The 71,245-nt window shown below is 38.6% G+C and overlaps 5 protein-coding genes and 1 long non-coding RNA gene across 6 annotated transcripts; 5 read left to right on the top strand and 1 right to left on the bottom strand.

Moving 5' to 3' along the window:
- The first annotated feature begins 11,528 nt into the window (after window positions 1–11,528).
- Window positions 11,529–12,530, top strand: LOC137723542 (uncharacterized). The gene is made up of 3 exons (XR_011066936.1): window positions 11,529–11,836; window positions 11,976–12,037; window positions 12,107–12,530. It is a non-coding gene; the product is annotated as an uncharacterized lncRNA (long non-coding RNA).
- Window positions 12,531–20,841: 8,311 nt separating this feature from the next.
- LOC137722499 (receptor-like kinase TMK4) lies at window positions 20,842–24,265 on the top strand. Its single transcript, XM_068461515.1, has 2 exons — window positions 20,842–23,161; window positions 23,609–24,265. Exons 1-2 carry the CDS (start codon window positions 20,899–20,901, stop codon window positions 24,118–24,120), a joined length of 2,775 nt encoding a protein of 924 aa, XP_068317616.1. The 5' UTR covers window positions 20,842–20,898; the 3' UTR covers window positions 24,121–24,265.
- A 16,442-nt stretch (window positions 24,266–40,707) lies between these two features.
- Window positions 40,708–43,448, bottom strand: LOC137723180 (leucine-rich repeat extensin-like protein 4). Its single transcript, XM_068462353.1, has 5 exons — window positions 43,371–43,448; window positions 42,946–43,142; window positions 41,098–42,131; window positions 40,964–41,014; window positions 40,708–40,775 (listed from the first exon to the last, which is right to left on the bottom strand). Exons 1-5 carry the CDS (start codon window positions 43,446–43,448, stop codon window positions 40,708–40,710), a joined length of 1,428 nt encoding a protein of 475 aa, XP_068318454.1.
- Window positions 43,449–51,853: 8,405 nt separating this feature from the next.
- Window positions 51,854–54,389, top strand: LOC137723741 (probable glucan endo-1,3-beta-glucosidase A6). Its single transcript, XM_068462932.1, has 3 exons — window positions 51,854–53,097; window positions 53,516–53,833; window positions 54,088–54,389. Exons 1-3 carry the CDS (start codon window positions 52,050–52,052, stop codon window positions 54,123–54,125), a joined length of 1,404 nt encoding a protein of 467 aa, XP_068319033.1. The 5' UTR covers window positions 51,854–52,049; the 3' UTR covers window positions 54,126–54,389.
- A 2,706-nt stretch (window positions 54,390–57,095) lies between these two features.
- LOC137723367 (probable acyl-activating enzyme 16, chloroplastic) lies at window positions 57,096–66,304 on the top strand. The gene is made up of 19 exons (XM_068462549.1): window positions 57,096–57,557; window positions 58,067–58,264; window positions 58,501–58,615; window positions 58,724–58,811; window positions 59,172–59,377; window positions 59,846–59,964; window positions 60,657–60,806; window positions 61,140–61,207; window positions 61,525–61,630; window positions 62,453–62,611; window positions 62,973–63,026; window positions 63,107–63,187; window positions 63,491–63,628; window positions 64,635–64,794; window positions 65,213–65,292; window positions 65,430–65,575; window positions 65,811–65,868; window positions 65,952–66,040; window positions 66,170–66,304. The coding sequence occupies exons 1-19, from the start codon at window positions 57,339–57,341 to the stop codon at window positions 66,174–66,176; spliced, it is 2,241 nt and encodes a 746-aa protein (XP_068318650.1). The 5' UTR covers window positions 57,096–57,338; the 3' UTR covers window positions 66,177–66,304.
- A 2,153-nt stretch (window positions 66,305–68,457) lies between these two features.
- On the top strand, window positions 68,458–69,705 carry LOC137723179 (F-box protein At3g07870-like). The gene has a single exon (XM_068462352.1). The coding sequence runs from the start codon at window positions 68,458–68,460 to the stop codon at window positions 69,703–69,705; it is 1,248 nt and encodes a 415-aa protein (XP_068318453.1).
- The last annotated feature ends 1,540 nt before the right edge of the window (window positions 69,706–71,245 follow it).

Raw genomic sequence — 71,245 nt, 5'->3', positions numbered from 1 at the left:
CTTCCCTCCTTCACCATTTCTCATTTACATCCCCAAACCTTCCAATTTCCTAAACTACTATATAAACTCAAGATCAACGTTGCCAATCTTGATATATTTTTCATTCATCATATAAATTAAACAACATTGAGACATATCGAATTGGAGATCATACACAATTTGATATGTAAAGTATAAAATATTTTTCTTAAATTTATCTTAAATAACCGCATTTTCACAAGTTGTTTTCTTTTCAATCTCCTTTTCAATATGTCATCCAAACCTAAAAGTATACAAGTCTCCAAAATCTTTTTCTGTGTAAATCCTTTGTATAATTTTACTTTATTACTCACTAAATCAGAGAACTTACAGTTTGTACAACTCTCATGGTCTAGATTAAGATAATAGATAATTTAAAAAATATACAAAAAAATTAAAGTATCAGCTTCTACATTAAGATTACAGATAACTTAAAAATTAAAAATATAAAAAATAAATAAATAAATTTTCTGTTTAGAGATAAGGTTTTACATTTTCACATCTAGATGCAATGTAATTGATATCAAACACATCTGGGGGTTATTATTTTAGTATTATGGTGGTTATTGTGACATCCCGTCCCGGGATTATTAAAAACGTACGCGTGAAATTACAATTTTGCCCCTAGTGTGTTTTTGTCACGTTGTGGAGTTGTTTTGTGTGTTGTGGCATGTGTTGGGCCACACACACACACACCTGCACACTCTCTGTCCTTCCCTTTCCCTCTGTCTCTCTCTCCCGTGCCTCTCTCTCTCTCCCCCCGAGCTCCCACTTCCACTGTAAACGTACGGACACACACCAAGGACCATTATACCGTAGCAGATCGAGGAAACCAAGGGTGCAGTCGTGATCGTGAGGTCGAGGGGAGCACGAATATATCATTTTCAGGTAGGAACCTCAACGTTTTCACGTCGAATTCACAAGCTCCGATTTTTGTACTGTTTATGCAAAGTTTGTACATTAAGTTTTTGGGTTTTCTGAGCTCGTAGTTGTGTTTGTGAGGTTCCCAGGAGCGTCGGAGTAGCTCATTGGATGAATTTGGACGTCGGGAAGGCCTGGTTCGAAGTTGGCCGAGTTTGGAGTTTTTGGACAGGTATAATCTCGTAGTTTTAGCCCTTAAAACTTGTTGGGACTTGTTCTACTAGCTCTAGGGTTGATTTTGGTGCAAGAAACGTGGAAAAAGGTGGAAAAACGAGTGAGAAATTGTGAGTTGCAGGTTTTCCGGCGACGGTGCCGGCGACGGCAACGGCGCCGGCGTCGGGGACTGAGTGGAGAAGGAGACGAAATATTCCGTCAGAGTTGACGGAATATTCCTGACGCCGTTAACGGCATCAGTTAGATTTAACGGAATATTCCGTCAGTTTAACGGAATATTCCTGACGGCGTCTGTTGACACCGTCAGTGTGCCTGGCACGTGGCCGCGCGTGGGGGCCGCGTAGGTCCGTGCCTTGGCCGGCGCGTGCGGCGGAGGAAAATTATTTTAAAAATATGGTTGTGATCCTGAGGTTGTGTAGAGCACGTGGGTATATTCATTTGTCCATTTTGAGCAATGTATGAGAAGTTATTACGAGAAGTTAGTTATGTGCTTTAAAGTTAACGTTTTTATAGTTGTTTCGCATTTAGGTGACACGTACCCCGAGGACGAGCGTGCACACGCGAGACAGGGGAGCTACGACCCTTCTACATACCAGTGAGTGGGCTTTTGTTTTCCGTATATACCTATATACATTTATATTCCCAGAAATTGATTTAAAAAGGGTTATTTGCCTTATGCCATGCAAGTTATTATTATCGTTTATGCATCATTGCACGCATTAGTAGTGGCATACATATATATATATGCATATTGGGTGCTGTGGACGCACAGGTAAGTGCCAGGTAAGTGGTATTCATATTTACTTTCAGCAGTAGTTTGAGAGACTTAGAGAGCTCATAACCTGCACCCCCGGTGTTAGTGCTCCCGCCCAGAGTAGGGCACAGTCCTTCACGTGATGTTCACCTCCCGCACCACACGCTCAGCTTGGATCCAAGTTAGGTGCATAGGCCTGTCGTACAGACCACATTAGGTGGTTCCGACTTGTAGGTGACCCGCGATTATTCGCACAGCCTTCACGTGATCGTAGCACTAGAGCGTATATATATGTTACACCCAGGCCTGTCGTACAGACCACCTTGAGTGGTTCCGACTCGTGGGCAGGTTCAGTTATAGAGTTGAGATTTGAGCTCTAGATGCAGCCGTACAGGTCACGTTAGGTGACTCGGGCTGCCAGATGTTATGACGTTGATATGATTTATACCTGGGCACTTACATTCATATTATGGCTTTGGCATGGCATATCTTGAGCATGTTTGGCATACCCTTGAGCATGTTTGGCATACCCTTGAGCATATTGGGCATATCTATACATACGTACATATGTTATTTTCTGGGAAGTATACAGGTTTTACGGCGAGGGGTTAGAATGTATTTTGCTAAATGGTTTTCAAAGAGCTTTGTTTTTGCCCACTCACACTTTTGTTTTGCGCCCCTCCAGGTTCTAGTTGCTTAGCCGTTGCGGTGGTTTCCTTTGAGGGTTCTCCGGCGTTCTGACAGACACTCCCTATTGTAGGGTCGCCTTCGGGCGTACTACTGTTGTCGTTTTTGTTTGGACTGCTTTAGACCTGCTCTGAATTTGTATCTCACTTACTAGCACTTATGTTAGTACCTTGTATGCTAGTTTTAATTATTCGTACTTTTATATTATTACCTTATTAGCTTCCGCACGTGCACATGGCTACGTCACCTTCGTGTGACGGCCAGCACGCTCCGATCTCGGTCGGGGTGTGTCAGTTTGGTATCAGAGCCTAGGTTTGGCAGTCCTGTGTCCTTGTGAGTATTCTAATGATTTTGGTGTCTTCTGTCAGAACTATGCCGCCTCGTCGGGAACCCCGTCGCTCTTCTGAGCCTAGTTTCCCCGATATTACTCAGTTGGGGGAAGCTTTTGCTACAGCCCTTCAGGCAGTGATGCGCCCTCCCCAGAGGACTCCTCTGGAGACTATGTACAATCTGAAGTTGGATAAGTTTAAGGGCAGTGAGGGGCATGAGGGCGCAGAGCGCTGGCTGGAACACATAGAGAAGACTTTCCGGGTGCTGCATAATCAGGAGAACTTGCCTATGGAGAGGTGGATCGAGACGACCGCATGGTTTCTGGATACGGAGTCGGCAGCTTGGTGGGAGCAGGAGCTTCGTAGGTTGACTCCGGATCAGAGGACTGATTGGAATGTTTTTACGGATTTGTTCAGGAGAAGGTATGTGCCCCCTGAGTACATCGATAGAAAGAAGCAGGAGTTTTCCGAGTTAAAACAGCGGAAGATGTCAGCGAATGAGTACTACCGTAAGTTTACGGACTTGTCTCGTTACCATCCTGATGTCGCTGGTAATCCGGCGGAGATGCTTCGTCTTTTCCGTTTGGGCACCAAGAAGAAGTGGCGTTCTATGGCGTCTACAGTCCACAGCGAGACTTACCGGGACTTCTATGAGATACTGTTGAGGATCGAGGATTCCGAGAATATGTCGAGCGATACTGATGAAGAGAAGGACGGCAATCAGAAGAAAGATGACAAAGGCAAAGGTCAGGCATCGTTCAGGCCCCGTCAGACTCAGAACTTCAAGAGAGGTGGAGCTAGTTCTAGTTCTTTGAGTGGTGGCTTCAGTGCCACGGGACAGGGTCGTGGGGGTAGATTTTCTGGTGGCGCTAGAGGCCAGAGGCAGGGCGATGGTGGGCGAGGTAGAGCCCCAGTTTGTCGTAGGTGTAACAACCGGCATTTCGGCGAGTGTAGACGTAGCAGCAACGGGTGCTTCACATGTGGACAGGTGGGACATAGAGCGGCGAATTGTCCCCAGGGTCAGCAGCAGTAGAAACCACAGCAGACCTTTATGCCACCGCCTGCACCACTCCAGCAGATCCAGGGTCCTAGTAGCTACGGCCAGACGGGTCGAGGTGGTGCTTACCACTATCAGGGTGATGATGTCCCTTATGCTCCGGGGCAGTATCAGTATCCTCAGGATCCCTATTCCCAGGGTGGCTATCCCCAGTATTCAGGCGGCTATATGCCGTATCCTTTAGCTCCAGCGGGTGGTTCACAGTGGTATCAAGGAGGACAGTATCAGCAGGGGGAGATTGCCACTAGCAGTGCAGGGTCTTCGAGACAGTCGGGCCAGCCCAGTCAGGGGCGTGGTGCTCAGGGACGCGGCGTTCAGGCGAGCAGAGGCCGCGGCGGGCGTCAGCAGGGACAGGGGCGTCTTCACAATATTTCTCTGCAGGACGCTCAGAACAACCCAGACTTGATTATGGGTACGTTGAACATTCTTGGTTGTTTTGCTAGAGTCTTAATTGATTGTGGAGCTACACATTCCGTAATTTCTCATACGTTTGCTCAAGCGACGCAACCTCGCCCCACACCTCTATGGTATGATTTAGAGTTTGTTATGCCTAGAGGAGAGAGTTGTGTTGTAGATTGTGTGTACCCAGGATGTCCAGTGATCGTAGAGGGTGTTGCTCTGTCAGCCGATCTTATCCCGTTAGATATTGTGGACTTTGATGTGATTCTGGGCACGGATTGGTTACATTTCTATCGTGCCAACATTGACTGTTACGGGAAAGTAGTTACGTTTCACCGACCTGGACTACCTGTGATTACTTTTGTGGGTGAGCAGAGTGGGGTGAGACATGGCGTTATTTCGGCGCTGCGAGCGAAAAAGTTGTTATCTAAAGGTTGTCAGGGGTATCTGGCTCACGTAGTGCTAGATGAAGCTGTTCCTAACAGAGTTGAGGATGTGAGGGTGGTCAGACATTTCCCTGATGTATTCCCCGAGGATTTACCTGGTTTACCCCCAGAGCGAGATGTGGAGTTCACCATTGAGTTGATTCCAGGTACAAATCCTATTTCTTTAACTCCTTATCGTATGGCTCCCGCGGAGTTGAGGGAATTGAAAGTTCAGCTGCAAGAGTTAGTGGACAAGGGATTTATCCAGCCTAGTACTTCGCCTTGGGGCGTTCCAGTGTTGTTTGTGAGGAAGAAGGATGGAACTTTGAGGCTGTGCATCGATTACCGGCAACTCAATCGGGTGACGATTAAAAACCGTTATCCATTGCCTCGTATCGATGATTTGTTCGATCAGCTGAGAGGTGCTTGTGTGTTCTCTAAGATAGACTTGAGGTCTGGTTACTATCAGCTGAAGATCAGTAGGGATGATGTCCCTAAGACGGCGTTCAGGACTCGTTACGGTCATTACGAGTTTCTGGTTATGCCATTTGGGTTGACGAATGCACCAGCCGCCTTTATGGATTTGATGAACCGAGTATTCCAGCCTTACTTGGATAGATTTGTCATTGTCTTCATCGACGATATTCTGGTGTATTCTAAGTCGAAGGCGGAGCATGTTCGACATCTTACTTTGGTGTTGAAGAGGTTGAGGGAACACCAGTTATATGCTAAGTTTAGCAAGTGCCAGTTCTGGTTAGACCAAGTTGCGTTCTTGGGGCACGTCATTTCTGCTCAGGGTATTCTGGTTGACCCTCAGAAGGTGGCAGCTGTAGAGAGTTGGGAGCAACCGCGAACCGTCACCGAGGTGAGAAGTTTCCTTGGTTTGGCGGGGTATTATCGGAGATTCGTTAAGGATTTTTCGGTGATTGCCTTACCACTGACGAGGTTAACGAGGAAGGATGTTAAATTTGAGTGGGATGATAGGTGTGAGCGGAGTTTCCAGCAGTTGAAGCATTGTCTCACTCATGCACCTGTTTTGGCACTCCCAGACGATAGTGGTGATTTCGAGGTTTATAGCGATGCTTCCTTGAATGGTCTGGGATGTGTATTGATGCAGCATGGTAGGGTGATTGCTTATGCTTCGCGGCAGTTGAAACCTCATGAGTCAAATTACCCTACACATGATTTGGAGTTGGCTGATATCATTTTTGCGTTGAAGTTGTGGAGGCACTATCTTTACGGAGAGAAGTGCAGGATCTTTACAGATCACAAGAGTCTCCAGTATCTCTTTACTCAGAAGGAACTTAATCTTCGTCAGCGGAGGTGGTTGGAGTTGCTCAGCGATTACGATTGCACGATTGATTATCATCCTGGTCGTGCGAACGTAGTGGCTGATGCACTTAGCAGGAAGTCACAGGGCCGTATTAATGCGTTGTGCGCTAGTCGTGCTCCTCTTTTGGTGGACTTGCGTGCTACGGGAGTAAGGCTAGAAGCCGAAGATCGAGAAGTGGCGCTACTTGCTAATTTCCAAGTTAGACCGATACTTGTCGATCGGGTGCTTGAAGCTCAGGTAGCTGATCGGGAGACACAAGAACTAATTCAAGCTCGAGAGCAAGGAAAGAGGCGAGACCTCAGAGTTCGTGATTCGGATGGCATGTTGATGCTAGAAGGTAGAATGTTCGTGCCTAATAGTGTGGAGTTGAAGAAAGAAATTCTCGATGAAGCACATATCTCGGCTTATGCCATGCATCCAGGAGCTACTAAAATGTATCATACCATTCGACCGTTTTATTATTGGCCGGGTATGAAGAGGGAGATAGCCGAGTATTTGAGCAGGTGTGCTGTGTGTCAGCAAGTTAAAGCAGAGAGGAAGAAGCCGTTTGGGTTGTTGCAGCCGCTTCCCGTTCCAGAGTGGAAATGGGAAAATATCACCATGGATTTTGTGTACAAGTTGCCGCGTACACAAAATGGCTTCGACGGCATTTGGGTGATCGTTGATCGGCTCACTAAGTCGGCTCATTTTATTCCAGTGAGAGAGAAGTATTCTTTGAGCCGTTTAGCGGAGTTGTTTATCTCGAAGGTGGTGAAGTATCATGGTGTCCCAGTGAGTATTGTTTCGGATCGAGATCCACGATTTACATCGAAGTTTTGGGTAGCTTTCCAGGAAGCTTTGGGCACGAGATTACTTTACAGTACGGCGTATCATCCACAGACAGACGGACAGTCAGAGATAACTATTCAGACTTTGGAGGATATGCTGCGAGCTTCGGTGTTGCAGTTTGGTGATGCTTGGCACCAGCGGTTGGATTTGATGGAATTTGCTTACAACAACAGTTTTCATTCGAGCATTGGCATGGCGCCATTTGAGGCCTTGTATGGCAGAGCTTGTCGCACACCGTTGTGTTGGTCAGAGGTTGGCGAAAGAGTTTTAGTGGGTCCAGAGATTGTCGAGGAGACTACTCAGAATGTTCAGGTGATTAAGTCTAACCTGAAAGCAGCCCAGGACAGGCAGAAGAGTCTAGCGGATCGGCATGCTACAGACAGAACATATGAGGTCGGAGATTGGGTATTTCTGAAGCTTTCACCGTGGAGAGGTGTTGTGCGGTTCGGAAAGAAGGGGAAGTTGAGTCCTAGGTACATCGGACCATACGTGGTCACAGAACGAGTTGGTGAGGTAGCTTACAGGTTGGAGTTGCCTCCGGAGTTGGCTAGAGTGCATAATGTTTTTCACGTGTCTATGCTCCGACACTATGTTGCTGATCCATCTCACGTGATACCTCCTCAACCGTTAGAGATTAATCCAGACTTGACGTATGACGAGGAACCGGTGACGATCATTGATTGGAAAGAGAAGGTCATGAGGAACAAGACGGTAAATTTGGTGAAGGTTTTGTGGAGGAACCATTCAGTTGAGGAAGCTACGTGGGAGACAGAAGACCAGATGAGGGATTTGTATCCTCGTTTGTTCTTTGGCCACTAGGGGCTGCTGCTTGTTGTTTTGAATTTCGGGACGAAATTCTTTTAAGGTGGGAAGGTTGTGACATCCCGTCCCGGGATTATTAAAAACGTACGCGTGAAATTACAATTTTGCCCCTAGTGTGTTTTTGTCACGTTGTGGAGTTGTTTTGTGTGTTGTGGCATGTGTTGGGCCACACACACACACACCTGCACACTCTCTGTCCTTCCCTTTCCCTCTGTCTCTCTCTCCCGTGCCTCTCTCTCTCTCCCCCGAGCTCCCACTTCCACTGTAAACGTACGGACACACACCAAGGACCATTATACCGTAGCAGATCGAGGAAACCAAGGGTGCAGTCGTGATCGTGAGGTCGAGGGGAGCACGAATATATCATTTTCAGGTAGGAACCTCAACGTTTTCACGTCGAATTCACAAGCTCCGATTTTTGTACTGTTTATGCAAAGTTTGTACATTAAGTTTTTGGGTTTTCTGAGCTCGTAGTTGTGTTTGTGAGGTTCCCAGGAGCGTCGGAGTAGCTCGTTGGACGAATTTGGACGTCGGGAAGGCCTGGTTCGAAGTTGGCCGAGTTTGGAGTTTTTGGACAGGTATAATCTCGTAGTTTTAGCCTTTAAAACTTGTTGGGACTTGTTCTACTAGCTCTAGGGTTGATTTTGGTGCAAGAAACGTGGAAAAAGGTGGAAAAACGAGTGAGAAATTATGAGTTGCAGGTTTTCCGGCGACGGTGCCGACGACGGCAATGGCGCCGGCGTCGGGGACTGAGTGGAGAAGGAGACGGAATATTCCGTCAGAGTTGACGGAATATTCCTGACGCCGTTAACGGCATCAGTTAGATTTAACGGAATATTCCGTCAGTTTAACGGAATATTCCTGACGGCGTCTGTTGACACCGTCAGTGTGCCTGGCACGTGGCCGCGCGTGGGGGCGCGTGCGGCGGAGGAAAATTATTTTTAAAATATGGTTGTGATCCTGAGGTTGTGTAGAGCACGTGGGTATATTCATTTGTCCATTTTGAGCAATGTATGAGAAGTTATTACGAGAAGTTAGTTATGTGCTTTAAAGTTAACGTTTTTATAGTTGTTTCGCATTTAGGTGACACGTACCCCGAGGACGAGCGTGCACACGCGAGACAGGGGGGCTACGACCCTTCTACATACCAGTGAGTGGGCTTTTGTTTTCCGTATATACCTATATACATTTATATTCCCAGAAATTGATTTAAAAAGGGTTATTTGCCTTATGCCATGCATGTTATTATTATCGTTTATGCATCATTGCACGCATTAGTAGTGGCATACATATATATATATGCATATTGGGTGCTGTGGACGCACAGGTAAGTGCCAGGTAAGTGGTATTCATATTTACTTTCAGCAGTAGTTTGAGAGACTTAAAGAGCTCATAACCTGCACCCCCGGTGTTAGAGCTCCCGCCCAGAGTAGGGCACAGTCCTTCACGTGATGTTCACTTCCCGCACCACACGTTCAGCTTGGATCCAAGTTAGGTGCATAGGCCTGTCGTACAGACCACATTAGGTGGTTCCGACTTGTAGGTGACCCGCGATTATTCGCACAGCCTTCACGTGATCGTAGCACTAGAGCGTATATATATGTTACACCCAGGCCTGTCGTACAGACCACCTTGAGTGGTTCCGACTCGTGGGCAGGTTCAGTTATAGAGTTGAGATTTGAGCTCTAGATGCAGCCGTACAGGTCACGTTAGGTGACTCGGGCTGCCAGATGTTATGACGTTGATATGATTTATACCTGGGCACTTACATTCATATTATGGCTTTGGCATGGCATATCTTGAGCATGTTTGGCATACCCTTGAGCATGTTTGGCATACCCTTGAGCATATTGGGCATATCTATACATACGTACATATGTTATTTTCTGGGAAGTATACAGGTTTTACGGCGAGGGGTTAGAATGTATTTTGCTAAATGGTTTTCAAAGAGCTTTGTTTTTGCCCACTCACACTTTTGTTTTGCGCCCCTCCAGGTTCTAGTTGCTTAGCCGTTGCGGTGGTTTCCTTTGAGGGTTCTCCGGCGTTCTGACAGACACTCCCTATTGTAGGGTCGCCTTCGGGCGTACTACTGTTGTCGTTTTTGTTTGGACTGCTTTAGACCTGCTCTGAATTTGTATCTCACTTACTAGCACTTATGTTAGTACCTTGTATGCTAGTTTTAATTATTCGTACTTTTATATTATTACCTTATTAGCTTCCGCACGTGCACATGGCTACGTCACCTTCGTGTGACGGCCAGCACGCTCCGATCTCGGTCGGGGTGTGTCAGTTATAACCAACCGAAATTCACTATTTTATTATTTTAAAATGTTATATTGATTAAAAATAAATAAATAAATAAACACATGGTTTAAAAAAAGATTTCACTCATGACCCAGTCGGATATAACCGACACGAACAAAGTAAAAAATCATCAAAAATGGAGCTAAAATAACCGTTAAATTGTGATTTTTCATTTATAACCGTCGAAAACTTTTGTCTGTTATCTAATCTCTGAACGTTTGTTTTTTGTGATTTTTGACGTGTGCAATCTTGGAGTGTGTACAAACAAGTTTGACGGTTAGATCATTGAAAAAAGTTTCATAGAATGTGTATCACGTCAAAACGGTAAATTAAATAAACACTTAAGAGTTAATGTTATACTTCCATTAAGTATAAAATAAGATTTTGTGGTATCCATTAGTGTAAATATTTTAAATTGAAGATCAAATTTATTCATTGCATTCTTATAGGGACGAGAAGTGTAGCTGTAAAAAATAATTGAAATCAGAGCTAAAATAACCGTTAAATTATGATTTTTCGTTTATAACCGTCGAAAACTTTTGCTCTGTTATCTAATCTCTGAATGTTTGTTTTTTTTTATTTTTTACGTATGCGATCTTAAAGTGTGTACAAATAAATTTGACGGTTAGATCATTGAAAAAAAGTTTCGTAGAATGTGTATCGCGTCAAAACAGTAGATTAAATAAACACTTAAGAGTTAATGTTTTACTTCCATTAAGTATAAAATAAGATTTTGTGGTATCCACTAGTGTAAATATTTTAAATTAAAGATCAAATTTATTCATTGCATTCTTATAGGATTGAGGAGTGTAGCTGTAAAAAAATCATTAAAATTGGAGCTAAAATAACCGTTAAATTGTGATTTTTCGTTTATAACCGTCCAAAACTTTTGTTTCATTACTTAATCTCTGAATGTTTTTTTTTTTTTTTTTTTTGTGATTTTTTACGTATGCGATCTTGTAGTATCTACAAACAAGTTTGACAATTAGATCATTGAAACTAGTTTCATAGAATGCATATCTCCGTTAAATTTGCCTAAATTTTTAAGTGGGAAAAGTAATTTGTGCTAAATTTTTATTTATGTTTTTCAAGTATTGATTGGACAATATTTAGTTTGTGTGATGACATTTTCATTGTACAATTATTTTTTTGTTTCTTTATTGCATATTTTACATGGGTTATTATCTATTAAACGAAACAATTATTTATTTAATTTTAAAAAACGGATTCTATTTAAATACATATTATTTATTTATTAAACCAAAAAATTATTATTTTATTTTTTAAAATCGTAACAAAATTTTGTGGTGGGGGTGAGGTGGGGGAATAAAAATTTTGAGAGAGAATTTAAAATTTTAGGAGGATTTTTACCGCCATTTTTTTCTAACTGACAGTAGTAAAAATTTTCTATTGGTTTATATTTTAAAAAATATTTTTGTTGGTTTTAACTAACAGTAATAAAATTTTTCAAAATAAAACCCCTCGATCTCTTCCTGCCTTCCCTTTTCCCCCTTCCTTCCCCCTTTTCTCCAAACGTCAAACCCGAAATAAGAATTCCTTCACATTTCTGCCCGTCGACTGCATCACCTATAATCTCCAGTCTCCAACTTCAGAAGATCGAGTCAAAGCGATAGAAATTACAAGATGACGGGAAGTGGAAGGGGGTCGAGGTTCTCACTCATGCTGCTCCCTCTGTTGATTTCTTTCTCCGTGCTGCCCTGCATATCTGTTGCTTACAAGCCAGGCGACATCGTCCCCATGAGCAAGATGGGCCTTTATCACTCTGTCCGTACACTCTGTCTAAAATATTTATTCAATTTCGGCTCAATTTTAATGGGTTTTGTTCAAATTTTAGTGGGTTTTGTTCAAATTTAATGGGTTCTGTTTAATTTTTAATGGGTTTTGTGCAATTTCGCGGTTTCAGATGAAAACCGAATGGCATATATGATCGGTCGATACTGCCCAACTTTTGCCGTGAATCGTGAGGTAAATATAGGGTTTATTTCTTGGTGATTTTACATTGGTAGTAAATTTTTTTTGTGTATAAATTTGTAGGTGTTAGTTCCTCTAGTGAAGTCGATGGGCTATACAGGAGCTGATGCTTATAAAATGTAAATATGTGGTTAGTAAATTTTTGTTGTGTATAAATTTGTAGATGTTAGTTTCTTCATTTCCTTCTCCTTCTCTTCGCTTCGACGAGGAAATCTATTAGTCTGAATTCTAGTAACCGTGACAGTTTTGGTGTGCCCATACAAATTCTTCCCTGTCAAACATGTTGTCGGATGAAGGATTTGAAACATAGGTTGAATATGGAAAATGCAGTGAATGCAGGGGATATGGAAAATGCAGAAAGTGCAGTGAATATGGAAAATGCAGAAAGTGGTTTATAATTTTTTTTATTATTAATATATTTTCTGTCAGTTTTATTCGACAAGAATGCTTTTATTTATTCATATTAATAAATTCTCTGTTGGTTTCAGTATTTTCTGTCGGTTTTAGCCGATATAAATGCTCTTATTTATTTATTATTAATATATTCTCTGTTGGTTATATCCGACACAATTTATGTCGGTTTTAGAGTATTTTCTGTTGGAAAATTCATTTCCTGACGTTGGCAATTCAATCGCTTATTATATCCACCACTGCATCCATTTTCTGTCGGATTTTACTTAAAATCCGACATTAATATACGTTTCTTGTCGGTTATCATAACGACGCTAATAAATAGTTTCGTAGTAGTGCACATGCACTCTAACATATATCTCTAGTGATTTAGGAACACATGCAGAAATAAATCTGGGAGATGCAGAAGGATAATGATTGTTGTTATTAGTATATATAATGCCACCAGAGAAGCAAGAAATATACGAAATCATGTTTGGCTGATCATTCATAACACAGACATGTGACCAAGTCAGACTTCCAGTTGAAAACAAACTCTCCTGTTTGTTATCAGTCCTTATCCAAGATGAAGTCTGTTAGGTCTTCTTTAAATTCAAATGTTTGTTACCTGTGTGTTTGTTATCTATGGTGTTTGAAATTCAAATGTGTTGATACCCAACGTGTAAATAGGGTTTTGAAAACATGTTGTAATCCTGATGTAATCTATACATTATAAATACACAGCTTCCATCAGTTTGATGGTGTGTGATTCAAGTGAAATATTTCCTAAGTGTTCTAAGTTTTACATGGTATGAGAGCCCTCTGTCTAACGACATAATGATCCTACAATTTTTTCCCAGCCCATTGCCTTCAACCATGTCTGACAACGACAACATCATCACTGTTGAAGTGTAAGCATTGTTGCAGATGGAATGAAGAATCGAAGGCCGAAGAATTTTGGTTTTCTGGATTTCTTAGCTCAAGTTGTTCATACTTTGTAATTGTTCTTAGTTGTAATAGACGGCTAGGATTAAAACAATTGTAATCGTTGGATGTATTGTCATAGCAGCTGAGGTGTTTAAGGCCATCTCTAACCTAAGGAGGGCCAAATGGTCATATTAGCCCTATAACCCTATAAGAAATTATATTTTAATGAACAATGTCAGGTCATATTTTATATCATCTCCAATCGAGGGGGCCAATGGGTCATAGGCCAAACGTAGTCCTTTGACAAAAAAATCATTTCCAACCGAGGGAGCCAAAGGGCCATAAGCCAAACATAATTAATATATATTTTATTATTTTAATTGAATTGATATGGTTAATTAAATTAAACTACCATATTAAAATAAGGTTTTTGAACATATTTTGATTGTCACTTGTCTCTAAATGAATAAGCCTCCGGATTTCTTATCTTTATATAATCTCAATAATTTTTCTAACAGGATTTCGGGTCACACGTGTCGTTAACATGAGTAATTCTCCATATTTCTTATCTTTATGTAATCTCAATAATTTTTCGGATAGAACTTCGAGTGACACATGTCACTAAAGTGAGTAACTCTCCAAATTTCTTATCTTTATGTAATCATAATAATTTTTCAGATAGGATTTTGAGTGCCACGTGTCAAGATGTAATTGGTTGTGTAAATTTTAGATAGGATTCTTATCTACGTGACATTTCTTATCTTCAACTTCCAATGTTAATAAATTGGCTGGATATTGGGGTAGAATTCACACATCTTCATCTTTGCCCTCTCCAATATCTCTCTCAATTCAAGTTTGTGATGAATTCTAACTTTGGATCCTCTTTGCATTCCAACTGGGGGTCCTCATCCAATTTTGAATTGGAAGATAAATGGGCGCAAATGAGGCGAGAAGATGAGGAGTTCGATGAAGAAGATGAAGCATGGTGCAACACAACATATATGGTAGCAATGGTTGGGGTCATGGCTTGTGAGGAAACTGAAGAACAACCTCAATGGGGTGGCTCTGTTGTTGGTCGCTCTTACAAACCATGAAATAGAGAGATTGCTTATCAGACTTTGATGAACTACTTCAACTCCAACTCGGTGTACACAGAAGAGAATTTCAGACATCGCTTCCAAATGAGGCATCATGTCTTTAAGCGTTTACTTCATGATGTCCAACATGTCAATCCATACTTTCGACACAAGATGGATAGAGCAGGCCGCCCTCGTTTCTCACCTCACCAAAAGGTTACTATTGCACTTCGAATGCTTGACTATGTCTTCCCAATTGATGCGATGGATGATACATATGGTATGTTTGAGTTTACATGCCTTGATAATCTTGCTGAATTCTGTCACATACCGTCACACAATTGTTTAGATTTACAAAGAGGAGTATCTCCATGAACCAAATCAAGCAGATTTGGCTCGGCTCTTTCGTAAAACTGAAGATCGTGGATTTCCAACATGATAGGGTCATTAGATTGCATGCATTGGCAGTGGAAGAACTGTCCCACCAGATGGCAAGGAGGATATAGCGGAAGATTGAGAAAGCCAACTATTGTGTTGGAGGCAGTTGCCTCATTTAACACATGGATCTGACATGCTTTCTTTGGAGTTCCAGGATCCCAAAATGACACTACAGTACTCGAGCGTTCACCCTCTTTAATAACCTGACGGAGGGTAAATCACCTCAACTTGACTACTACATCAACGAGCGTCAATACAATATGGGGTATTACCTGGCAGATGACATCTACCCAAAATGGGACACTTGTCCAAGCAATTGCAAACCTTGTGGATGACGCCTAAAGGTGGTTTACCTTACACCAAGAGGCGTACTAGAAAGATGTTGAGAGAGCTTGTGGTATTCTACAAGCACAATGAAAGATCATTAAGGAACTGACAAGAGGGTGAAGTCGAGATGAATTGAACTTTCATCATGATGTTGTGTATCATATTACACAACATAATTGTGGAGGATGAGCGAGATGGTTATATTGATGGAGAGTCTGATGACGACCAAGAAGATCCAAATAGGTCAAGGAGGGCTCGTGCGAAAATATATGATGGGTTTAATTTATCTTTGGATCCAAGAACTGGTAATATCTCTTTAAACGAGTACATGAGGTGTCATAGGATGATACGTTCGCGTGCCACAAACAAGTACCTACAATAGGATCTTGTTGCACATCTTTGGGCTAAAAGAACAATGGAGTAGGCGTTTAAGTTTTACGTTGTTAAATGTTTTGTTTAATGTTGTTTAAATTTCATGTTGTTTAAGTTTGAATAACTCCCCCAAGTGGTACTAGGGTGGAGATTGTGTTGCTTAATGTTGTTTAAGTTTCATATTGTTAAATATTGTTTAACTTCAATTTAACGACTCAAATATTAAAGAGTACAACAACTTAAATTTAGAGATTCAACAACTTCAATATAAAGATTCAACAACTTAAATTTAAAAACTACAACTTAAATTTAAAGACTACAACTTCAATTTAAAGACTACAACCACTTAAATTTAAAAACTACAACTTAAATATTAAAGACTACAATAACTTAAATTTAAAGACCATAATCATCATCTTCATCCCCCATTGTAGGAGCATAGTTGGATATAAACAACTCCCGTCTGGCCATAATTTCTCTCTTTTTACTATCAAAATATGCCTTACTCATTGGAGTGTACGCCAAAGTGTTCCTTTGCATGTTCCTATCATCCATCTCTTCTTGTATTTGTTTTGCCCGTTCTTCGTGCCTATGCTTCCTTTCTTCCGCCGCAATGGCATTTTGCTCTGCCATTAATCGCAATGAGGACGCCATTTCCTCTCGAATGGCTAAATCCTCCTTTGCCTTGCCCTTTTCCTTCAATTTTAGGGCCTTGTTTCATCCCATAGTTCTTGGTATGGAAGATTGACCCGGAAACGGATTTTCTACCCTTATTTCTTGAATGATAGGAGATCCTTGTTCATCCCCAACTACATTTGTGGAAACATTTCCGAACACCGGTGTAGGACCAAATCTTTCTTAAGGTAGATCTTCAAATAACACTCACCCTTTACAAATTTCCTAACAACTGTGATGACCAAAGGGTTTTTTCATGTCCTCCATATACAATTTCACCGATTGGCGTACCTAGAAAATATAATTACAAAAATTAAAGGAAATTAATTTATGAAATTAAATGTAATATAATTAAATATTTAAAATAACTTGTGAAACACTTACTTCGTCGTAGTAATTGGCTCCGCTTTCATGTCTACTTTCAGCCCTTACCACGACTTGATGCCATTTATTCAAACTTGGTTGAAGAAATTTTTTTCCATCTTGAATAACAACTCTCGTGGTTTCGGGGATTTGGTCTAGTGGTGCCTTCGTAGAACTCATAGTACTTTTTGGACGTATGAGTCCAAACACCTTCAGTTGTTTGAGAACTACCCTTGACACTATCTTCCAAGACCCATTTATAAGCCCTGCAAAAAGCTTCATCTTCTTTTCAGGTCCAAGCCCTTCCTTTCATTGCAGATGTGGCCATTTGAAAATTATTGAAAAAATTAAAGGAAAGATTATTGGAAGAGGTAAGAGAATAGAATGTGAAGAATTGAAATAAAATGAGGTAAGATAGTATGGATGGTGAAAAGTATGTGAGAAATATGTGAGAAATGGTGTAGGAATGGCTTAGGTATTTATAGAAAAAATTCGTCCAAAAAAAAATTTCCAATTCCAACGGCTACCTGACGTCAACCTGACGTCAGCTAACCGTTAGCTAACAACGGTTAGCTGACGTCAGGTTACTGTTGGAGTGCAAATGGGTTGGGCTTATCGTGCTGGTGGCTAGCTAGAAATGACCAACCTGCTAGCCTGATTTGGTGGTTTTGACCCAGTGGAGCCCACTAGACTTTTGGCCGGGTTGATTAGAGATGGCCTAAGTTGTCCATGTGCAACTCACATCTCTAGCCTGAGCTGAGGTGTGAGCTAGCAACGGCTGTTTCACACACACTTCGTGTGTTTGTTTAACTGAATGCCAGAAAATCTAACGAAGATTTAGAAAACCGTTTTTGATTTTGCTTTCTACTTTCTTTTTTAACCCATCTTCTGCAACTTGAAGATCAAATTCTCTTTGATTTTCTTTAGCTAACAACCACTCAAATTTTAAATACACACTAAAATGGTTTCAGAGCTTGGTTCGAATTGAATCAAGGGCATGGATCAGTGATCTTGTTTTATGGGTTTTCAACAAAGAACTCAGTTGAATTGAAGGAAGAAATGGCTGGTCTGGAGCTGAGGTTCAAGTTCCGATCTTTACTGGAATCAAATCTATCAGAATTTACACAATCACATGTACTAGCAACACATAAATTTTTAAAGTTATACAGGAGATTTTTCAGTTTCTCCTTTTTTATTTGGGAGGTTGCTACAATATATTCTCTTAATTTCCCTCTTATTATGGTTTTGAAAAATTTGAAAATCAAAACAATTTCATAAATTTTTAGAAGTCAAAAGATGAATAATTTCGACCAATAGATAAAACGATCAAAGTGTTTAAAAATGTATAACAGATTTGATAATTATAAACTTACATATTGAATTGATTTGTGAGGGCAGTTTAGGTAGTAAAATTGGGTTTAAAAAGATATTGGTAGTTTAAATAAAAATAACTAGTATATGCCGACACATAAAGTATGTGAATTTTTTTTCCTTTGGTTTTAAAATTGAAAGAGAGAGGAAGAGAGTGAGAGAGAAGGTGGGAGTGGGGAGAGAGGGAGAGATGGTTGTTGCCCCTAAAAACTACTTAGCCTACGTGGCGCACAGGCCAAATAACTAATAAGCTAACTATGTCATTCGGTTGAATGCGGGGTGTGCTAACTCGTTGGCTGAGCTTGGTCGAGGAGTGAATGAATGTTGATGTGGCATTGAACGCGCTAATGACTTCTGAATCTTGTGACTGCAGCCGATGAAGGAACATGTCTCGGCCTTTGGGTTCTAGAGCCTGAAGACAAGGCTATTAGTTATGCGAAGTTCAATATCAAATTTGGCTTTCAATGTGTTGAATGTCGTAACTTAGTAACACCTCACTTCACCAAGAAGGTTGATGAGATGACCTCTTCTAACAATGATTCAGAGATTCCTTGCTGGTCGAGACTTGGATAGATTACCAGTGGATTTCGAAGCATTGTTATTTATCCAAATTGAAAATGCTCTTCGGTCGGCTGATTCTACAGCTCCAGTGCTATTTACCCAAACTGAAGGTGTTGCCAGTTGCCAACATAATGCTGTTTATCCAAACTGAAGGTATGTTGGTGGGAAAAAAGGGAAATAAAAATCTCAAGATGTTTGAAAGGTTTCGCATAGAGCGAGAGTTTGAGCAGCATAATTTTGTGTGTTGATTTGGGGAGACTTGAATGATGTACTCTTCTCTCTATTTATATTAGTGATTCCTCATAGTCGAAGTAGAACCCTACTCAGACTTCAATTCCTTGATTAAATCCAAATGGGCTTCGGTCATTCCTGGTTCATGTGGGATTCTGAATCTAGCTTTATTATCACCCAAATTCAACCCTTGATTCTTGACATCTTTTCCTATTTAGAGGATCATTGGCCTTTGATGATTCCTTATTATACTAGGACTCGGCCACTCACCCTTATCCAAATGAAACCATTTCCTAATAGGACTCGACCGTATCCCTATTGGGTGGGGCCCTTGGTGAGAATATACTGAAATTCCTAACGCCTTTCTTATTGGACCGAAAGTGATTATGGGCTTGGCCCAAAATCGTCATTTTGGGCCCAAACAGAGGTTTTATTTTTTATTTTTATTATTATTTTTAAATGGAGATGATCAAATCAACTGTAGGTAAGGTTTAAAAAAAATCAAAATTTTATTCTTTAAAATTACGTTACTGTCCTTAACATTTTTGTCGTGATAGAAGACAAAAAGGTCTTTTGACTCTCTTTTGGTTGACAAAGAGGGTTTCAATAATATGTAGTTTAGATATGGGTGTAGAGAATAAGTTGGCTTAGAAAGAGGTTCACTAAAATTCCTACACTTTCTATTAGTGGCGGAGCTAGCATGAGGTCTATGGTTGTTCTTGACCCTAACACTTCAAACACCCCATGTATTTTATTTGTGTATTATGTTTGACTTCTATAAATAATTTAGACAAATTAAATTACAACCTCCTCCTATTTCTATCATATTTGGCTTCCTTTTCTCTTTTATTGTGTGCGACTTTATTAGGTGCATCATATGCTCGATAAAATACCTTATTTGACAAGTCTTGGCACTCTTTAATATTACTCTATAGTATTCTGCATTCACCCTCTACAAACCTTTATAAATAATAGTAGTTGTCGACATATGCTAACATAAGTTTTTGACATATGTTGGCAGGAATTGACAAATGTCTAATAAGTGTTCAACGAAATTACACCATGAAGTATTTTTGGTTAATATTATGACCTGTGTTTTTATACAGGATTGTACTTTCAGCACACCAAAAGAATTCTCAAAAAAATGGGAAGCTTGGGGTTTACGTGAAGTTCAAACGAGCAATCCGCAAATGGCGTTAATTAACGCGAAACTTCGGAAAGAATAAACCACCGGTGTGATGACGGAGGGATCGTATTTTCTGCCGTTTTGGTGAACCTGAAACGGTGGGAGGTCCACGCGTTATCAGTGAAGCACCAGCTCATTCTCACGTGGGGGACCCACTGCCTCTTCAAGTCCAGAGTGGATCAGTTTGCGTCTGTGGATTTCTCATCTACGGACAATATGTACATGTATGACCCACATCAACCTTTTTCTCTGCTCCTTTTTTTTTCCTTTCTAAAAGCAAAAAGCTTCAATTTTTTTAGAGCTTATTATTAATGGAAGAACGAAAATTGCTATTTAATATACGATAATATTTCTCATTCTTCTTTTAGACTACGTTATTTTTAAAATTACTGAAAGTGTTTTTGGTAAAATTAATTTTAGGTTCTTAAAGTAATTTAAGTATTTTTGAAAGAAAAACCAGATATATGTTTTTTGAAGAAATATACTAGAATTTTTACTAAAAATTGATTTTAAAAAACATTTTACCAAAAAAAAACACTTTCATTCATTTCTTAACATATTTCCAAACAAGCTCTTAATAGTAAAAGAATAATTTAGCTATAAATTCATCATTCAGGAGACCCGAGTCTAAAACGTCTTGTATTTACTAAGCGGCTACATTTCTCATTCTTGAAGGGATTAATTGAAAATGGGTTTTTATATACATTCTATAATACAAGTTTAAAAAAGAAAAGAAGATTGATAAAAGAAATAAAAAGTAAAAAAATAAAAAAAGAAGAAAACCTAAGGCTTCAACAGCCGTAGCAATCAGAGGCAGCATCCTTCCTTTCGTCGTCTTCCTGCACAAAACGCCTCCCTCTCTAAACCAAAACCAGAAACACCAAACCAAAAAAGCACCCCCCCCCCCCCCCTCTCTCTCTCTCTCTAGAAACCCAGAAATGGGTAAGCAGAAAATCCTACAAGCTCTCATTCTTGCTCTCTCTCTCCTTCTCCTGGTCGCCACCGCCCCCACCGCCGCCGACGACTCCGACGTCATGTCAAAACTCGCAGCAGGCCTCAGCCCCGCACCCAAAGGCTGGTCCACAAGCACCGCCTACTGCAGCTGGGACGGTGTCAACTGCGACACTTCAAAGAGAGTCACCTCCATCAACTTAGCCTCCAAAGGTCTCTCCGGCTCTCTGCCTTCAAATCTCAACTCTCTCTCTCAACTCACCACCCTCTCTCTCCAGAGCAACTCTCTTTCCGGCGCCTTTCCTTCTTTGGCCAACCTCTCTTCCCTCCAAGAAGTCTACCTCGACACCAACAACTTCACCTCCATTCCCGCCGGCTGCTTCACGGGCCTCTCGAGCTTGCAGATTTTGAGCATGAGCCAGAACATCAATCTCGACTCTTGGGTTTTCCCCTCGGAACTCACTGAAGCTTCCAGCTTGGTCACTTTTGCTGCAAGTAATGTGAATTTATATGGGTCGTTGCCTGATGTGTTCGATTCGTTTCCGAACTTGCAAAACCTAAGGCTTTCTTACAATAACTTTACTGGTCCTTTGTCCAAAACGTTTTCTGGATCTGGGATTCAGAACCTCTGGGTTAACAATCAGGTACTTGGGTTGTCTGGCACCGTTGAAGTCTTAGCAAACATGACCCAGTTGTCCCAGGTTTGGCTTCAAAAAAACCAATTCACTGGTCCGATCCCAGACCTCTCAAAGTGTGAAACTTTGTTCGATCTTCAGCTCCGCGATAACCAGTTTACTGGCATTGTGCCCGCCACATTGATGTCCATATCTTCTTTGAAGAACGTTTCTTTGGACAACAACAAGCTGCAGGGTCCAATGCCGGCTTTCGGGTCCACTGTGGAGAAATCCACAGTTGATGGTAATAGCTTTTGTCAAACGACTCCAGGGACTTGTGATCCGCTGGTCACCACGCTGCTTGAGGTTGCAGGGGCTTTCGGATACCCGGTTTTGCTTGCTGATTCTTGGACAGGAAACAAGCCTTGCAGTGGATGGAGCTTCATTGTTTGTGATCCACAGGGAAAGGTTTTCACAGTGAATTTTGACAACAAGCATTTCAATGGGACCATTTCGCCTGCTTTTGCCAATCTGACATCTTTGAAAAATTTGGTGTTGAGTCGTAACAATTTGGTTGGGTCGATACCGGATAGCTTGTTAAGCTTGACTCAGCTTCAGCTTCTTGATGTTTCCAACAACAATCTAAGTGGGGCAATTCCGAAATTTCCATCTACGGTGAAGTTAGTTACAACTGGTAATGTGTTGATTGGGACAACTCCGAGCACTGGAGGTGGGGGAGGTACTCCGTCGGGTACTGGTTCTAATGGAACTACTCCTAGTGGGAGTCCGGCTCAGGCATCAAATGGTCCTTCGGTATCCCCTGGTATGATTGCTGGTATAGTTATTGCCGTTGTTATTTTCGTTGTGGTAGTATTGTTTGTGTCCTACAAATGTTATGCTAGTAAAAAGCATAAGAAATTTGGAAGGGTGGCTAATCCATTAACTGGGATAGAAATTGCTAAGAGTGATGTTATGAGTAGCGCAAATGGGTACAATGGAGTTACAAGTGAACTGCAAAGCCAGAGCAGTGGTGACCTTCATGTTTTTGAGGGTGGAAATGTTGCGATTTCGATCCAAGTTCTAAGACAAGTGACAAACAATTTTAGCGAGGACAACATATTAGGCAGAGGAGGATTTGGAATTGTTTATAAAGGCGAATTGCATGATGGGACCAAAATTGCCGTCAAACGGATGGAATCTGTGGCAGTAGGCACTAAGGGATTGAACGAGTTTCAGGCAGAAATCGCAGTCCTTACTAAGGTCAGGCATAGGCATTTGGTTGCGCTTTTGGGATCCTGTATCAATGGCAATGAGAGACTTTTGGTCTACGAGTACATGCCACAAGGGACTTTAACACAGCATTTATTTGAATGGCGCGAGATTGGAGTGCCTCCACTGACTTGGAAGCAGAGAGTAACAATAGCATTGGATGTGGCACGAGGAGTGGAATATTTGCACAGCTTGGCTCAACAAAGTTTCATTCACAGAGATTTAAAGCCCTCAAACATACTTCTGGGCGATGACATGAGGGCCAAGGTTGCTGACTTCGGACTGGTTAAAAACGCGCCCGACGGGAAGTATTCTGTTGAGACAAGGTTGGCAGGGACATTCGGGTATCTCGCACCAGAATATGCAGGTAAGAGAAACCCTCTAATTTTAGATATTCATCAATTAATTGAACAATCGTGCATTTACCTAAGCTTCAATCATTCCAGATTTCCAGCATATCAAGCTAACTTATATATCTACGCAGACCTGCAAGTTAATATTGCCACTGAATTGCATTGAACATGTCAACCAATTCCTTTGGAGGAGGAAATAGTATTTGTCTCCACTGCATGTTTTGTTTTGTTTTGACTAGATTCTAGAACTCAAAAAGAGTAAAGGAAAAGAGACAATATAATACCCTTACGTAATTTGTTGACTGGACTTTTGAATTCACTGGGAACAGATGCTACGATTTAAGAGTTTTGTAAATTTGTTGTTCACTTTTGAAATTGTGAATTTACGTTTTTCTCTATGATTTAATTGTCGTTGTGTCGTTATTCTAGAACATTGATGTTATTTGTGTTCCTATAATCAGCTACTGGCAGAGTCACTACAAAAGTAGATGTTTATGCTTTCGGAGTGGTTTTGATGGAGTTGATAAGCGGTAGAAAAGCTCTAGATGATACAATGCCAGATGAGCGGTCTCATTTGGTCTCATGGTTCCGCAGAGTCCTTGTCAACAAAGAAAACATTCCAAAGGCTATTGACCAAACTCTTGACCCCGATGAGGAGACAATGGAGAGCATATACAAAGTTGCTGAGCTGGCAGGATACTGCACTGCTCGTGAGCCGTACCAGAGACCAGACATGGGACATGCTGTCAACATCCTGGGTCCTCTTGTTGAGCACTGGAAGCCTACCACCCATGAAGAAGAAAACTCTGGCATCGACCTGCACATGAGCCTTCCGCAAGCGTTGCAAAGATGGCAAGCCAATGAAGGTACTTCTAGGATGTTTGATGATATGTCCTTCTCTCAAACTCAATCAAGCATCCCTTCAAAACCTTCCGGATTTGCTGACTCATTTGATTCAATGGATTGTCGATGATAAAAAAAGAAATAGACTATAACATTTTGGAACCAAGAAAAAGAAACTCGAAAGAGTTGGGATGGGGAAGATATGATCAAGTAAAGCAGCAGGTATCACAAATTTATTGTATTTATTGTTTTTTTTTCTCGTTCTTTCCGCGATCTTTGTGTCACTAAATCTCGTGCGTGCCTGAACCTTCAGTTATTGATCCTTCTATTGCTAACAGCTTGATTGAGTTGCTACTGATCGTGAGAAAGAAAAAAATTAAAGAAATTAAAGAAAGTTTGTTGTATGATATTTCACATACTCATTAGTGATTGTTTAATGATATTCCTCTTTCCGTTTTGCTTTCTTCTTTTGACGATTCATTCATTGTGTTTGGTATAAGGCTTTGTTGGCGTTCTGGGATTCATAAACCCGACGCTATTAAGTGGGATAAGACTTTGTTGATGTTGCATTCATTGTGATGGGTATATCTGTTTAGATGATACCCGAGGATTCTGGCCATTATGCTTGCAAGATTTAATCAAAAGAAACAAAGATTTTGGTTATTAACGGGGTAGGTTGATATGATTGGATTTAAAGCTGGAAGAGAGAGAGAAAGAGAGATCTAGAGAGAGAAAGGGAGACAATTGCACATGGAAGAGAGCACGTTAGATGGAAACATGTTAGGTTGGTTGTAAGGGTGGACCTTTTGTTTGAAAATGACTTTTGTGGTGCTGCACATGTATACGGACCTTATATATACATGCATGTGTACAGAGCCTTAAAGAAAAGTGACCGGAATGAGTAGTGGAGTCCAACGACATCTAACTTCATCGATTTGAACTATTCATTTTTCAAATTGCCCCTTTTAGATCGCAAAATATTAGTCAAATCGGAAATATTTGAAGCATCTAATTAAGTTTAAAAAAATTGACAATCACTGTGATTCAAGAAACATTGAAATTTTATCGTGAAAATTGAATGAGTAAATGGTTTCGGATTGAATTAATTTTTGCAAGGATGATCTATGAATTGAGATTTATAATATAAACGGTTTGAATCATTGACATTCGATGTGGAGTGGGTCCTGTAATTAATCCTCATTCTTTTTTTTTTTTTGAGTAATGTTATTCATATCATGTTTTTATACAATATTTCTATATCAACTTAGGTGGCATCTGATGTGGATAGTCACATCAGTTGAAAGATTTGCAAAACCCATGGAAAGGAAGGAGAAAGACTTTTCGTATACCACAATCATCATTTAATTAACTAGTTTTTCTTAATTATTAATTTATTAAATAATGAACTAAATTTAAAAATCTGATTAATTCAAATGATGTGGTTGTCCACATCAAATGTTACTAAAAGTGGTATGAAAATATGGTACAAAAACATGATATGAATAACGTTACTCTTTTTTTCTTTTTCTTTTTTTTTCAAAAATGTAGATTCCTCCCCTAAAAGGCTTGTACACACACATATACACACATGTGTGTGTGTGTATTCTTTCATGTCTACCAATTGTTAATAATTTAGAAACGTAATGAGGAGACAGAGACCATGAAACCAATCTGATTGATTGTTTACGTGGAAAGATAGTGAACGATTTTATATACGGTTGAATGTCAATGCCGAATTAGGAGGTCATGTAATTCAAATTGCAGTGGTTACAGCTAGATGATAGGCTGGGCAAGGTGCCTCCTTCTATATTCTTGCTCAAGTTGTAATAATTAGTGTTAGGTGCTTTGAGTGGTAGTGTTGTCATTGAGTGTAATGCCCCGCTCGAAAAAAGCAACCACTCTCACGATGTGAAAAAGTGCACACATACTGAAGAAAAACCGGCTGTTGGGTAGTATGAGTTGATGAGCAAACAGAGAGATGCGAAAAATCACTTCAAACACTACTACAAGTAGGTTCGTGCTCTTATCATGACTAACATCTCTCTAAGTCAAACACATAATTAAGCAACCATCACGGGTGACTCAGTGGTTTGCGATGACTTTCTGGCCATATCCCACAAGCCACATTATGGGCTTAATTTCTAATGCTGGTGAAGTACACGATGGTAACCAGGGGATGAAATGCCTCTGTGAATCTTTCCAACTACCTGAATAGTGGAGCGCTGTGACAAAGTCATCAGCTAGTCTTTTAAAAAAAATATAATTAAGCAACCCATGGATAATAGCATGCTTCATTAGGTGATGTTGAAGCACGTACGGTGTGGTCCCTCAATACGTAAATAGCATATTAGAACATGATCATCCGACTCAAACCCTAACATATTTTTAAAACTATAATGCAAGACTTAATTTCCGTTATGCAGAGGTTACTAGTGTGGACATGTATTGAAGAAAAATTGTACAACAGCGGATAACAGCTCATAGAGTTAGTTTATTCAGTAGTTAGGATTGTTGATTTATTGGTTAGATTGGTAAGCTAAGTTGATAAGCTGTCACAATTAATTAGTACTTGTGTGGTGAATAATGTAAACGTCTAGGTTTTATTTTATACTAATACATAATAATCGTTCCATTTACTAACCTGATAATTGATTTTGGATCAGATACAAATCTAATAAGGGAAGTGTTATTGGCACTCCAAAAATCTTATTTTACACTCCTCACAAATATTTTTTTTTCCTTCCAAATATAGAAAGTTTAGAGTGCAGAATGAAAATTTTGGAGTGTCAATAACAATTCCCTCTAATAATAAGAGTTTGGTTTGGAGTGCTCTTAAAATAGTTAAAAGCGCTTCCTATGAAAATATTTTTAAAATCAATCCTTAATAAAATGGAAGTGAATTTTGGAAAAAAAAAAAAACACTTAAAGTGCTTCTTGTAAGAAGCATCAGCTATGTACTTCTTGTATGAAGTATTTTAAGTGCTTTTCAAAACCAAAAAATATATTTTTTGACTAGTGCTTCTTGCAATAAGCACTTTAAGTGCTTTTTAGAACCTAAAAATATTTTTGCTAAAAGAAATTTCAATCATTTTAGAATGACTTCCAAAGGAGTTCTAAATCAACATCATAACCACTGACACATTATTATGGATAATACTTAAGTACCCACTAGTGAGTACCATATATATGCACTTTTTATTTGACTTGATCAAAAGATGATACGTGTTTCTTGTTTTAAAAATCTAATAAAAATTAAATAACACGTGAACTATCTTTTAAAACAATAAAACATATGTAAAAATATCTTTGGGTCAAATCTAAAAAGTGAGTATATAAGATACTCACTAGTAAGTATCTAAGTATTATCATGTTATTATTGATAGGAGCATATTTATGCGACTTTGTTAGTTTGTTTCTTTGCATTTAGTAAGTCAGTTTCTATTTATTATAGTGTTTTAAGCTATTTTCGTGTGTTTGTAGGTTTAAATGACAAAGTTGGCAAAAAAAGTGCAATTTGGAGCATTTTAGAGCAGTTTTGGGCTTGAAATGGATTGCACATGCATGGAGTAAGGTGGATGGACGAATTTGAAGATCAAGAGAGGCTAGGAATGTGATTAACATATGGAAGAATTAAATTAAAGACTTGGAATATAAGGAATCAACTATAAAGAAGGAATATTATCCAAATTTCCTTATCTTATCCAAACCTTATCCAACCTTATCTTATCTTTTCCTATCCTAATCTTTTCCTACCTTAATTCCAACTTCAAAGAGGACTCATTTTCACATTAAATCACCTAAATATCAAGTTCTAGAAGCCCAATTTTCGTGCATTAAGTTTATGCCACATGTAACCCTTCTAAAAGTTCTAGAATCTGCCACAAGGACCATTCCTTGTCCTCCTTGGAATTTGATTGAAAGTGTCCTTGTTCTTTGGTGATTTGGAGTCCTAATTCCTCTCATTTTCAGCCCAATTTCGTGCCTTCCCTTCACCCTATAAATACATGATGCCACAACACTAAAAAATCACCACCCTCTACCCCAAATTCACACCACACCATCCACCACACCTCAGGAGCCTAAATTCACACAAATCCCCATTGTTGACAGCAAGGAAGGAAGGAGGTGCCACTTGGAGTGTTTCTAGGTGTATTTTATCCTTGTTTTAAATGTTTAAGTTTAATTATCTTTGTTTTGCGAACATGTGGAACTAACTTCTTTTTAGTTAGAGGTGAATTTGAAGCCATAATTATATGTTTTATATGAATTGTTTATGTCCAGTTATTGTTTGTTAAGGCATGAATGTGATTTGCTTATCTAAGTTATTAAAACTTGTTTATGTATGTGGGTTGGGGTTCGACACTGAATTTGCATGCATGAATTTGATGCTAGAGTATAAGGGGGTTTCACGTAATAGTTATTCACTTATATTCACAAGTAGTGGAGGTTGCTAGTCACAATTGTGTTAAGTAAATCCTTGGTATGAATCTCATGCGTTTCATAGTGATGAATGCCTTGTCAATACTTATGATTTTTATAGAACTTAATGACTTTTGACATTTATCTCTATCATGCGTTTCATATAGGGAACTTGAGAAAGATAATTTGGTTTAGATGCGTATTCCATCTAATTCAATGAAATAAGGAAAATCTGATGGTTAGTTGTGTGATGCAACTAACTTGGGGTGTTGTTATTCATGGTTTAAAGGAGTAATAACTGGAAATCAATTTGTATGCATGTGTGTCATGTGTGGAGATGAACCCTCTAGCTAGCCATTCACCCATATTTTTCCCCAATTTCGTCCAAGTTGTTTAAGAGTCTTTAATCTGCTTGTCTTTACTTTAATTTCGTCCAAAATCCAATCCCCATTTGCTTGGTTGTGTCTTTTAGTTAGAATCTGTCCAAATTTATGTTTTAAGTGTTTTGAGTCAAATTAAAAGTAATTTTTGTCCAAATCACCCTTTAGAGTCTAGTTTGAGTCTATTTGATTGTTTTGTGTTGTTTTGAATCTTTTTAGTTTGTTTTGAGTCATATAAGACCTGGTTTGGTACTGAGGTGATTCTGAAAAAAGCTACTATCAAAAAAAGCTGGGAGCTGTTTTTGTGTTTGGTAAACACTCAGCTTCAGCTTTTTTTCACAGTTTTGGATGAAAAAAAAGCCAAAAACAAGAAGCTGCAAAACCCAGCTTTGAAAAACCGGCTTTTTTTCACATCTGTTTTACATAAAAGTTTACCAAACACTCTAATACTGCTTTTTTTTTTCAAAAGCACTTTTACAAAAAAGTTTACCAAACACTCTGCTTCTTTATTTCACAGCTGCTTATTCTCACAGCACAGCAGAAGCAACTTTTTTTCAAAGCACAGCAATACCAAACCAGCCCTAAGTCTAATTAAGTGTTTTTAAGTCAGTTTAGAGTAGATTAGCATCCCTTCTAATCCCCGGCCTAAAACGATCCCTACTTTCATATACTACAATCATAGGGTTTTAATTTGAGTGTTAGAATATTTCACATCAATTATGAGTAACCCTATAACTTTTACCATAACTTTGTTCTTTATGGTTTATTTGTTGTTAGATTGTTGATTTATGGTTGATTTATCATAAACTTGAGAACTTTCATGAAAATAGCTTGGGTTAAGTTTATTTTAACAAAAAATCATGTATAACTTTATTTAATGAAAAAGACTTCAATTTTAAGGAAAAACTCTTAAATTTTAATAAAAAATAGGATAAAAAAATTATGTCTTTTTCTACACTGTTTATGAAATTTAACAGTACTACACTGTTTATGAAACTTAACAGTATGACACTGTATATATGTCTCGTGCGTCCTCACACATACTGTTTATGAAATTTATTACACTATTTATGAAACTTAACAGTATTACACTGCTTATGAAATGTAACGATATTACATTGTTTATGAAACTTAACGGTACTACACTGTTTATGAAACTTAACGGTACTACACTGTATATATATGTGATATGTCCCACGCGTCCTCACACTTACTGTTTATGAAACCTAACGATACTACACTGTTTATGAAATTTAACAGTACTACACTGTGTATATATGTATATTATTTCTTTTGCCTTAAGTAGGTACGAATGAAATCTACATATATATATATATATATATATATATATATATATATATATTATACATGAAAATACACCTTACAAGATTATAGTACCAGACATGTGTTTGTGTTATTTTGCTTTGTCAAAGGTCAAAAACTGGGTGTCTTCGTTGTTACATTTAGCTAATTTATATATAATATAACATGTATGTGTATCTTTATGTACTTTTTCTTATTTAATTATATATATTTTTTTGTTTTGGGGGGTTTTGGGGGGGGGGGGGGCATTGGAGGGACGTGTTATTATATCATTTACCATATTATTGAAATTGGAAGGATTGTTAGAGATTTCAATAATAAATACATAATAGTATTGTATATATAATGGTGCTGCGTGCACAGCATGTGTGTGGCTAGACCTGGCAAACGGGTCGTGTCTGTCGTGTTCGTGTCGTTTTCGTGTAACACCTGTTATCTTAACGGGTCGTGTCGTGTCACACCCGTTATCTTAACGGGTCCTTAACAGGTCGTGTCACTTTACCCAACGGGTAAAGTGACCCGACCCGTTATCACCCGTTATGACCCGTTAGGAAAAAAATATATTTTTTTTTAAAATTTGCACATACCACACATTGCGACATAAATATTACTTGAAAACATTAAAACATTTCTCGTTCAAGTACTATATCTACACTCGAAAATGAAAGCCTAATAAAAAAAATAATACATACACTACTAATCTATTACAAATATTAAATGTGCAAGGATAAAGAGTTTTTGTTTTTAAGATTGACTAACACTTAGAGTTTATTTATACTTTTATTAAGTATAACATAAGATTTTGTGGTATCCACTTGTGTAAATATTTTAAATTGAAGATCGAATTCATTCATTGTATTCATATAGGGTCAAGGAGTGTAGTTATAAAAAATCATCAAAATCGGAGTTAAAATAACCGTTAAATCGTGATTTTTCGTTTATAACCGTTGAAAAGCTTTGTCCCGTTACTTGATCTCTGAATGTTTTTTTTTTGTGATTTTTTACTGATGTGATCTCCAAGCATATACAAACAATTTTGACGGTTTGGATCGTTGAAATTAGTTTTGGAGAATTCGTAAAACGATAGATTGACTAACACTTAGAGTTTATTTATACTTTTATTAAGTATAACATAAGATTTTGTGGTATCCACTTGTGTAAATATTTTAAATTGAAGATCGAATTCATTCATTGTATTCATATAGGGTCAAGGAGTGTAGTTATAAAAAATCATCAAAATCGGAGTTAAAATAACCGTTAAATCGTGATTTTTCATTTATAACCGTTGAAAAGCTTTGTCCCGTTACTTGATCTCTGAATGTTTTTTTTTTTGTGATTTTTTGCTGATGTGATCTCCAAGCATATACAAACAATTTTGACGGTTTGGATCGTTGAAATTAGTTTTGGAGAATTCGTAAAACGATAGATTGACTAACGCTTAGAGTTTATTTATACTTTTATTAAGTATAACATAAGATTTTGTGGTATCCACTTGTGTAAATATTTTAAATTGAAGATCGAATTCATTCATTGTATTCATATAGGGTCAAGGAGTGTAGTTATAAAAAAATCATCAAAATCGGAGTTAAAATAACCGTTAAATCGTGATTTTTCGTTTATAACCGTTGAAAAGCTTTGTCCCGTTACTTGATCTCTGAATGTTTTTTTTTTGTGATTTTTTGCTGATGTGATCTCCAAGCATATACAAACAATTTTGACGGTTTGGATCGTTGAAATTAGTTTTGGAGAATTCGTAAAACGATAGATTGATTAACACTTAGAGTTTATTTATACTTTTATTAAGTATAACATAAGATTTTGTGGTATCCACTTGTGTAAATATTTTAAATTGAAGATCGAATTCATTCATTGTATTCATATAGGGTCAAGGAGTGTAGTTATAAAAAATCATCAAAATCGGAGTTAAAATAACCGTTAAATCGTGATTTTTCGTTTATAACCGTTGAAAAGCTTTGTCCCGTTACTTGATCTCTGAATGTTTTTTTTTTGTGATTTTTTGCTGATGTGATCTCCAAGCATTTACAAACAATTTTGACGGTTTGGATCGTTGAAATTAGTTTTGGAGAATTCGTAAAACGATAGATTGACTAACACTTAGAGTTTATTTATACTTTTATTAAGTATAACATAAGATTTTGTGGTATCCACTTGTGTAAATATTTTAAATTGAAGATCGAATTCATTCATTGTATTCATATAGGGTCAAGGAGTGTAGTTATAAAAAATCATCAAAATTGGAGTTAAAATAACCGTTAAATCGTGATTTTTCGTTTATAACCGTTGAAAAGCTTTGTCCCGTTACTTGATCTCTGAATGTTTTTTTTTTGTGATTTTTTGCTGATGTGATCTCCAAGCATATACAAACAATTTTGACGGTTTGGATCGTTGAAATTAGTTTTGGAGAATTCGTAAAACGATAGATTGACTAACACTTAGAGTTTATTTATACTTTTATTAAGTATAACATAAGATTTTGTGGTATCCACTTGTGTAAATATTTTAAATTGAAGATCGAATTCATTCATTGTATTCATATAGGGTCAAGGAGTGTAGTTATAAAAAATCATCAAAATCGGAGTTAAAATAACCGTTAAATCGTGATTTTTCATTTATAACCGTTGAAAAGCTTTGTCCCGTTTACTTGATCTCTGAATGTTTTTTTTTTGTAATTTTTTGCTGATGTGATCTCCAAGCATATACAAACAATTTTGACGGTTTGGATCGTTGAAATTAGTTTTGGAGAATTCGTAAAACGATAGATTGACTAACACTGAGAGTTTATTTATACTTAGATTCACCACTTCTATTAATTTTCATTTTTCCCTCTCTTTTTTGTTTCCTTTTCAACTTTTTCTTATCATTTTCACTTTTCCCTCCAACATCTTTCCCTAATTGAATTCCCTCACTTTTTTGTTTTATTTTCAACTTTTCTTAACATTTTCATTTTCCCTCCATTTTTTTTTCAAAAAGGGCGGCAAGTTGGCAAATGGCAATGGCAAGAAATTGATTATTGAAATTTGAGAATGGAAACAAATCACATATGAGTCCTGACGCATCAAATTTCAATGGATGCAAAATCATGCAAATATGCAATGCATGATCATGCATATTAAATTATTAATTAATAATTATTATAGTTTTTATAAAATTTAATATATATATATATATATATATATATATATAAAATTAGTATAGATAGACTTAATATTTTGGGGGTATAATTATTATAGTATATATAATTATTATAATTATTAAAAATTTTATAGTTAATTTAATATATATATATATATTTATTATAATTTTTAGGGGTATAAAATTGTAAAATTAATGTATATAATTATTACAGTATTTTTTGAGGGTTATAAAATTATAAAAATAATATTCTGCTTATCGTGTATCGTGTTTACCCACGTGTATACCCGACCCAACCCGTTATCTTAACAGGTGCTTATCGGGTTACCCGATAAGACCCGATTCGTTATCGTGTCGACCCAAACACCTGTTAATTTCGTGTCGTGTCGTGTCGGGTTATCGGGTCGTGTCAGAAATTGCCAGGTCTATGTGTGGCAACCTTTACAAAGGTTGTATAATCCACCATTTTACTCTTGTACCTTTTGGTTGAATTGTTGCTACATTTGATTAAAAGACATAATGTTTGAGATTGTTATACTCAAACAGTATAAGTAAAATTAAAATTATGCAACCAGTCAATATTAATTTATGAAATTGGACATGTCTTTTGGATCAACAGTCTTAATAAAAGTTGTATATCTTCAACCAAAATGAATGAGTGCTGTTAATGTCTATAAATACCTGTTGTGGCATAATGCTTCATACACAATTCAGAAATTTGTTATCTACACAATTTCTTTGCTCTCTCTTCTCTCTCTCCATCACATTCATACAATTTCTTTCTAGTTATTTCTAAGGGAATATAATTCGGTTTTGCTAATCGAATATTCCATACTTTGTTGTATCCTGGAAGTGATTTGCCAAGAATCCTTTAACAAACTTATTCGAGTGGGAGCAAACAACACTTTAAGAAAACAATTCAAGTCGTACCTCAAAGTCATTCTTTGGATTATTCTCTATATTTCTACATTTACTCACCCAATCTTAAAGTGTTATTTTCGTCATGGAGAACAAGTTTGATAACATGGTTTTGAAGATTATCAATCAAGATGTCTACAAGTTAGACAAATTTGATGGATCAAACTTCACCTGATGGAAGCACAAGATGTGTTTCATGCTTATTGTTCTAAATGTCATATATGTGCTGGACCCGAAATTGGAGCTTATTCGTAAACCAAGTGACAAAGACTCGAACAAAATAGTTGCCAATCGAAAGAAGTGCGAAGAAAATGAAATGGTATGTCGAGGACACATCTTGGGCACATTATCTGATTGCTTATATGACTTGTACGCACCCATTCAATCAAAGGAAATTTGGGAAGCACTTGAACACAAGTACATAACGGCAAAAGGAGGTACCGATAAATTTTTAATGTTCAAATATTATGAGTTCACTATGTTTGATAACAAACTCATCCTAGACCAAGTTTATGAATTATTGGTCTTGGTCTCAAAGTTTCGTGAACTTAAATAGTTATTTAGGATCCTATGATAGATTGGGCTATTATGGAAAAATTACCCCAAACATGGAATAACTATAAAAAGAAACTTCTACACATGGTGGAAGATATTAGTTTGGAGGATTTGCAAAAGGGTATTCAAATTGAAGAGGAAACTCGAAATTGTGATAAGAATTTTGCAAATCAAGATTCCTCTAAAGTTCACATTGTCGAAGGAAACAAATACAAAAAGAACTTCAAAGTCAAAATTGAGAAATGGAAGTTTAAGAAGACCAATTCCAACAACAATCAAAAGAATGCAAATGGTGTCTGCTACCATTGTGGAAAGAAATACCATTACATTTGTGATTGTAGACACAGAAAAACGAGTGAGGAATATGCCAATAAGACCAATAGCGCAAATATGGTGAAAAATTATGGAATTGATAACATTGTTGCAATGGTATCAATGATGCATATTGGCATGATTACCGAACTAAATATGGCATCGGCAATAAAATCATCTGATTGGTGGTGTGACTCAGTGGCAACTATACATGTGTATAATGACAAGGCACAATTCATGACATATGAAGTATCAACGAACAATCAAGAGGTTTTAATGGGGAATCATAATTCTGCCAAAGTTCTAGGAAAAGAAACCGTTGAACTTCAATTTACTTCTGGGAAGAAATTGACATTGCTTAATGTACTACATGTTCCAGAAATTAGAAAGAATCTTGTTCTGCAAATTTATTGTGTAAGAACGGTACAAAGACTGTTCTAGAGTCCAACAAGTTAATAATGTCAAAAAATGGGATGTTTAAACTAAGTATTAATAATAAAGTGAATTCTTCTGCTTATATTGTTGAATCTTCATCTCATTTATGGCATTTACGCTTAGCACATGTAAATTTTAGATCTTTAAAATACATGCGCACACTTGGTTTAATTGCTTGAAATGATGATTACAATGATAAATGTGAAACATGTATTCAAGCGAAAATGACTAAGAAACCTTTTCTAAGTGCCGAAAGAAATACAAATTTATTAGATTTAATACATTCTGACATATGTGAATTTAATGATGTTTTAACAAGAGGAGGAAAAAGATATTTTATCACTGTAAACACGAAAAGTTCCTGAAACAAGAAACAAGAATACCGTGTACAAAATATATTTTATGTTTAATGATTTTGGGGTTACAATCTCTTTGTAATTTGATCCTCTGATTCTATCTTCGTAGGGTGTAGGTTTGTGGATGAGCTGTTGATCCAAAGGGCCGTCGGGGCTTGATCTAGGGATGAACAGTTGATGAACGGATCTTCGAGGGCTTTTGAGCTTGATCTTGAAGACTGGGTGTATGGATTTCTTCAAGGGGCCGTCGGGGCTTGATCTTGAGGGTTGATGGATGAGCGGATCTTCAAGGGCTTTTGGGCCTAATCTTGAAGATTGAGTGTATGGATTTCTTCAAGAGGCCGTCGGGGCTTGATCTTGAGGGTTGATGGATGAGCGGATCTTCAAGGGCTTTTGGGCCTAATCTTGAAGACTGATTGGATGTGTGGATTTGTTGAGGTTGTTGATCCAAAGGGCCGTTGGGGCTTGATCTTAGGACGAACGGATGATGAACACTTTCTTCAAGGGGCCGTCGGGGCTTGATCTTGAGTCGGCGGAAGTTCTTCAAGGGCCGTTGGGGCTTGACCTTGAAGGAGGGTTTGACGAAGAACGAAGAGTGTTTTCTTGATCCTTCGGGATTTTGCTTGAGAGCTTTAGAGTTTCGAGGCTTCAAGGTTTTGGTGTGATGTAAATTCCCTTCTTTCTTTCTCTTCTTCCTTTCTTTCTTCTTCCCTTCTTTCTTTCTTTTTTTTTTTTTGAAATGAATGCCTTGGCCTCCTATTTATAGAATTCCAAAACTTGATTTTTGGATTTAAATAATCAGATGAAATAAATCATTTCTGCCAGATATTGACACGTGTCCTATTTGATGACCTTTCCAATTTATTTCGATTTTTCGTTGAGTCACACGCTACATGTAAAATTTATGTGACACGTGAGCGTTGAAATTTTAATTATTGGTTAACATTCATTTCACCGAAATTTCGATGTCTACAAATGCCCCCACTTCAAGGCGCGTCGTTGACATGTGCTTGTCACGTGTAGAAGATGCGTTTTGAAGTCCCTTAATGTAGATGTCAACCCAAGGGCCGTCGAGGCTTGATCTTGAATTGAGCTGGAAATTTCTTCAAGGGCCATCGAGGCTTGATCTTGAGTTCGACTGGAAGATTTTCTGGTTTCCTCCAATCGTTGATTTTCCACAAGCTTAATCTTGAACTGGGCTGGAAGATTCTTTTGGTCTCCTCCGAAGGTCTGAACTTACTCCTTTTATCTGGAGTTGAATTTGATTCAAGGGTGGTGAACACTTGATTTTGAATCGGACTTGTGATTTCTTCAAGGGCCATTGAGGCTTGATCTTGAGTTCGACTGGAAGATTTTCTGGTTTCCTCCCATCGTTGATTTTCCACAAGGTTAATCTTGAACTGGGCTGGAAGATTCTTTTGGTCTCCTCCGAAGGTTTGAACTTACTCCTTTTATCTGGAGTTGAATTTGATTCAAGGGTGGTGAACACTTGATTTTGAATCGGACTTGTGATTTCTTCAAGGGCCATTGAGGCTTGATCTTGAGTTCGACTGGAAGATTTTCTGGTTTCCTCCCATCGTTGATTTTCCTTTGTGCTACTCTTGAACTGGGCAGCAGGATTCTTTTGGTCTCCCCCCGAAGGTCTACGAGCGGTTTCAGGATATGGCAGGCAAGTACGAGGTGGAGGTGCTGACCTGTTTCTTTGTTCAATCTTTCCAATTCGTATTGAATACGAATTGGAAAAATTGAAGTTTCCTTGTCCCTTCTCTGGCAGTGTATCAACCGTTGAAGATGACTACTCGAGAGCAACGCTAGGTAAGCAACCAGGAATAGATTCCAGGTAGTCGGTTCCAGATCGGAAGACTGACTCCAAGTGCCGGCTGATTGCTTATTTCACTTTGCCATGCGAGTAAGAACAAGGACAAAGGAAAAGACAGGGAAAAAGCATGATATGAGATACCTTTGCTTTCGAAGAAGCAGCGAATGAATCAACACATATATTTGTTGTGCTTGTCTCCACATGCTTCGATGTATCATTTTCACTTGCCTTACTTGCTCCCCTTTGCAGAAGTGGTATTTCCTTATGCAGGTTTAGCCTCTTCTCTTGTAGTATTTGTCCTCCGATGCAGGAGTTGAATGCAACATTTGCATTTAAATGGTGCTTCACTTCTTGGTGGCAACTGGTTTGAGTGGAGGTTCCGACATATTGTTTTCTCTGTCCTTGTCTTGGCAGGTGAGAACAAGGGCAAAGGAAAAGATAGGGAAAAAGCATGATATGAGATACCTTTGCTTTCGCCCTTGATGATATGAGATACCTTTTCTTTTGAAGAAGCGGTGAATGAATCAGCACATGCTTCAATCTATCGTTTCCTCCTGGGTCATCTGTACTCCAGGCATCTGGTATCTTCAAAGGTTGAATAGGTTTTCTTAAAGGAAGAAGAAGAATTGTGTATTTCGAGAGGCTTTGCTGGGAGTGCGCCCTCAGAGGTGAGGAAGAGTTGGGCATTTTCTTCAGGTCTGCCTTGCCCTAAGAGACGAAGGTCGACACATATAGGGATTTCTTAATAGCAAGTGGTGGTACCGTTCTTTTACCCTTGTCGACAAACGTCTCTTCGATATCTGAACGACGCCTCTTCGATTTCTGAACGACGCCTCCTCGATTTCTGAACGAGCGCCACTTTTGACAAAGTTGCACGCGTTTTCTGAAAAGTAGAGAAAGCGTCGCCGAACTTTGCGCTTGTCGGCTAAAGACGTGTAGTTGCGATGATGGCCTCCACGTGTTCTCGACTTTGTCAGATATCTTTTGACAAAGTTGAACGCATTTTCTGAAAAGCCGCGAACGCGTCGCCGAACTTCACGCAGGAAAATCCGGATTTTTTGAATCGGTGGTCGTGTCGCTTGGCTTTTTACAGAGGTATCAATCACTCCAACCTACACACTCTGAAAATTGCCCATTCTTGAAAATCGTCTCCGGCCTTTTGAGAATTATCTCCATCCACCCCTTCTCTTTGAACACTTTTGAAAAATGGCAAACCCATCGAACCTTAGCTTAGACTTGAGTCTCAGCAGTGATACGGGCGTGCCGCGTCAAGGTAACGTATGGCGCCCTTCTTTCTTATCTTCTAACGGTCCTCTTACAGGTGAAGACTCCGTGATGCAGGACGCCACAACAGCTACAATAGTAGCTAGGAACCTCCTCACTCCAAAAGATAGTAGGCTGCTGTCAGGACGGTCCGATGAGTTGGCCGTTCAAGAGTCCCTCGCTCTCAGCGTTCAGTGTGCAGGCTCTGTGTCCAACATGGGCCAACGCCTACTTGCTCGCTCCCGTCAGGTTGAATCGTTGATGGCAGAGGTGGAAAGTCTCAAGCAAGAGATCAAGCAGCTGAAGTATGAGAATAGAAGTTTGCACGTGCTTGCAAACAACTATTCAACGGGCATGAAGAGGAAGCTTGATGAGCTGCAAGAGTCTGAAGGTCGGATTCAAAGTGACCGTCAAAGGTTTTCGTCTTTCCTCCAGAGGCACCTTTTTCCTGGGTCTTCCAGCGTTTGGCCAAGTATTGAGGCCTGGAATGCTCTAGCTTCGATGCCTTCTGCTCCGATGCCTTCTGCTTCTAGAGTTTTGCCAAGTAATGGGGCTTCACGTGAACATCCTTTGTGAAAGCTCCATCTTTTTTTTTTTTTTTTTTTTTTTTTTTTTTGTACACACTTGTAATTTCTTGGAGATTAATGGACATGCTTTATTTTATTCAGTGTATTGTGCTAAATACAAATAAAACATATACATCACCATCCATCATCATTCATTTTTATTTTATTTTATTATTATTATTATTATTTTATTCTATTTTATTTTTCTTTTACTTTTCTTTGCTTTCGGTGGCACTAATCCACCATTCATTTATATATATATATATATTTCAGATGATGCCAGAAGCACAATTATTGTTTTTTTTTTTTCTTTCTTTTTATTATATATATATATATATATATATATATTTTTCTTTTTGCACATGGTTCCAGAAGCACCATCATTGTTTTTATTTTATATATATATATATATATATATGTTTTTTTTTTTTTTTTTTTTTTTTTTTTTTTTTTTTTTTTGGGATGGTGCTGTCCATCCAGATTCCATCATTTTTTTTTTTCTTTATATGGTGATCTGCAAGGCTGAGTTTGTGGGTGAAAACCCAGGCCGAGTCTGAGAGAAGACGGAGGAGATCTTTGGGTGTGAGTTGACAAACTTTGATTTTGTCAATCACATTCAAAGGCAGCAGCAGAGGCAAGAAGATGTGAGTTGACAAACTTTGTTTTTGTTAATCACATTCACAGGCAGCAGCAGAGGCGAGCAGATGTGAGTTGACAAACTTTGTTTTTGTTAATCACATTCACAGGCAGCAGCAGAGGCAAGCAGATGTGAGTCGACAAACTTTGTTTTTGTTAATCACATTCACAGGCAGCAGCAGAGGCAAGCAGATGTGAGTTGACAAACTTTGTTTTTGTTAATCACATTCACAGGCAGCAGCCATGGCGGAAGTGCAGAAGCAGCCAGAGCTTGAAGCAGAGTGTAAGGCGTCGAGCTTCATGATCGGCTAGTCGTTTGACAGTGGTCACTGAAGTTCTTCGCCGATTTTGACCACGGTGGCCAGAGTGAGAAGCTTGAGGTAGTTAGTGGATGTTGTTGCTGCGGCTATGGAGTTTGGAGAGCTAAAGATGGAGCACAGCCGTGAGGAGACAGAGGAAAAAGCTCCACCATCACCATTGCGATTCAACCCAATGCTGCCACCATAATCAATGCCATCAAAACAGAACGATTTCCCCTACCATATGGACTCTGCTCCCTGCCGCAGTGAGCAATCAACCCGCTCATGGCTTGAGAGCAAGAGCCAACCCAATCTTGGCGCTCTTCTCAATGGCCTTGGTGTCTACCTCTCCTGAAACAGTGAGGAATGAACTAGTCCGCATAGCAAGAAAAGGAGGTGATGCTGTCAGTGCTTAAGGCCAAAATCCGAAGCTGCTGGAGATTTTTGCTCGTAGTTTGAATCATATCGTAATCAAGTGACAACACTAAGAGCACGCTCTATTTCCTCCAACGAACGACCTTTCGTTTCAACCACATTACCAGCTATGTACAAGACAGCCAGAAGGCAGACGCCAGCGAATCCAAAATACACTGTGCCGATCCCGAACTTAGTTACAAGGCTCAAGAAGTAGAGGCCTATGACTAAGTTTGAAATCCAGTGCATGCCCAATGACAAAGAAACTGCTTTTGCTCTGATTCTTGAAGCAAAAATCTCTGGTAGAAGAAGAGCAGGCACAGGGCCAGCGCCAAATGAAAAGGACAATACATAGAGAACAGTTCCAGCGACAGAAAGTTGTGGGCCACATTGAGCTGCTCCAAGCTCACCATCCTTCCAATCGTCTCCGGTAGCAACCCCAGAAACTGGTTGAAGCTGACGTCGAACACCGTCAAGTTCTTCAGCATCCCAATCTCTGACGGCAAGCAAGACCGGAATCCATTGTTCATCAGGATAATCTCGTTGAGGTTTGACGTGTTCCCCAAACTAGCCGGAACGCAGCCGTGGAACTTGTTGTTGGCGAGGACGATGACGGAGACCGGCGAGTTCCCGAAGTTATCAGGCAGATTGAACCGGAACCGGTTGTGGTTGATGAAAGTGGCGTCCAAGTCCTTGTCGAACAGCTCCTTCGGCACCGTCCCTTCGAACTCGTTGAACCTCAGATCCAAGAATTTCAGCTTCGGCAGCCGGAGAACCACCCGAGGGAACTTTCTGGCGAACCGATTATTGCTCAAATCGAGCTCGAACAGCAGCTTCAGGCGGTTGAACTTGTGAGGTACAGTTCCACAGAACCTGTTGGAGTTGATGTGGAGCAATACGAGATCCGTGAGCAGCCCGAGCTCCTCCGGCAAGTACCCGGCAATGTCGCCGTGGTTGAGGTCGATCCCCGCCACAGTCCGGATCGTTCTATTGTCGAGCGCCTTGGTGCAGAAAACAGCGGTGTACTTGCAGACATTAGATCCGACCCAATTGCCCGTGATGTTGAACGGGTCGGAGAGAATGGCCTGCTTCAACGCCTGCAGAGCTATGTAAGCGTTCCGGAGCCGGTCGTTCTTGAAGACCAGCGAGGGGTCGACCGTCACATGCTCGCCGCGGTCACCGAACTCGTCGCGGTAGTAGAGGAGCTGGCGGTGCTTGATGTAGAGGGCTTCCTCGTCGGAGAGAGGTCCATGGCTGATAATGCGGCTGCTGTTGGATGAGTTGACTTTGAAGCTGGATTCGGAGCTAGTGAAGGAGAGAAGAAGATGGTGACTTGGGCCGATTCGGCCGCTGGGCTTGGACTTTAAGGACTTGATTTTTTTTTATTTATTTTTTTTTTGCTGATTTTGGGAGAACACATATACATGCATTCCCCTTTTTTTTTTTTTTTTTTTTTTTTTTTTTTTGAATAGAGAATATATTTTTTTTTTCTAATACATAGTAACATATGTATTTTTTTTTTCTTTTGTAATAAAATTGACTTTCTTTAATGAAACATTTATTTATTTATTTTGTTGTGACTGTACTTGAAGTTTTGAAGTTTCAAGTTGCCTACGTACTCTTCCAAAGAAGAGATCAAGTCATGACGTAGTTCAAATGAGTGATGGTTTTTATGATGATTTTGCCGTACACAGTTTATGCTCTTGCGGGCCAGGAGCGTTTGTTGTCACCTTTTAGGCTCGTGCGGACGAGGAGCTTATGGTGTCGTTTGCAGTTTTAACTCGTGCAGACAAGGAGCTTTTGGTGCCGTTTGCAGTTTCAGCTCATGCAGACAAGGAGCTTTTGGTGTCACCTTTTAGGCTCGTGCGAACGAGGAGCTTTTGATCGTTGTTGTCAAGCGATCTTAGAGAGGCATTCCTTGCAATCTTCATAGCAAGGAGTCTTGACTGAGTGATTGAAGAAGTCTTTTGGGAAGAAATCGCGCATCGTGATGGCAACGGACGATCTTTGTGTCATAATTTCATCATCCTCAACATTTTCATGTAGCTTTGAAGGTTGACGGTAGCTGCTTTGCCCCCTTTCCGATTGGTGAACTTGTGGAGGAGACCTATGTTTCTTGTGCATTTTCTTTGGAGTGACATAAGTCCATCCTTTAACTTCGCTTGACTTGACTGGCATGGTTTTGGAGCATGCCCCCAGCGGTTGAGGTGAAGATTTTGAGTTCAAAGAGCCAGAAGTGGCGGTGATGTAGTTTGACTTCACCACATCATTAAGATCTAGCTCGATGATTCCTTTCTGAGCCAACTTCATGATGAGATCTTTTAGCACAAAGCACTTTTCCGTCGGATGACCAATGAAGCGGTGGAATTTACAGTACCTTGGACTGTCAGTACGGTTCATCTCTTCCGGCCGTCTACACTCAGGTAGGTTGATCACTTTTTTTTTCAGCAAGTCATCTAACATGGCAACCACGTCAGAGTCGGGGAATGGATAAGTCTTCTCCTCAAGCTCCTTCAAAGTGCGTCTACGTACCTCTTGATCACGAAAAGCTTCGGTTTGAATCGCCTTGCCTCGTGTATGGGTTTTGACTGGAGTTGTGTTGAGCGTCATTACTTCCTTGGTGGGTTTCCACGCAGCCTTATCCACCTTGGGCCCCAAAACTTTGTCATTCTTGTAGTCGGCGATCTGTTCTTTCTTCCCATGACGGGTGATGCTTAACTCCATATCATGGGCGCGGGTGGCTAACTCCTCAAATGTTCGTGGTTTGATGCCTTGAAGGATGTAGTGTAGTCCCCACTGCATGCCTTGAACGCACATCTCGATGGCGGAGGTTTCAGAAAGCCGATCTTTGCAATCCAGGCTTAATGAACGCCATCTATTTATGTAGTCGATGACAGGCTCATCTCTCCACTGTTTCGTACTGGTCAGCTCTAGCATGCTTACAGTACGACGAGTGCTGTAGAAACGGTTGAGGAATTCCCTTTCTAGCTGGTCCCAACTGTTGATAGACTCAGGTTCGAGGTCAGTGTACCAGTCAAAAGCATTACTTTTCAGCGAACGCACGAACTGTTTGACGAGGTAGTCTCCCTCTGTCCCAGCATTGTTGCAAGTTTCAACGAAATGGGCGACATGTCGTTTCGGGTTGCCTTTTCCATCGAACTGCATGAATTTTGGGGGCTGATAACCCCTTGGCATCTTCAAAGCATCAATCCTCTTGGAGTAAGGCTTTGAGTACAGTACGGAGTCGTGCGAGCTTCCTTCGTACTGTGTCTTGATAGTGCTTGCAATCATCTCCTGTAGCTGCTGGATAGAGAGAGATCCCATGGATGTCATTGCTTGGTCTGGCTTCGGCTTCTCTTCAACTTTCTCCACTGGTGGCTCCTCTTCTTCGTCACCTTCTTTCTTTAATAGGCCAATATTTGGGTCGACTTTTACGTCGGGCAGCGCATCTAGTTGGTTGACAAGTGCGGCAATCTGCAAGTCCTTCTCTTCCACAGTCTGTGTGAGCTTTGCGATTGCTTCATTCATCTGAGCTAGCTGTTCTTCAACAGAGGTGACGCCGATGGTCATGACTTGTGCAACCAATAGGCATGACTTTCCTTCAGACATCCAGGGTGCTGATGAAGAAACCCATTGGCCATTTTGGGATGTCATCTTATGCGCCTTAGTAGCATGCTTTGGTGCCCCCAGCAAGGTTAGGTTGATGATAGACTCGCGCCTTTGATGTTCCCTTTGCTCGCTTAGCGGTACCAATTTTGAAGCGGCATGTTGATGAGTGGTTGTGATGCCAATAGATGCTCCATTCGTGGCGGAAGTGCTTATGCTTCTTCCCTTGGTGGTTGCAAGAACGGCTTGTCCCTTGCTTGATGCCATTGATTTTGGAGGTGTGCTTTGGTTGTTGTCAACTCCGTAACCATGCTCCTTCAACTTCTTTTGAGTTTTGGTGAGGTCGCGATCTTTGTCGTTGACGGTGTTTGAAACCTTCTTTCCAAGATTTGAAGAGGAAGCAAAGTCATGCCTAGCCTTTGACATGAGTTCGTAGGCATTTGGGTTGAAGCCTTCTTCGGTCCTTTTAGTTGGAAGAGAGCTTGGTTTCACCATGACACCATGTTGCGCCTCCAGACGGTTGATGAGTCCGGCGGTTTGCAAGTTTTTCTCCTCTGCAGTCTTTATCAGCCTTGCAATTGTTTCCTTCATCTGAACCAGCTGTTTTTCAATGGAGGTAGTGCCGATAGTCATGACTTGTTCTTTGTTTGAAGCCATGGACTGTGCTTGAATATCTTGAACGGAGACAGAGATGAGAGGTAGAGATTGTCCCACTGGGCGTGCCAAATTTGTAAACACGAAAAGTTCCTGAAACAAGAAACAAGAATACCGTGTACAAAATATATTTTATGTTTAATGATTTTGGGGTTACAATCTCTTTGTAATTTGATCCTCTGATTCTATCTTCGTAGGGTGTAGGTTTGTGGATGAGCTGTTGATCCAAAGGGCCGTCGGGGCTTGATCTAGGGATGAACAGTTGATGAACGGATCTTCGAGGGCTTTTGAGCTTGATCTTGAAGACTGGGTGTATGGATTTCTTCAAGGGGCCGTCGGGGCTTGATCTTGAGGGTTGATGGATGAGCGGATCTTCAAGGGCTTTTGGGCCTAATCTTGAAGATTGAGTGTATGGATTTCTTCAAGAGGCCGTCGGGGCTTGATCTTGAGGGTTGATGGATGAGCGGATCTTCAAGGGCTTTTGGGCCTAATCTTGAAGACTGATTGGATGTGTGGATTTGTTGAGGTTGTTGATCCAAAGGGCCGTTGGGGCTTGATCTTAGGACGAACGGATGATGAACACTTTCTTCAAGGGGCCGTCGGGGCTTGATCTTGAGTCGGCGGAAGTTCTTCAAGGGCCGTTGGGGCTTGACCTTGAAGGAGGGTTTGACGAAGAACGAAGAGTGTTTTCTTGATCCTTCGGGATTTTGCTTGAGAGCTTTAGAGTTTCGAGGCTTCAAGGTTTTGGTGTGATGTAAATTCCCTTCTTTCTTTCTCTTCTTCCTTTCTTTCTTCTTCCCTTCTTTCTTTCTTTTTTTCTTTTTTTTTGAAATGAATGCCTTGGCCTCCTATTTATAGAATTCCAAAACTTGATTTTTGGATTTAAATAATCAGATGAAATAAATCATTTCTGCCAGATATTGACACGTGTCCTATTTGATGACCTTTCCAATTTATTTCGATTTTTCGTTGAGTCACACGCTACATGTAAAATTTATGTGACACGTGAGCGTTGAAATTTTAATTATTGGTTAACATTCATTTCACCGAAATTTCGATGTCTACAATCACATTTATAGATGGTTGTTCTAATTTCACTTATGTTTATTTATTTTCTAATAAAGATGAAGCTTTTGAGTGTTTTATGTGCTATAAGGCTGAAGTTGAAAACCAAAAAGGAAGGAAAATTAAATATCTTCGTAGTGATAGAGGTGGTGAATATTGTTCACATGAATTTGATATCTTTTGTGAAACGCATGGTGTTGTACATCAAAGAACTACACCTTATACACCATAAAAAAATGGTTTGGCAAAAAGTAAAAATAGGACACTTACTAAAATGATTAATGCTAATACTCCTAAACATTTAGGGGGAGAAGCATTGTTTACTGCATGTCATATACACGATAGAATTACATTTACGAAGACACATGTGTCACCATATGAAATTTGGAAAGGAAGAAAACCAAATATGTCATATTTGAGAGTATGGGGTTGTGTAGCCTTTTACAATGCACTAGACCCTAAGAGATCCAAGTTGTGTCCAAGAGGAATTAAAAGCATAGTTGTAGGATATGCAAAAAATTCAAAGGCATATAGGTTGCTTAATTTAGACTCAATTACAATAGTTGAGACTAGAGATGTTGAATTTATAGAAAATAAATTTTATAACGACTACTCAATGTCTGGAAAAAAGAATGATCAAACACCTTTCTCAAATCCAACTACTAGTCATTCTCAAGGTGAGAGAAGAAAACAGTCTGAAACTATTAATGAACCAAGGAGAAGCCAAGAGTAAGAAAAGAGAAGACTCTAGGCTCTAATTTTATTTCGTCTCAATCTATTGTATTTTTAGTCAAAGGAAATAGAAAAAGGGTTCTAAAAAAATATACCCATATTGTTGAATATTGAGGATGATCCTAAAAGTCTAAGCGAAGCATTGACTTCAAGAGATGCAGCCTTTTGGAAAGAGGTTATAGATGATGAATTTGAATCATTAATATCTAATCAGATATGGGTTTTAATAGACTTGCCCCAAGGATGAAAAGCAATAGGTTGTAAGTGGGTGTTTAGAAGAAAATACAATACAGAGGGGTTTATTCAGACATTTAAAGCCGGGCTGGTTGCCAAGGGTTTTAAGTAGGAATAGAATATTTCGATATGTAGGCACCAATAGCTAGGCTCACATCAGGTAGAATATTGTTTTCATTGGCATCTTTATATAATTTGCATGTGCATCAAATGGATGTGAAAATGGTTTTTTTTAAATGGTGATTTAGATGAAGATGTCTATATGGAATAACCAGAAGGGTTTGTTCTTATGTGAATGAAAAGAAAGTTTGTAAACTAGTCAAGTCGTTATATGGGTTGAAGTAAGCACCAAAACAATGGCATGAAAAGTTTGATTGTGTAATTTTATTGTAACATCTCACATCGTCCAGGGGAGTGGATCCTATAAGCCTTATATGTATATTCCCATCTTTACCCAGTATGAGACCTTTTGGGAGCTCACTGGCTTCAAGTTCTATCAGAACTCTGAAGTTAAGCAAGTTCGTACGAGAGTAATCCCAGGATGGGTGATCCACTGGGAAGTGCTCGCGTGAGTTCCCAAAAACAAAACCGTGAAGGTGTGGTCAGGGCCTAAACTGGACAATATCGTGCTACGGTGGAGTGGAGTCCGGGATGTGGTTGGGGCCCAAGCCGAGATGTGACAATTTGGTATCAGAGCCAATCCTTGGGCGGAAGTGTGCCGACGAGGACATCGAGCCCCTAAGGGGGGTAGATTGTAACATTCCACATCATCCAGGGGAGTGGATCATGTAAGCCTTATATATATATATATATATATATATATATATATATATATATATTCCCATCTCTACCTAGCACGAGGCCTTTTGGGAGCTCACTGACTTCAGGTTTCGTAAGAACTCCGAATTAAGCGAGTTCGTGTGAGAGCAATCCCAGGATGGATGACCCACTGGGTAGTTCTCATGTGATTTCCTAGAAACAAAACCGTGAGGGCATGGTCGGGGCCCAAAACGGACAATATCGTGCTACGGTGGAGTTAAGCCCAGGATGTGGTGGGCCCGGGTCGGCATATGACAATTAATTTGGTATCAGAGCCAATCCCTGGCCAAAAATGTGTCGACAAGGACGTCGGGCCCTTAAGGGGGGTGGATTGTAACATCCCACATTGCCCAGGGGAGTGGATCCTGTAAGCCTTATATGTATATTCTCATCTCTACCTAGTATAAGGCTTTTTGGGAGCTCACTGGCTTCGGGTTCTGTAGGAACTCCGAAGTTAAGCGAGTTCGCACGAGAGCAATCCCAAAATGGGTGACCCACTGAAAAGTTCTCGTGTGAGTTCCCAGAAACAAAACCGTGAGGGCGTGGTCGAGACCCAAAACGGACAATATCGTGCTACGGTGGAGTCGAACCCGGGATGTGGTGGGGGCCCAGGTCGGGATGTGACATTTATCATATGGATTAGACAGAACAATGCTAATAAATGCATATACTCAAAATTCACAAATGATTATGGTGTTGTTATATGTTTATATGTCGACGACTTGCTATTTTTTGGTACAAACATGAAAAGTGTATCTGAAACTAAAGAATATCTAAATTTAAAATTCAAAATGAATGACTTGAATGAAGTAGATACTATCTTGGGAATTAAAGTAAAGAAGCAGAATAGGGGTTATGCTTTGTGTCGGTCACATTATATAGAAAAATTGTTTCTTAAGTTTAAGCATCTACAAATAAAATAAGCAAATACCCCTTATGACCCTAGTGAGACTTTGCTTAATAATTATGGTAGGTCCGTTGCACAGCTTGAGCATGCTAGTGTAATCGGAAGTTTGATGCATGTCATGCATTGTACCAAGCCAGATATCGCATTTGCAGTAAGCAAACTTTCTAGATACACTAGTCATCCATATACTACTCATTGGAAAGCAATAAATAGAATTTTTGGTTATCTTAAAAGAACTATTAACCTGAGTTTAACTTACTCTGAGTTTCTAGTCGTACTTGAAGGATATTCAGATGCAAGTTGGATAACAAGTGCTAATGATAATAAGTCTACATCAGGGTGGATTTTTACAATTTTTGGAGGAGCAATTTCTTGGGCTTCAAAGAAGCAAAATGTATAGCACATTCAACTATGGAATTTGAATTTATAGCATTAGCGGCAACAAGTAAAGAAGTGGAATGGATTAGAAATTTGTTATTGGAAATAGAGTTGTGGCCATAACCAATGTCATCCATTTCTTTATATTGTGATAGTAAGGCTACTTTGTCTAGAGCATACAATAAGGTATACAATGGAAAGTCTAGACATATTAGCTTGAGACATGAATATGTCAAGAAATTAATAACTGATGGAGTTATTAATATTATTTATGTTAAATCAAGTAACTTGGCGGATCCGTTAAAGAAAGCACTTTCAAGAGCTTTGGTTGTTAGTACATCTAGTGGAATGTGGCTAAAACCCGTTACTGAAAATTAGCCACCAATAATGGTAATCCAACTTTGTCTAGAACATCACTAGTTTAAAAAGTTTAATGATTAATAACAAGTTATTGATAAGTGGTTGTGAAAGCACTAAAAATTAATATATAGTTCATTCTAGGATGATCAATGCAAGGCTGCTACATTTAGCAGGATGAGTTTGATCTCTTAATGAGGTTATTTGTAGTTATGTATATAGTAGCAGGCACATAAGAATGAACCTCACCTATATGAACATGAGAAGTGGTGCCGCTTCTACCAAGAGTTGGGTTTTCTCTTGTAAATGTTCATGAAACCAGGATGAAGCACAAGGCCATAATGGTGCTTAATTAGTTCAAAAATTTCTTTAAGGAAATAAGACATAGTTATGTGTGTAATGATTCCGGTTTTAACATAAGAATAGTTAGTTTAGATTTAGGTCACCATCGCATTCGTTATAACTTTCAATTACTTACACTAATTAAAGGTTTAATTTGAAAGACACATTTATTGTATGCATGGTTATATCAATATGTTTGTGGTTAATTATAAAAAGAGAATTGTTATTATATCATTTACCATATTTTTTAAATTGAGAAGGATTGTTAGAGATTTCAACAATAAATAAAAAAAAAAAAAAAAAAAAAAAATATATATATATATATATATATATATAATGGTGCGGCGTGCGCAGTATGTATGTGGCAACCTTTATAAAGGTTGTATAATCCACCCTTTTACTCTTGTACCTTTTGGTTGAATTGTTGCTACGTTTGATTAAAAGACATAATGTTTGAGAGTGTTATACTCAGACAGTATGACTAAAATTAAAAGGATGCAACCAGTCAATATTAATTTATGAAATTGGATATGTCTTTTGGGTCAACACTCTTAATAAAAGTTGTATATCTTCAACCAGAATGAATGGGTGCTTTAATGTCTATAAATACATGTTGTGGTATAATGTTTCACACACAATTCAGAAATTTGTTGTCTACACAATTTTTTTGCTCTCTCTTCGCTCTCCATCACATTCATACAATTTCTTTCTAGTTATTTTTCAGGAAATACAATTCAGTTTTGCTAACCGAATATTTCATACTTTGTTGTATCGTGAAAGTGATTTGCTAAGAACCCTTTAGCAAACTCATTCGAGTGGGGGCAAATAACACTTTAAGGAAACGATTCAAGTCGTACCTCAAAGTTATCCTTCGGATTATTCTCTATGTTTCTACATTACTCAAACAGGATGCGCGCCGGGCATCCATGTTTATAATTTTTTTTATTTTTTATTTTTTATTTTTGTCATTATCATTAAATAAAGTTATTAGATAATTTTTGGTAAAATGCAAAGTTTTGAAATCCTTTTTATTAATTTTCCTAAAGATTAAACCAACAACAAGAGAGTCAATCAAAATAAAAGAAGAAATGAAATACGGCATCACAAATAAATTTCTCTTCTAGGGACACGACTTGGAAGTCTGTAAAGTATATAAAAATAAAACTCCTAATTCTCTCATCTAATCCAACCTCAGCTCGTCTACCTCTTTGCCATTCTTGTTCCAAATCTATAAGGTCTAGTGAGCGAAACCATAACTCAATAAGGACATAAGTCTTATCAAAGATCATTATCAAGGCTAAGCTCAATGTCACAATCACGTAATTCAATTATAGCATGTTATCAATCATAAGGGATACATATTATATTTCATAAATGTAGCTTAACTTCACAAACAGATATGCGTGTCTCCTACCATGCAATTTATACCACCATAAGAATGCTCTATTATACAAACTTACCCTTATAACTCAATAATCCTAATTTTCCCTTTTTTGCTACCATTGATCTCCAGCCGAAATCACCCAATAATCCACAATTATTCGGACGATATCCTAATATAACGTGGTGTATCAAATACACACAAGAATTTATCAATATGGTGGGACCTACTTATTAGAGATGACTTTGTATTTATAGATAAATAACTAGTAAACAAATCAATGGAACCAAAGGTAGGCAAGAAGGCTCCACGTCGTCTACATAATCTTTTATATCATAACCTTTGCCTTTTACCTTATCAGTCAGCATTACTTGACTACTTATTTGTATGGTTTGCGCCCCTTCTTTGACCGCATATTAAACAAGAGTATTAAGATTTCTTTTCCAAACCCTCACAAAGATCACTTAGCAAATATAGCAACCCAGAATATCTTGCATGGACCTTTAAACTATCCAATATTCTTAACTCCATTCTCCAAGATATATATAAGAGAGATCATGCTGCAAAACAGCACATATCCCTGCAATTGCATTGATCGTAACATCAACTGCTGAAATGGCACCTTTCCTTTTATTTCTCTTCCCTCTCCTTGGTCTTTCATGTAAGTATACGAAACCATGCACGTAATTAGATCATCACCTTGCTATATAGTAATAAGTTAATAACCCTAAATTTCATGTTTCACTACATTTTTTTTCTTCTGTATTTGAATACAGTTGGAGAGATCTCAAGCAAAATTGGCATAAACTATGGGCGGCTAGGCGACAATTTGCCGTCTGCAAATCGGTCTATCGAGCTCCTCAAGGCCATGAACGCAGGGCGTGTGAAACTCTATGACGCAGACCCGGAAATCCTAAAACTCTTATCTGGAACGAATCTCCAAGTCTCAATTATGGTCCCAAACAATGAAATCTCAACCATTGCATCAGATCAAACCAAAGCCGATGAATGGGTCCGAAACAATGTCCTCCCCTATTACCCCGAAACCATGATCCGGTACCTCCTCATAGGCAATGAAGTCCTTAGTTACAACTCCTCGGACCAAGATCGCCAAATGTGGTACGATCTAGTCCCTGCCATGAGTAAAATTAAGTCCTCCCTCAAATCACAAAACATCACAAACATCAAAGTAGGTACCCCATTGGCCATGGATGCGTTGCAATCAACATTTCCACCATCAAAAGCCACGTTTCGGGCTGATATATCTGATACGGTCATGGCTCCGATGCTGAGATTCTTGAACCGGACCAAGTCCTTTTTCTTTATTGATGTGTACCCTTTTTTCCCATGGTCTTCAAACCCTGGCAACATTAGCCTAGACTTTGCATTATTTAGAGGAAACAGTACCATGGAGTACACTGACCCGGGAACTGGGTTGGTCTACACTAACCTACTAGACCAAATGCTTGACTCATTGATCTTTGCCATGACCAAGCTTGGGTACCCCAACATCCGGCTCCTGATCACGGAAACCGGCTGGCCTAGTTCTGGGGACATTGAACAACCCGGTGCTAATATACACAATGCCGCCACATATAACCGCAATTTGATACACAGAATGGTTGCAAAACCACCTCTTGGAACACCAGCTAGGCCTGGTGTTGTCATACCTACATTCATATTTTCATTGTTTGATGAAAATCAAAAGACAGGACCAGGGACGGAGAGGCACTGGGGTTTGTTGCATGCTGATGGAACTCCCATTTATGACGTTGACTTGACAGGCATGGTCCTCAAATTCCTCTAGTAAACCAATTTTTATATATGTTTTAAAGAAGTGATTTCTATACACCCACACTCTTGTTTATTTCTTGCATTTAGATTAAATAAATCAAACGAGAATGAAGAGAAAGAAATAAACAATGACGTGCAAAATGAAAAAGTGTGGGCATAAATGGTTTTCCATTTTTACATTTTACTCAAAAGTTTGACATACTTTCTTTTTTTTGGTTCTATTTTACATACTTTCTTAAATGAAACTTTCAATCGCATGACTAGTGTATACCCTTTCTCTAGTAAAGGTGGAATAGACTTTTTAGATTGTTTAGCTGATAAGGTACAAAGAACTGTGTTCTTTCTACATTTTCAAACTTTTTGATATTTTTCTTTAACGACTTGATTATATATGTATATATATTGTAGGGAAGCGGCCGTTGGAGGACTACGAGCCCTTGCCGGAGGAGCAAAACAACAGGCCATACAAGGGCGCGGTGTGGTGCGTGGTGGCGAAGGGTGTGAGTGTGAATGACGAAGAACTGGGGTCGGCTGTAAACAATGCGTGCATTGCAGGGAATGCCAGTGGGACGTGTGATGCTCTTTCACCAGGAAAGGAGTGTTATGAACCGGTTTCGTTGACCTGGCATGCGAGCTATGCTTTCAGCTCGTACTGGGCCAAGTTTAGGAGCCAGGGAGCTACTTGCCATTTCAATGGGCTGGCTGAGCAAACATCTCTGGACCCAAGTAAGTTTTTTTTTTTTTTTTTGCTCTTCTCCGAAGGGAATGCTAATTAATACGAGAGATTTTTGTTTTTTATTTTTTGTTTACTCTGACGGGAATCGAATCATGAATTTATTCTAATTTAATATATTACTCTACATTTGTGACTATTTGATTCGGATTCAAATAAAATTTCCAACCAACATCTTCTTAATTAAACTTTTTCTCACGCTATTTTCATGGGAATTAAGATTGATTAACTAGTATTCTTCTTGCAGGTCATGGATCTTGCAAGTTCCCTAGTGTGATTTTTTGAAGATTATCATAAAATGCTGCTCTTAAAAATAAAAGCAGCTGGTCAGGCTAAAACAATATTGCAAGAGATGGTGTCTCAATTGTTAGATTTGAAAGCATAACTGTAACAGATGAACGTTAATTTGCTTGTTATTAATTTATATGTAACTGAGAAAATGTTGCTTTTGTTCAATGCAACTCTTCAATTATCCGTTTGTGTTCAATGCTGATGGGAAGTGTCCCAGCCCCGCAAGTGTCAAACACTCTACTTTTGGTCTCTATGATGACACTATGCCTCTTTTGACAGCCGAGGCCATACAAGTACACTATGCTGAGGGTAGATCAGTAGAACCAATTTTCATTTCCAACGTTAATACCAGTCGTGTTGGAAATAAAATATAAAGAAAGAGATAATAAGAGAGAATAGAGAGAAACAAGAGAAAGGTTGAGGGGAGAAATAAAAAAGGTGTCATTTCTTCTCACTAGAATGTCTATATATAGATATAAAATTTACATAGAAATGATCGTAACTAATTAGATAAAAGTAATGTTATTCACACATTTTTTTTTACTTCTCACGTATTCTTATTAGTTTTTATCTATTAATCTTCTTCAATTCATTTCATCATATGACAAAAAATTCAAACGAATGTATACAAAGTAAAATAAGTATGTGAATAGAACCACCCTTACATATCACATATATTGGCACCAGCCGCATATTACGGACAACCACATAATTGACAAACACAGCAACTATATAATGACAAACGGAAATTAATTGAGGGCCAGTGGCCACAATGACGGTAACAACATCAATCAATCAATGAGTAATAAAACCATGTACCTAATAGCATAATGTCACTTAGTATTATGATTTGGTTGTGTTTCTCTTCGTTGGTAAGTGAAAAGTCTTGGGTTCAATTCTCGTCAATGATGAATTTGAACCACATTATTACTAACCTATTGTAAGATTTAGCCCACTCTCCCACCCTCTTAGTGTATTATCAATTGTCCAAAAAAAAAAAATCAACATTCGCTGGTCAGGTGGTTGGCAAAGGCCTAGTGCCCAGGCGTCTAGGCGAGAGACTAGATAGTTTTTTAATTTATATAACGTATAAATAAATGTCTACTTATACTTAAATAAAAATACATAATTGTATTAAAATAAATAAATTGCAAATAGAATGACATGAAGATTATAAAGTATTAGAAAATATTGAAAAATATGGGAAATGTTCATCTAAATATTTAACAAATCTATTACAATTTCTTGAAAAAAAAAATATAAAATAAAATTTATTTTCTATCTAAATGAGAGTTGCGTGCGACTTAGCCAATGTTTAAGTGGACTAAGCTAGGGTCTAGTCGTCTTTTTTTTTTTTTTTAATTTTCAAATGTTTAAGAATTAATTGAGGCATCAATCACCTGCCTAGCACTTAAGCGACAAGACGTGAAAGTTGTGTTACTTTTTTTAGTAAATTGTAAAAATGGTTTCTCAACTTTAATTTAATTAGAGCAATGGTCGTTCAACTAAAAATTCATTAGCATTGATCCATCAACTCATCAAAACGTGCAGATATAGTTTATCAACTAAAAATCTATTATTAATAGTCCCTCAACTTTAATCTAATTGGAGATATGGTTCATCAACTTTAACCTAATTAAAGAAATGATCCATCAATTTTAACCCAATTGTAGCAATGGTCATTTCAACATAACTCATTTTGGTAAAATTTTAATGAAGTTGACGAAAAGGATCCTAGTTATACGTTTTGATGAGTTAAGGGACCACAGCTCCAATTTGATTAAAGTTGAAAGATCATTGTTACAATTTACTCTTTTTTTTTAAAAATAAAATGTTTGCTGGTTTGGACTTGGTATATAAGAGCAACTCCATCCCTATCCACTTTGCGCCAGCACCCAGCCCATTTATCCACTTAATTGAACAGTAATAGACCCAATGAACAGTAATAGGCCAAAGCATCTCCACCCCAAACAAAATGTGATGGCACCTAGTCTAAAAATGCGCTGGCACAAACGATCTCCACCCCTACAAAATGCGCTGGCACCCAGTCCATTTAAAATATTAAATCATTTTTTTATAAAATAATAAAAAAAATAGTTTTAATTTCGGATATGATTTTTAACCAATCTCGTCACGCCACGTGTCATTATCCGAACGTACTATTTTTTGAATAGATTTCCGCTAAGATTTTCAACCAATCCCGACAACCCACGTGTCACTTCCTGTTTACAATAATTTAGGCAAGATTTCGATAAGATTTTTAACCAATCTCGTCACGCCACGTGTCATTATCCGAACGTACTATTTTCTGTATTTTTTAAAAAAAATTTGACATTTTTTAATTAATTTTTAATAAATTTTAATGTTGTAATTAATCTGGACCGTTGGATTTGAAAAATAATCAAATCCAACAGCCAACACGATGCCACGTAGCCAACGGTCAAATTTCTGACCGTTGGGCCTTTTTTTTTTTTTTTTGGTGAAATAAACGTGGACCGTTGATCTGTGATCGGATGGTCCAATTTAAATTTTAAATTAAAATTTTTTTTACCGTTGGAAATCCAACGGCCTACAAAAACTAGCCGTTGGAAATCCAAAGGCTCTGAGGAGGGCCACGTAGCCCGTACCCGGATGACTGCAAGTTGACCTGCACGCGGGCCCCAGCGCCTGCAAAGCCTGTCGGCTACTCGCCTGGGCACCCACGTGTTATGCACGCGCCAAGAAGAAAGCCCGGCTCCTGGGTCTGTCCATTTTGGGCTGGGCTGTTGACTGGCACGGGCTGGGTGCCAGTCAATTGTGCGGGCTGGAGCTCATTTTAGGCAAGCCGGGCCATTTTCTTCACTTGGTGCCAGTCAACTCCAAGCGGGCTGGAGTTGCTCTAAAGGTACAAGACAAAACGTAGATAAAGGTACAAGACAAAACGAACATCTAACGTGTTTTGATAAAGTATGGCAATTGATGATCTCACTATCAAAACCAGTTGTGTTGTAAAGTGGCGAACACTTCAAAGATCCCATCTAATCGTCCGACTTTTTTAATACTTTGGTCGACTAAAGATCTCAATTTCCACACTCTGACGAACACTATGAAGCTCGTATCGTTGTTCTTGTCGCTGTGACATCTCTCCTTCACACTCTCAGTATATTACGCATAAAATCTGCAGAAAGTCAGAGGCGCACGATTACAAAACACACAGAGATATCAGCTATGCTTTCTTCATCTGCTGCTTCTGCAAATCAAATTGGCGCCACCTTTTCCTTGAGGCCCAACTTCTTGTTGGCAAGCTCTTCTGATTGTGGGGGTGCCCTTCAATTCCTGTTTTCTAGCTACAGTTTCAGAAGCAGAAGTGTTTTTCTTCGAACATGGCATGGAAGGCGAGGTGGGTTTCTTCCGAATCGCGAGTTTCGAGTGTTTTGCGAATCAAAGGTGATTCTTGAACACCCTTTTCTGAGAATTTCATGAATTTTTTAAATTTTGGTTGGTTTATGTTGAATTTGTATCATTTCCGCTTTTTTTTATTATGTTTTTGTTCATTTTGTTACTACTTTTATAATTCTGTTAGTGCTAGTGAGATTGTGACTGCATTTGATAGTATTCTGAGATAGGAGCTGTGTTGAGATTCCTAGACATGAAATCGGGTTTAGTATATTAGTTTCGGTTATTGTTGAATGTACTTCTGACGCTGGATGCGTTACAAACTGAGTAGGCAATCATGTTATGTGCTCGTTAGTTAGTAATTTGAATTGTTTTGGTTTTGTTGCACCGCCGTTTCTGTGACATTCTTACCACTATTCCTAATGTCATGTTTTAAATAGGGAATCAGACACCGGTAGGTAATTCACCTTGCAATGTGGTCTAACGATCCCGAGTATTTGGATTGAAACACAGCTAGAGGGTACTGAATACTGACATATATTTGTATCTGAAATATTCAGTTACAGACAGAGGAACTGCTGATAAGAAGGTATTCACCATTTCTAGAAAGTGCATTCCTAAACAGGAATGGTGCTTCTGTATCTGATGAGTGGCAAGCAGTTCCTGACATTTGGAGATCTTCAGCCGAGAGATATGGTGATCGTGTAGCATTGACAGATCCATACCATGACCCGCCTTCAAGTATGACTTATAAACAGGTTAATTTTCTTTTCCGATTCTAATTCTCCCGTACATATTTGTTTTACCTTCACTGTTTGTTCCTTTATCTTCTTTCGCGTGCTTCATCCAATTGTCTCTATATCCAATTGCCTCTATATCGCGTGGTTCAGGAAAATCGATACTGATTTTATCATTTCTTCTTCCGATGTTAATACGAAGAAATGATAGTACTATGTTTATAACTTTTGTTTTTATTCCAATTTTGAAATTGCAGCTGGAAGAGGAAATTTTGGATTTCTCTGAAGGCCTAAGAGTTGTTGGAGTAAAGCCTGAAGACAAAATTGCACTTTTTGCCGATAATTCATGTCGTTGGCTTGTAGCAGATCAGGGTACAGTTCCGTTTTTGGCCTACCAAATGTGCGATTAAATAAATTTTGTATTCTTCTCTATGTATGATTTATGGATTTTAATTATCCTCATGTTTTATGTTGGTTTAGGTATAATGGCTACTGGAGCTATCAATGTGGTAAGAGGTTCAAGGTCTTCAGTGGAAGAGTTGTTACAAATATATGATCACTCTGAAAGGTGTGTACAAAGCGCTTTCTTACTTGCCTGTTCTGCTTATTCAAGTCAATTTCCACCACCTTTGTTATATCAATATATGAATTATTAGATGCATATTTTACATTATATTCACCCGTAAAATTCATTTTCAATCTTGACGCTCAACATGGTTTGTCTCATCGTTTTCTATTTGATACTCTTCTCATAGTTGTGCAGTTGCAACTTTTTATAGTAACATGATTTCACAGTCGGTCTCTTTTTGAGCCTTAATGAGTGCAAATTTGTTCTTTCAAATAATCTTAAGCATTTTTAACACATGTTTCCTTCTCTTTTTTCCTTGATGACTCCATAAAATAATCTTAAGTTTCATCACTACTACAGTGTCGCACTTGCTGTGGACAGTCCTGAATTGTTCAATCGGATCGCAGAAGCATTCTCTTCCAAGGTTGTCATGAAATTTGTAATTCTGCTTTGGGGGGAGAAGTCAAGCCTGGCCAGTGAAGAGGAGACTCCTGTTTTTAACTACAAGGAGATTCTGGATCTGGGTCGAGAGAGTCGTAAGAGTATGCTCAACTTTAATGATGCCCGTATGTCATCCCTCTGTCTTTGCTAACAGTTTCTTTTTTGCTTTAAGATAGTACCAAAGATCTAGGATGCTAGGGCTGCAGTAACCTTAGTTTAAATAGTCTATTAGGAGACCTCGTATTCAGTCTATTACTAATTTCATGCCAGTAACCAGATTATAGAGTTTCTCTTGGGTGTCTTGCCGTTGAACTCAATCATAGTTGTTCACAGTTCGATTTTATTTCTCTATTTCTGTTGTTTGTTTCTGGGATTTGTCTTCTATTCTGGTTTTCAATCAATGTAGCGGCTGGATGGCAGCTTATCACTACTGCCCTGCATCATCGTACTTTGGGAATACATATGCTCTTTGATAGTATTTGTTTAACATGGAAATTGCACTGCTTATAATTTCTGTTTCTATGCACTTCCTTAGCAATATAATATTCCTCTCTTTGGGTAATGAATGCAACACCCATGTGGCTTAATTTCAGGGGGAAAGTATACGTATGAAACTATCAACTCAGATGATGTAGCTACACTAGTATATACAAGCGGAACAACTGGGAACCCGAAAGGTGTCATGCTAACTCATCGAAATCTGTTGCATCAGGTTTGTATGTTGAATACTCTTGGTATGATCGACAAAGCACTAGTATCTAGACTGTAACTTCACTGGATTAATTTATTGTCATTTAACCTTTTCTGTTTGATAGGTAAAACTGCACTGACAAAAACATGCATCTCCCTGTTATATCAAAAGTACTGCAAAAGCCATTTAAAGAATAAGAAAAAGGTCATATTTGATAATATGTGCAATATATGGTGTACTACCGAAGAAGTTGGAAAAGCTACTAAGTACATAGATTTAGCTCGTTTTCAACTCATCTTGTCTTCTCTAGAACTCTAGAAATTCGAATACGTGATGAGCCCTACATCATATGAAGAATCTGACATTAAAATAAAATATACAGACCCAAACTCTAATAAAATGGGTACGTATAATTTGCAAACTTTGTGAGTGATATGGAACTTATATCACGGCCTGGAGGCTGTCCAACTTATGATGTATGACAAGATGTACTAATAACGCCTTTGTCTCTGGAGACTTCTAGGCTGTTGCAAAGATGGATTTTGGGTGCCTTCCTTTTATGTTTAATTTGAATCATAAATGATTGTTAGAGGTAGTTTAGTTCTTCCTTTGCATTTTGGATGACATTCCCCTGTTTCTTTTTGTTATAATTGGAGCCAATAGATGTCTATAATTTTTAACTTGAGGCTATTTTCTATGTGCTTTTTTCCCAGATAAAAAACCTATGGGATGTTGTGCCTGCTGAAGCTGGGGACAGATTTCTCAGCATGCTTCCACCTTGGCATGCCTATGAACGAGCTTGTGAGTATTTCACATTGACGTATGGAATCGAGCAAGTATACACAACTGTCAGGAACTTGAAGGTATTACTGTTTTGAACTGTTTATTTTCATGGATGTTAAGTTGCTCCGTTTCCAACTTTCCAGCATATTATAGTCTGAAGAAATTTATTTCTAGAGCTGGACAATGTTCTCTCGAGAAAGTACATGATAGGGAAGTCATGCATGTGGCTTGCACATTGCCCCAACCATTTTTTTTTCTCAAAGGAATAACTTTACCTTAACCTTCTCCGGTGATTCGACAATTTACAAGAATATTGTTTGTGACAGAAAATGACAAATTTATTTCACATCCAGTTATTCGATACCTTTTCTTGCTTTTGTGGTGTTCTAATTGATATGATTATTGGTTTATAGGAGGATTTGCTACAGTATCAACCAAATTTCATAATTTCAGTTCCTTTAGTGTATGAGACACTTTACAGGTATGTCCTTTTTCTTGGAAAGTATGCTACTGCAGAGGTATGGTTTTAATTAATGACAGAGTAGACAACTGTCTTATGAGTTTCCCTTTTTTGGTTGTTTGAACATGTGTCGATTTTTTTTTCACCTTGTTCGCTTTGTTTTGTTTGTAAAATTGTAAAATTGGTTGTACAATGCATCAACTAGTTGAATTTTCACCTTTTTTTTCTTCTTCTTTTTGTATTCGTTTACAGAAATATGTTTCAACATTTAGGGTTATCTGTTAGTCATTATTGTTCATTTAGGGTTCTAAAGAAGTTTTCATATTTTCATCATGCAGTGGGATTCAGAAACAGATCTCTACGAGCTCTACTGCTCGTAAGTTTATTGCACTTACATTCATAAGGATCAGTTTGGCATACATGGAGTTTAAGAGGATTTACGAGGTTCAACCACTGAGTACTTTGTCTTGTTTATGCTATTTTCTATTTGCACAGGCCATAATATACTGATGAAACAAAAGGCCTAAACAAAAACTGAATTTGTGCTTCTGCCTACTTTAACGCACCATGGGCCCGGTAGCTGAATGAGTACATGTGCATCCACAATATAGACATCACGTCTTCATAAATGACTTAAGTTCAATGACGTGCCTCACTATATTAACAAGTTAGGCATCACGTGTCTCAAACACAGCAACCGTCCTCAACACTTTTTGCTGTCAAAACAGAACATATAAAGGATAACAGACCCTGTTGATAGGGAACTTACGCCCCGCCCTTTATAGTAGTGACAGGAATATCAATAGAAAATTTTTCAACGGCAATTTGATCATTTGGGTCTCACATCAGCTATGCGTTGAGATTTAGAGTAGTTTAAATACAGCCTAGGAATTCAAATCTCAGCTGGAGATAACCCTTTTGGAGGATGTTGTAGAACTGAGGCTCTAATACATTAATGATAACCCTAGAAGGGTCTAAATAGAATAGTGATCACAACAGTTAGTAACTCTTTTATATTTAAACTATTTGTTCATAATCTTGTTTACCGTCCCATAAAAAAGAAAGTTTTTTTGACTGAATGCATTTGAATCTTCTGGTAAATTTTTTTTTAGTTGCATCTTGTTTTAATTGCCTTTCTTGTGCCAAACTGATTAACAACTGATTTCGCATTCAGTTATTGATCTTATTATGTCTAATGTGTTAATAGTTAACAACTCGTTTCCCACCCAAACTTATTGGATCGATTGATTTGAATTTTGTTTGTAGGGAACATATTTGACGAGGAACCAGAAGCAAGCATCTTATCTTGCTTCACTGTATGATTGGCTATGGGCAAGAGTTGTTGCTGCGATATTATGGCCTTTGCATATGTTGGGAAAGAAGCTTGTCTATAGTAAAATTCATTCTGCTATCGGAATATCGAAGGTCATGTTTTTTCAAGTCATTTATTGTAGTCACAGCTTCTTTTTATTAGAATTTGACAGTGTGAAAAGTGGGTATTTTGTGGTTTTCTTTCGTGGATTGTGTGGTTTGGTTTGTAGATCATCATTCACAAGCCAACTGAATATGTTGGTTAAAATATCTGAAGGATCAGTGTTTTAGTCAGGAAACTTTTAGAGTTCTTGTAACTACTTATTTTCTACATTTCTCTCTCATTTGCAAAAGTCTGTGTGTGTGAGAAGATTTAGATTGTCTCGTCATTTTTTTGGGTCTTCTAAGTATATCTCATGGATGCTTTTAACTGGAATGAAGTGAACTAAGGAAATCTTTCCTTGGCTTCCTGCAGGCTGGTATTAGCGGAGGAGGTAGCTTGCCGTTACACGTTGATAAATTTTTTGAGGTTAGACTCTTACACACATATTACTGGCCAAAGAGAAGTTTTGGGCAATCAACTCTCATTCTAGCGATGTGCGCTTGCAGGCAATTGGTGTGAAAGTGCAAAATGGATATGGTTTAACCGAGACTTCTCCAGTTATTGCTGCTCGCCGGCCAAACAATAATGTAAGAACAACAATCTAATTTACATATAAATAAACGATACGTACTTGTTGGTTAATGGCACCTATGACAGTGCATGTGATAGCAGAAAATAAAATAAACAGGTAATATTTTGAAAAAATTATTGTTGCTTTGTTAGGGAAAAGTTCAAAGTTATATGTAAGAAAAGGTTCAAGGAATTATGACGATAACGTAAAGTGTTTGTATGTGATAAAAGGCCCAAGGTTTTTATATGTTTTTATTCAAGGCTGTGAGTTTCATATGTGGTACATTGTATGATAACGTCACAGATGTAAATTTTTGAAGGTTCTTGGTTCAGTTGGGCCTCCAATTCGACATACTGAGTTCAAAGTTGTAGATTTGGAAACTGGTGAAGTTCTCCCACCAGGTTCAAGTGGCATTGTAAACGTTCGGGGCCCACAAGTGATGAAGGGATACTATAAGGTAACATTAACTTTTGTGGATCAGAATGAGCTTTTTAATTTTTCAGTCGCTGATAAGATAATGCTAAAATTTTGTGGGTTTAAATAGTAAAATCTGATAAAAGTTGGTATGACTAATAACATAAAACTTGGGGTACTGTAATATTGGTGAAGAAAAAAGGGTTATTAAAACTCGTTTTCCCCATTCTTCTCGAGACTCCATTATAAATAGATTACACAAGTGTAGTTTAGAACCGTGGAAATCTTCAGTAGATGTAAACTAGGCATTATTCGTGATCCTTATAACCAGGACTCGTCTTCTTAGCATCTTTATCCTCACAGAAAAGAGGTTCAAAACTTCTAGCTACGGAGCCACCCGTTAAATGTTTTAAACTGCAACTCTTTTACAATATGAGGTACTGAACTGGTTAGTATTATCACATGGTAGGTGTCTGTTGTGCACCAAATATTTGCAGGCATACATTCCGTATATATTTACATTTATATGAGTGTATGTGTACACCACTGTCATTAAACCGAATATACCCCATCAAGATATATCTCAAGTCCAAGCAGGGTTAGCACAGTGTTTCATACAGGATTTAACACAAGATTCCGTATCATGATTAAATTGTTGGTTTACCACTGTCCCAGACGCTTTTAAGAAGAAAAGCTTAAGTTATTATAATGTGAGGCCAATATTAATTTATGTTCCACACTAGCCTTAATTTTCCCCCATATACTTGCAGACTTTCTGAACATATTTACTCTTGTAGACACGTTGCTTCTTTGTACTACTTATCCAAGTCCATAAGATAGTATTTAATGGTTTTACTCTGTTGAAATGGTGAAAATGTTGAGGTGCCCACTAGTTAATGTGTTCAAGTGCGTGGAAAGTGTTCTTGCCAATGTATCTTGGAGATTGGTGCCATTTTGCTGCTGCTTTCACCCAAAATAATCAGAATTCATATTATTTTTTCCTTGCGTAAGATGTCAATTGACCTTTTTGTTTTCACATTTTGAACTAGAATCCAGCAGCTACAAAGCAAGTACTAGATGAGGATGGTTGGCTGAGTACTGGAGATATTGGTTGGATTGCTCCTCACCACTCAACAGGGCGAAGTCGTCGTTGTGGAGGTGTTATTGTCCTGGAAGGACGTGCAAAGGATACAATAGTCCTTTCAACAGGTATACAAACATATTTTAATTTTCTTCTACTACACCGCCATGTATCTTCTTGCTAAGAAGTGAAAGGAATAGTAGCAGACCGTTTAGGCCATAGGCCTATGGGGACACCCTCAGAGGCCGACCAGGTCCATTTCCGCTTCCCCATCCTCCCTCTCACACCGCCCCCCCCCCCCCCCCCCTCTCTTAGAATTACCCGCCATTTTTCTTCTTTGTCTGAAATCTAGAGAATTTGACGAGTATCTTTATGCTAATTTGTTGTTAAAAAAGTCTCTTTATCATAAAAGAAAGGTAATGTAGTGGATTCCGATTTTATAACTTTGTAATAAATTTCTTCTCATCTCCTTTTCCCCTTTTTTCTCCTCTTAATACCCTACTTGCCGTCTTTTCTTCTTTAATTTTTGCTTGCTTGAAAAATCAGGTGAAAATGTTGAACCAGTGGAGCTTGAGGAAGCTGCCATGAGAAGTAGTCTAATTCAACAAATTGTAGTGGTCGGCCAGGTCAAGTTTCAGCAGCTTTCTTTTGTTCTTTTTTCTTTTTCTGCATTGGACTTTCCAGAACTATAGTTATCTATATTCTGCTACATTTAAGACGACATGTACTGATTTTGTGTGTCGTATGGCATTTCTGTATGTAGGATCAACGACGACTTGGGGCAATAATTGTTCCAAACAAAGAAGAGGTTTTACTTGTAGCCAAAAAATTGTCCATTGTAGATGTTAATGCCTCTGAGCTCAGTATGGATAAAATGAAAAACTTGGTATATGAAGATTTAAGAATATGGTAAGATTTCTTTTTAAAGTATCTTTTACACAGCGGATATGAATTAGTTACCACCGAAATAAAAACTCATGAAAGAAATTGTCATAATATCATCGTAAAAAACTTCAAGAACAGAGGCCATTACCGTTAAAAACTTCAAGAAACATATAAGGAATACAGCCTATGAGGACAACATCAGAGGCCATTACAATCTAATGTTTTCTTTTTCTTATAGTTTCCTATCTATTTCATGCAGGACTACAGGGTGTTCGTTTCAAATTGGACCGATTTTGATTGTGGATGAACCCTTCACGGTAAAGTATCTTTGCCCGCGTCTTCATTCAAGTTGCAGACGTGACTGGTAATTGTCTGGTTAGTAATACCTTCTGTTGTGCAGATTGATAGTGGACTAATGACTCCAACTATGAAAATTCGAAGGGACCGAGTCGTAGCTCAGTACAAGGATCAAATACATAACCTGTACAAGTAAACATCTTATCCCGAAATTCACCGAAGCAGTTTAAAGTGCATGTATTTTTATAGGAAATAAGAATTGCAAGGCCTAGCAATGAAAGTTAAGTTCCTTGCTATCTCTTGAATCACAACATTATAAAGTTTGTAGATTTGCATGTTGTATCCGAAAGAAGCGTATCTTGACCTGCCAACACAGCCTTCTACGTTACACTGGAAATATAATGTCATAATATGAAATTATTGATTTGAATGCAAGCCTAAATCTTCAAGTTTGTCAGATTCTACTCTACTTAATAATTTTTTTTCGATTTTGGTTTATGTAAATTTGTCGTTATAAGATCTACTGTGATACATTTGTATAATTCATAATCTTTTTTTCTTTTAGTAATCGATAATTAGTTATTATGAGAAGGGAAATTAGAGGGGTTCGAACTAGCACGGTTTTATTTTATTTTATTGGCACCTCCATATTTTGTTAAACACACTATTTAAAAGTCTAATATTGAAGGGGATGAGAGTTAAAAAAAACAATCATCATAAAAACCCTGGAGATTATCACTTTAATCGGTAATTACGTACTGTGCTAAACTGAACCAGACTCGCACAAAACTTACTCGTTGTAGAAGCTCCCACTGTGCATGTACTCGGAAAATTACAACTATGTAGTGTGTTTCTTTAATTTAAGGCTTATTAGTTGGATTGTATATGAAACTCCCACTAAGTCTCAATTTACCTTTTAAAATTGGTTTTGTTTTATTTTACCCACTGAAACCCATTTTCAACTCATTTTGTCTCACTTCACCTCATCCCGTTGAAAAAGTAAAATTCAAATCCAATAAATCATTAAATTCCTTTCTTTTCTTTCATGAACCCTAATTTGTTTTGTCAAGATGATTAGTCGACTAAACCCAAGCACAGGATGGAGACAAAGCAAAAGCCAAAAGGTGTTTTAAAAGTGAAATGTCTAAAATACCTTTGAATTTAACATTAGGTGAAGTGAAACCAAAAGAATTGAAATTGGAATTGGCAGTTTCAGATGACAGAATGAGACTAAATCAGTTTCAAATGATAACTTGATAAGTGGAGACAGTTTTAGGGGAATTCAACTAGTAAACCTTAATTTAAGGGTTGTTTAATTGGTACCACCCATATTGATGAATACACTTCACATAAAATTTAAATATCAAATGCCTTGTATGCTCTAATATGAAACGACTTATATGCCCTAATTCTTATTTCTCTCACCACTTTGGCTTTTGGGTTATTCTAATCATCCGTTTCTGAAAATTTTCCAACAATTTCATCCGGGTTTTGTTCAAGTTGATTAAAAAACTTGCTTAATTTTTGGGAAATTTTGGTGCTTGAATATGTGGGGTGTTGTCAAAAAATGGTGACAATAAATTTGGGTCGTTGCATGCACTATGTATTGAACCATGTTAATGGAGCATTCGTGTATATAAAAAAAGACAAGCCTCAATTTTTTCCTAGAAGCTACTCGATGTAATCCAACCCACTTGGAAAACAGAGTGGGAGAGCAAGACGGCTTTTCTCAGAGAAAGGATTTTCAGGAGGGATTAGGATTCCCTCCTCTCCTGTTTTCATCCCTTTCTCTCCCTTCTTTTCACATTCTTTATTTTGTCTTTCTCTTTCTATATAAAATGTTGACGTTGCTTAACCGTGTCCGTTCAAATAGGAGAAGAAGAAATGAGAGGGTTCCAAAGAGGGGAGATAATCCTAGACCTTTCAGGAGGCCTTGAGATGAGCAGCTTCTTAGTGCTTTGCCTCATGAGAGTCAATAGTGTTAGAGTTGCATTTCTAGTTTCGAAATGGGTTTCTCCTCGGATGATCTCTCACTTACAAATAAAGAGGAATACTACCAAATCGTAATAAAAAATATAAAATAAATATAAAAAAACCTAATTTAATTGCTTTTATTTTCATAAATATTTATTAAATGCCTAGATAACATATGATTAGTAGACACGTGTGACGTGGCCCAATTTTATAAGGATTAGGAGTAGTGATACATCACGGTTAAGAGAAAATTTTAACGAGATGGAACACTAGATGTTATTATATAAGTGGATGAAAATTTTATTTTTCAAGTGTCCCTACACTTATATGATGACATATATTGTATCATTTTGTGTTCCAAGTATGCTAAATAATCTCTCCATGATAACTGGTGGAGCTAAAAATAAGCAGAGAATCCTTATCCGTAGCAAAATAGGACTCTTTTTCGTTTGTAGTTTTAAATCCATTCTAATACATATATGGCCTGAACCACTGAGAAAACAACAATTTTCTCCATACTTTCTTCTTCCTCTCCTCGCTCCATAACAATCTACCGTCTCCGCAACCCAACGACACAACAACCCTAAGTGGGGAGGTCATACTGATAAACACTTCTCCCTCCCTCTCTCTCGACGATGAAGAAACTTAAAGCGTGCTGCAGGCACCCACCAAGCAGCAGCGACGGATCCCTGAAACTAGAAGTTAATGAAGAAGAAGAGCACGATCATAAACCCTACATCCTTCAGTTACCAGACGATGTAACAGTGCAGATCTTCTGCAAACTCCCAATCAAAACGCTCGTCGAGTGCAACCGTACATGCAAGTCCTGGCGTTGTTTGCTATCGGACCCTCAGTTCACAGAAGACCTATTTTCACGAACGCCGGATTGCCTTTTGTTCAACCAACTGAATCACCCCAAATCGAAAGGCCAGTTTCTGGTCGACTTCGACAGGGCTTCAAACCGAAACCAGGTCGTGCTCAAGCGCTTCAGTAAAATCATCTACCCAAATGTCAAAGCTAATGTACGTGAATATTCCGTTGTGGGTTCGTGCAACGGCTTCCTCTGCTACCGCGAATCTCTCATGTACCCTTCGATGAAAGAGGTCCATTGTTTTTACTTGTCTAATCCTGTCACCGGTGAGTCTTTAACTCTTCCAACACCTGCCGAACCTGCAAAGAGAGATTGTTTAGGGTTTGGGTTTAGTCCCGTTAGCAACCTCTATAAAGTAGTCCGGATTATGCGTCCGTTTGAAGGGTCTTGTGATGTAATGGTTTTGAAAGTTGGCTCTGGGATTTGGAGAAAAACTGGAGAATCCATCTACAGTTTCCATGGAAATTGTGGGGTTTATCTCAATGGATTTCTTTATTGGATTGCTCAAAGTCGTAACAGGGACCGTCCTTTTCTATCTGCATATGGCATCCCTGTTTCTCTAAGTGCAGGTGCTCCCTTTCTATGTGCATTTGACGTCGAAAGAGAGTGCTTCCAACAGTTACCACTACCGCCTTGCCGTTTGCATCTGACAGTTGCTCCGCTCAAGCTCGGAGTCCTCAATGGTTGTCTCTTCCTAATTCTTAGATCAACATCTAATATGATTGAGATTTGGGTGATGAAGGAGTCTTGGACTAAAGAGCATGAGTTCACATACTCTTCTAAGTTTTGTGTTACTAAGATATTGAAATTCACAAAGGAAGGGAAGATCTTGTTTACGTATGAGAATCAATTGTGGGCTTACACTCCTAAGAGGGTTGTAAGAGTTGACAATGATGGTTTTCCTTCAAATCTTTCAGAAGGATTTCTCCATATTCCCAACTTCGCACCGCTTTGGCCATCTTTACTAAACAGGAATCAGGTCAAGCAGGAAAGTGACAAGGAATCAGAATGAGCAGGCCCTTTCTGCATATTCCAAGCTTTTTAGTAGGGTTTAGAGTTTCATTACGAGATTTCGTATTTTAGTAGCTGATAGATGTGTATCCTCTTGCTAGTAGAGGTTTGATTTTCTTCTGAGATGCATCGTCTTCTTTCTTTTTACCATGTTTCTATTTCATATTCCGATCATAATCCTCAGAGTCGCAGTTCGCTCAGCTACCAGACACTTCTCGTTTGTTTGGTCACTGAGACAATGGGAATTAAAGGAAATATATTTTTTAATTTTTAACGGTAAGTCTTTAACTGAGTTTGGCTTATACAAATTTCAACCAATATTGCATATATATTGACATTACTTTTCCCTTCTTTATATGCTCTCACAGTGACAAATGAGCCTTTGAGGTTTGTTCGTCTCATGTAGTCTTTCATTGTGAGGAAATAACTCCTTAGTTGATTAGTCTGTTAGAATTTAGATTGCAATTTTCTTATGTACGTGTTAATTTTTTAACACCATTTTGTTACGTGATAAAGGTTTTAAAGATTCAAAAGCAGCTTTTTCTGCGGAGTAATACTAAGAAGACTAAATTCAAAAACTGATTTTTCTGCGGAGTAATGTTAAGAAGGCTAAATTTATAGACAAAATTTTGGAAACTGAATGACATGTTGATAATTGAGTTATTACTTAAATGTTGATTAACGTACTCATTTCTATTAGTGACACATTATTTAATTTGTAAATTTAGTCTCCAAACTTAGTTTCCCTAACATTACCCTTTTCTACGCCATGCCATCCATATTTGAACCTTTCTTTTTCCTTTATTTTTGTGGATTATTACAACCGTGGAGGAGTTCGATTGGGCATCCTCGTCCGCTGAGTGAGCGTCGTGGTAAGGTCTGCAAAGAAAGAGCTTCCAGATGGCTAGAACCCCTAGTGGTATGCTCTGTCGCACGTCTGCTAGCAATGACGTGATACAATGCAGTAGAGTCGTTAGAGGCTGCAATGATGGGCCTAGGCACATGAGAGTTAGGGTTTTTGAATCACTGGGCTGTGGCCGCGAAATTGATTCAACATGGACCGTCTATTGGGGGAGGAGGGGGAGGGGGGGGGGTGTTTATTGTTTCTCTGTAGATGGTGGCCGAGCTGATGGTTGCTTCTCAGCAGGAGGCGGCTGAACTGGCGGTGGGCTGTTTGACAGGAATCGGCTGAATGAGGTAGGGATGCTCCGATGGTAGTTGTTGTCGCCGTTGTTTTTGTTGTCGGGGCTGTTGCGGATGCTGCTGTTTTTGCGTCGTGGAGATTCTTGACGGCAATTTGGGGCCTTCACGTAGCCACGTCAATCCCAATTCGCTGCGAAAGTGGCTCCAAGCCTCGGCTAAAGGCTGCGAAGGGTGGTGATCAACGAAAACTTTGGATCCACGTTCCTTGACCGTGGAGAATTCATGACAATCCCAGATTGCGAGACTTGGCCGTTGTTCTTGCTCGTGGTTTTTCATGTGTTCACCATTGTTACTTGATGTGAACAAGGATGATGAATGAAGGACAAAGAACAACGAGG

The sequence above is a fragment of the Pyrus communis genome, chromosome 17 (assembly GCF_963583255.1).
Source record: "Pyrus communis chromosome 17, drPyrComm1.1, whole genome shotgun sequence".
Classification (NCBI taxonomy): domain Eukaryota; kingdom Viridiplantae; phylum Streptophyta; class Magnoliopsida; order Rosales; family Rosaceae; genus Pyrus; species Pyrus communis.
This window is presented reverse-complemented; position numbering and strand designations above follow the sequence as displayed.

Bases quoted from the DNA above. Each gene is read 5' to 3' on its own strand.
- LOC137723180 (XM_068462353.1), bottom strand. From the start codon at position 43,448: ATGACGCTCAACACAACTCCAGTCAAAACCCATACACGAGGCAAGGCG. The intron at 43,143-43,370 runs GTACGTAGACGC...CTCATCATGAAG, and splicing joins AAGCTTTTCGTGATCAAGAG to TTGGCTCAGAAAGGAATCAT. The intron at 42,132-42,945 runs GTCTCCTCCACA...CTCCGAATCCAG, and splicing joins AAAATGCACAAGAAACATAG to CTTCAAAGTCAACTCATCCA.
- LOC137723179 (XM_068462352.1), top strand. From the start codon at position 68,458: ATGAAGAAACTTAAAGCGTGCTGCAGGCACCCACCAAGCAGCAGCGAC.
- LOC137723367 (XM_068462549.1), top strand. From the start codon at position 57,339: ATGCTTTCTTCATCTGCTGCTTCTGCAAATCAAATTGGCGCCACCTTT. The intron at 58,812-59,171 runs GTGTGTACAAAG...TCACTACTACAG, and splicing joins ATATATGATCACTCTGAAAG to TGTCGCACTTGCTGTGGACA. The intron at 65,869-65,951 runs GTAAAGTATCTT...TCTGTTGTGCAG, and splicing joins TTGTGGATGAACCCTTCACG to ATTGATAGTGGACTAATGAC.
- LOC137723741 (XM_068462932.1), top strand. From the start codon at position 52,050: ATGTTTCACTACATTTTTTTTCTTCTGTATTTGAATACAGTTGGAGAG. The intron at 53,098-53,515 runs GCATGGTCCTCA...TATATATTGTAG, and splicing joins TTATGACGTTGACTTGACAG to GGAAGCGGCCGTTGGAGGAC. The intron at 53,834-54,087 runs GTAAGTTTTTTT...TTCTTCTTGCAG, and splicing joins GCAAACATCTCTGGACCCAA to GTCATGGATCTTGCAAGTTC.
- LOC137722499 (XM_068461515.1), top strand. From the start codon at position 20,899: ATGGGTAAGCAGAAAATCCTACAAGCTCTCATTCTTGCTCTCTCTCTC. The intron at 23,162-23,608 runs GTAAGAGAAACC...TCCTATAATCAG, and splicing joins TCTCGCACCAGAATATGCAG to CTACTGGCAGAGTCACTACA.